Here is a 72,089-nt window from a genome sequence, read left to right on the forward strand (position 1 = left end):
AGAAGAATGAGTCGAGACCGGACTGAGTGGATGAGATGGACAGAACTAGGTACCCGACGCTTAACGGCATAAGGGAATGGAAGAGAAGAAGAAGAAGCATTTAATGAACATAGCATGTGAAAAGTAAAAGAAAGTGCAAAGGACACAAATCTATGAAAAACACATTTCGTAGAAGAGATACAAGGTAACCAAAAAAGTTCTTGCCATTTTTGACGTCCCATTATTCATGCGCCCACAGAGAGGAAACTAAATGACGCACGTGCCTGCCAAGCGATCGGGAGTTAGTCTGACCATGAATTGTCAGTAATACAGGCACGTTTCGCACACACAGCAGTCATAGCTCGTCCAGTGTCGGAAGAGAAGTGGAAGTATCGAAACAGCTTGTTCGCGTGTTTGTGTATGACTTTAAAGTGGGCCTGTCAGCTGCCCATCAAGTCACCGCATTTGCCAGGCATTTGGGGAGAATGCTGTGAACGAACGCACTATGAGGCATTGGTTCCAGCAATTCCGTTCGGGAGATGTGAGCCTTTCGGATGAACCTCGCAGTGGACGACCACATGTGTTGGATGACGAGGCCCTGAAAGCACACATCGAGGAGGACAGTGGTCTAACGTGTGATGAACTTGCAGAAAGGTTCCATGTTTCCGGTGAAACAGTCTCGACTGCACCTGCATGGGATAGGGAAATCATACAAGTTAAGCAAGTGGGTACCCCACACATTGTCGGCAGCCAACAAGGAACAACAAGTAACAGCCTGTTTGTCCTTGCTCACTCGGCACCTGAACACACCTATATTTGATTGCTTGCTCACTGGTGACGAAAAGTGGGTCCTCTATGACACTCCCAAGCATACGAGACATTGGTTGTTGCCACATGACCCTGTTCCTCACACCTCAAGACCACCTCTGCACCCACGAAAGGTTATGGTCTCTGTATGGTGGAATTGTGGGCAAGTGGTGCATTACGAGCTCATTCCACCTGGTCAGATCATCACTGCTGACCTCTACTCTCAGCAGTTGCAAACGGTGCACCGTGCATTGCGGCCGAAGGAGCCGGCATTGGTGAATCTCAAGGGTGTGCTGTTCCTGCACGACAATGTCAAGCCACATATGGCAAAGAGGACCCGGGAGACCCTTCAAAACTTGGCTGGGAGACAGTGCCATCCACCATATTCACCGGACCTTGCACAAACAGATTACCACCAGTTTCATTCCCTCGACAACCACCTCCGTGGGACATCCTTCGCAAATGAGGTAGACCTGCGGAACACACTCGCTGACTTCTTTGCATCCAAGCCCGCAGTGTTTTATCACCAGGGTATTGTGCAGCAGCAGGAACGTTGGCAAAAGGTGTTGATGCTGAGGGAGATTACTTTGACACCTAAAAGGTACGTACCGTCCACTGTATTGCTTTATCACTGCTCTAGAACGGCAACAACTTTTTTGGTTACCTTGTATTTGCCTTCCGCATGACTCCTAAATCCATCAATAAACAGTTGATTAACATGTTTTGACTTTTTTTTTTTTTTTTTTTTTTTTTTTAAATGAGCAAAGAGCTCCCCTTTATGCTGCTGGGCTAATCAGCACTGATTACGTATGCACTTTAAAGTGGGCTTTCGAACCATTCTATATGTCTCCACTGAAATGAATCCAGGACACTGACTGCAGTATATAAAAATGATTGCTGATGTAGCTGTCATTGCTCCTTACTGGAGACTTCTAATACTATACCATGGGACACAAAAATATGAGCTTTAAGATCAACCATCTCACCACGAACAGGTGCAGTTTCTTCATGTCAATGATTCGGTCAAGTTGGCTGTTGCTATTAGTGGAACCTCGATTTTACATTTTTCTGGGGACAAAGTTTAAAAAACTTTAAGATGCAGGAAGATGTGAAATCTAGGAAAATTTTATAACAATTTGCTGTTGAGACCATCAAGATTGAAGGTGTAATGCAGGCAGTGCTCGAAATATTTTCTTCAGAGCTAGGTGCCAGCTCTGAAAATCAGGCGCCAGGAAACTACCTACTAGCAATTGTGCATACTACGGTGGGTATCAAAAGTTGCACAAACGAAACTTTGAAAATGTATATCATGAAAACCGTAAGAGGTATTTACACCAGGTTTTCTGCACTAAACTAATCATATACGCTATCACTGGGTTAATAAATTTATGTTAGCATGTATCCAAATAAAAGCAATTACATTATTTTTAAAAAAATATTGTTAATTTATTGAAAACATCTGAGAATTGATTTTCAAAACATTATATACCAATTTAGAAATTTTCAGCAAAAAAATGCAGGTTCGACCAGGACTCGAACATGGGTCTCTGATATACTGTGCCATTGCTCTAACCACTGAGCTACTGAGCCACCCTTGCCTCGCCAGATTTTACGCTGTCGCTGTTTTACCTGCAACCAGTGCTACCGCAACGGGATCTGTTGCCTGGTTCCTCCCAGCGAAACAGGAAATACGTACAAATTTTTAGCGAAAAAACGCATTAACATCTCTACGCTGGGAGGAAACAGGCAATGTCGAAGTCTACTGTGTTTCAAAGGCAACAGATCAAGTTGCAGTAGCACTGGCAGAGACGATTCCACACAGGTAAAACAGCGACCACAAGAAATCAGGCAAGGCCAGGCCAACTTAGTAGCTCAGTGGTTAGAGAAATCGTACGGTTCGAGTCCTGGCCGAGCCTGATGCTGAAAAAGTACATTTCCTGTGTGTGCCTAATCTTCAATAATAATACCAACTCTATACAATTGGTGGGATCATTTGTTCAGGGTAGCTACGATTTTTTGATTACGAAATTCCCCGACTTTTCCAGGTTTTCCAGACCAGAAATGAAATTTTTCCAGACATGTTTGTAGTCATGATTTTTGCTTTTGAACCTCATGTTTTTCAATTAAATATGCAGGCACATTAATTACTGTGAATATGAATACACAGTTATTAGCTGAAAATTTACCAAGTGATTAATAGAATGCTATTCAATGAAAAAATAAATAACTATTGTACTTACCCATTGTCACCAAGTCATTACAATTAAGGTGGTGTAAAAAAATCAATAAAAAAATATGGCATATATCAAAGCTTTACAATGTAACTTGTATCCAACCTCAATTATATCAATACAAATGAGAAACCACAGAAGATTAGGTCATGTACCTTTAGAAAATATGCAATGAGTTTAATGATTATATTCTTTAATTTATTGAAAATAGTACATATTTCTGAAATTCAGAACGTGAATACGGCCGGTGACCAACCATACACCTAAAAAAATATATACACGGGCCATGCTTTGGAATCAATCTCCATTATTTGAGTTTTCCACATGCTGGAAACAATTTTATATTACGGAATCTGTTTATTAAAAAAATCAACATAATTCTCGAGGGGGTCAACTGTTCCTCCAAAATCCCGCATTCCAACCCATGCTTGGTAACCGTTCTGAATGTTTTATGATTTTTTTCAAAATTTCCTAGCAGGAAGACTAATAATCATAGAATTTTGGCAATCATTGTGACACGAAATTTGAACCTTCCTTAAAATAATGAGCATTGTTTGGATTCATAAAAGTTATTTATGTTGAAAAAAAAAACTTCAAAATGACCTTACGCAAGCATATACACATCCCATGGACAAGTTATTCACCAGTTGACAAGCAACAGTAAGTATCGTAAACTAGTGGGAATGAATGTAGAAATAAATGTGAACCTTAGTAGAGTGCATTCAGGGTGTTTATTTTAATTCTAAGACATTAAACCTGACCTTCCTAACCTAACCACAAAAGCATATATTGACAAAATCTTAAGTAATCGCTAAAACTCTGCAGTATGTGTTAAGAGACATAAATGGAAATCGAACCATGTAAAAGTTGCATTTGTAGCATGATGAAATCGTAATAAAGCAAAAGGAACTTGGGCCCATTTTCACCACTTTTCAGCATAATTTCATTCTACACTAAAAAAATACGTAAAATTACTATTGGCATCACACCAACATTCCTAACTTAACAACGATGTGTGACCAGCGTACCTTTAATTCCTCTTTTTCGCACCAATTTTTAAAAAATAAATTCGTTCTACATGCACAAAACACGTGCATATTCGAATAATGACGTCACTGATACTACATAAAATTTCTCAGGTGGAACACATCTCTGCAATGTAAAAACTACGACAACGAGCAAATGAACTAGTTGATCAGGTTGCTTCTGAACGGGTCACAAACGAAGGACTCAAATTCACAGAACTGGTTCACGGGGGAAACTAAGTAGTGAGTCCATTTGTGTTTACTCCGCATCCGCACCCATCCAGTGTGACGTAAACCACAGCCAGTTAGGTGAAATTCTGCTCTTTAAGGCAGAAAGTATTGCATTGTCTTTGGTTCAAGGTGTATACAGTTATTGCAGATCCAAAACTAATGAACTGTCAGAGAACCAACCTGCTCCGCTACACCTATCAAAAGAACAGGTTCCGAACGGGTGTGTTCTTGAAGAAAGGAAATTCTCTCACCACACACACAGCCAAAGCAACATTTTTTGCGCAAGAAATTCTGAGGATGGCTGGTGCGTAGGTTTCGTCTAGAGTAGCTTGTTCTCTAAGGAAAAATCTCACGGCTCCAAATAAATATAGAATCAAAATGCGAAGCAACCATAATTTTGTACATAACAGACTAGAAGTCATAATGACGAGAGGAACAAGTTTCTGAACTGAATCTTTTGGGGGGACTGGAATCACAAGAACCGAATTTGGAAGTGGAAATGAACCATTTGTTCATTTTGTAACTGGTTCTCCTGCAACTCCAAAACGCACGTAAATATGAAACTCCAGAAAATATGCAAAATTCCCTGACCAACCAAATTCAGTGACTTTTCCCGGTTTTCCAGTAACGTAGCAACCCTGTTTGTTGGTGTTTGACTAGTCGTAAAACAGTTGCTTTGTGAGGTACAGCAGAAGCAGGGAATTTTTCTTGGTAAACCTCTTGCACATGAGTGTAAGAATTAGTAGTAAAATAATCTTCAGCAATGCAGACGTGCTGCTCCAAAGAATACGCCATGCTGAATCAGTTAAAAGAACAGGCATAGTAGCGTCGAAAGTGAGCGAAGAGAATTCAGTGTAACCAGACGCAGATTAGGATTCTCTCAAGAGTCCAATTTCGGCACAAAATCTTGGTTTATGATTTTTCACGTAAATGTATAGCCAATACTTAGGCACATGTGGCATGCGTGTGTTGACAATATTTGGACCTGTAAGCATTGCCATGTATGTCCCAAAAATGGCACTTTTTCACTCAACCCATAAAATAGCCAATAAAAAATCCATCAGATGTTGCACATGACCAATATTGGTCGCAAATGACAGATTGACATGGCATCAGAAACTGAGCATCACAGTATTCAAAACATCCCTAAATCATTCGAGAAAACAGGAAATCTGGTGTTGGGGGACAAAGAGTAAGAAATTATTACTGACACACTGGAATGTTCACAACGTTCATTTTAAAAATAAATAATTTGCTGTACTGCAATTTGAACTTGAAATCATCAAAATTTCATACATATTACAGCATAAGATCACAGTCGCCAGGCTGAAATTTTTATTCGCCATGGCGACCTGGATTTTTCGAGCCCTCAATGCAGGAATATGTAAAATCGAGGTTTTACTGCACTATTAGTGTTGATGACCATGAAAATAACCCTGTACACCACAGCAACTAGAGGGAATTCTGTTCTAGTGGGGGGGGGGGGGGGGAAACCTGCACGGACCCGTGACTCCTGTGCACCATACTCCCACATGGAGGGGAGGGGCAGAGTGGAGCATGGTTTATGGCCCAACGTGAAAGATTGCACCATGCATTTGTGGATCTTTGCCCTTCACAAGCCACCATCTATCGATGGTTTGCAGAATTTAAGAGAGGAAGGGACTCCCTTGAAGATCCTTCAGGTTAGCCTGCAACAGCCACAACAGATGAAAATGTGGCCAAAGTTGAACAAATGTTAGAGAAGATCAACAATGTACATGTGTGCAGATTCAGACAAGCAGTTAGATCCTGGATGAAAAACAATGTCAGGAAGATTTGCAGTCCTTTGATTGTCCCCAACCATCTAACAAATTCAGTGGAGGAAGATCAAAAAAAAAAATTTTTAACAGGTGACGAACGCTGGATATACCAATATGATCCTGAAACGAAGCGGCAGTCATCAGTCTGGTCTTCCCTGGGGACGATCCTCCAACAAGTGAAGAGATCATGACATACCCTCTTTCACACACTGAAATTGGTTTATTTCGGCCCGCCTTTCTTTTTCAGTTTCTTCACACCTTTAAGAGAAAGTAATTTGATTTTCGAAAGGAGGAATGGGATTACTAAAAAAAAAAAATGACCTACTTTTTCTCTTATGAAGAAAAGTTAAGTTTTATTTTTCTTGGTTTGTGTAGAAAATGAGTAACTATCCTATCCTTGACCGCATCATCTCTCTTGCACTTTGTTTAGAAGACTACTTTCGCTTTCTCCTCCACAACATGCCCCCTGAAAGATGCAGCAATATTCTCTCTCCTGGAGATCTCTTTCCTTTCTCAACCATATCCTATTTTGACCAGAAAGGGCTCAAGTATTTACCTATATTTCTCTTACCTTGTTAATCCAGACCCCGCTACCGCCAGAAGTGAAAGTAGGGGTGGGGGAAAAAAGGGGGCTAACAACCAGACCATTTTTTTTGGCCTCAGTGTTCCCAACCTATATGGCCTGTCTCCCCACTCACTTGCTTCTTTTCTCTTTTTGGGTGACAAAGAAGTGTTGGCAAAACAGTCTTTTTTTCTGCTAGCGGGCACATTGTGACAGCTCCACTTGAACAAAAAACAGTCACTGCCAGATGGTACACTACAAAATGTCTGCCCAGTGTTCGATGCGTTGAGGAGGAACCGTCCAAAGTCAGGCCTGCGTGGAATCATGCTGCATCATGACAATGCCTCTGCTCACACTGCAAGGGAGACAACAGCTTTTCTGAAGGAGTCAAGTCGAAACATTACAGCACCCCCCCTTACAGGCCATGTGATTTTTCTTTTTCGTAAAGTGAAAGAAAACATTTGTGGTCATCAATTTGACTCTCCTGAAGCTGCGGTGGCTGCATATGAACAGTCTGTAGCATGCCGCATGGCATTCAGCATTCAAAAAGTGGTTTGAACGAATGACACGTTGTATAGTGTGTAGTGGAGAGTACTTTGAGAAGATGTAATGGAATTAATTTTTTAATTTTAAGGCTTGCATTCTCAGAACTTGCAGTGACCCTCAAATACACAAAATAGGCAGATTGTGTAGTTGTTTCTTTTACTTGCACTTCAGAGTTTCATCGCTTACACTTTCCTGCTTCTAAGTTTCCCTAATTTTGTTTTTTTATTTACAGGCCCCTGTCAAAACTGGTACCACTGTAAATGTATGCGTCCACTAACAGTTATACTTTATATTAGACACACTGTGTTCCAAAATATTTCTTTTTAAAACACTCCATGTGACATGTTGCACTGTATTTAAGGGTTAAAGAATCCACTTCTGGTAAAGTGTTGCAAGGTTCATGTATTTGGTCTAGGAATTAATTCGTGCGCCTGGACAAGAGATGGCGTAACGAGCATATCGTCCCACAGTTCAGTGTATCCACACATGCGTTGAACACTCCTGTCAGCGTGCATCGTTCATAGTATAGGGCAGTTGATTGACGCGTCAACAACAGCATTTTGTAGTCAACTGAACATGGCGCAGTTTGTGGCAGATAAAGTGTTTTTGCGGGGTGTTCTGCTTCATTACTTTAACATGCAAAAAAGTTCTACCGAAAGTCATCGTATCTTGGTGGAAGTGTATGGTGACCATGCGCTTGCTGAGCAAACGTGTCAGAAGTGGTTTGCACGGTTTAGAAGTGGTGATTTCGGCATGAAGACCAAGAGCGACCTGGATAGCCAAAAAAATTTGAAGACTAAGAATTGAGAGCATTGCTCGATCAGGATTCGTGTCAAACGCAGGAAGAACTTGCAGAAGCATTAGGCCTTGATCAAACAACAGTTTCCAAATGCCTCAAAGCCATGGGAATGATTCAAAATATGTCACATTGGGTTCCACATGAATTGAAAGAGACGTTGAAAGACTAAAAACCATTTGCGAATTGCTGCTTCAAAGACAGAAAAGAAAGGGGTTTTTGCATCACATTGTTACTGGTGATGAGAAGTGGATCAATTACGAGAACCCGAAACTAAAAAAGGCCTGGGTGAAGCCAGGTCCATCACAACCGAAACGAGATATTCACTGTGCAAAGGTTATGCTGTGCATATGGTGGGATATGAAAGGTGTGGTGTACTATGAGCTGCTGGAACCGGGTGAAACTATTAATGGGGAAACGTTATCGACGACAATGAGTTTGAAACAAGCTCTGGCCAGGAAACGACCAGAATGGGAGAACAGACGATAAACTTATTTTTCAACATGATAACGCTCGCCCACATGTCGCAAAACCGATTTAGAAAATGTCGGATGGGAAGTTTTACCCCACCCGCCGTATTCACCAGACGTTGCTCCTTCGGACTACTACTTGTTCGATTGCATGAATAACGATTTGATTGGACAGCGGTTCACTTCTTCAGAAGGTATCGAAAAATGGGTCTGACTGGATCGCTTCAAAGGATGAGGACTTCTTTCGCCACAGAATAAGTAACTTGCCTGACAGATGGGCGAATGTGGTGGCTCGCAATGGACAATATTTTTCTTAAGGTATTTATGTACTTTGTGTTTGAACTACAGCTTCAATGTGTGCATAACAACTGCACGAATTAATTCCTAGACCAAATAAATACTTTCCAGCAAGTTGAACTTAGATCATGGAATATAATTTGTAGAAACTGGCTTGGAAACAGGAAGCACAAAGTAAAATATCATCCCACGAACAATGTGTCAACAGAATAAATTATGATGGCAAGTCACCAACTTGCTATTCTCATATACATATTCTGTTCATGTCTCGAAACTTTTAAATAGTATATTCGATGCTAGATTTAATGAAGTTTGCTGCATCAAGGAGTTCTCTAACTTTTAAAAAGCTAGATATGATTTGTGGTACATTGTGTCTGTTTCTTTAAGGATTAACATGAATGTTGCAGATCAAATACCCTTCCTTAAACAATGAAAAATAATGCACATTTATTCCTATGATCTCAAAAATTATCCATGAATGGAAAAATATCTTCAATGATGCATACTTTTTACCTAAGCATTTGTCATTTGCTTTTAGATACAAACTCAATAACAAGTAGAATAGATCAATAATGGAAGAAAAAGTACCATAATATTAAACAAAATCAAATCTTGTCCTTACTTTATTTTGTATAATGCACGATGTCCACACATTGTGAAACATGACAAATTCAACAGACACATTAACACTGATGTTCAATGGAAATTATAATGTGTATTTTAATACATTTCACACTAATGTGAAATTACATAAAAATATTGTTATAATGGTAAGAAAAGTGTTTAATCGTCAAATTTAATAGAATTCACTTCACATGTTATTTGGCCACCTTTGTAACTCCCCCTCTTCTTTTTTGTCTTCTCATGACGGAAATTCCTTCCTCTCACAAACTTAAAATCCTTACTTGCTCTCTCTCCAAAACTTCCTCTGGCTCCCCTCTGAAACAAAACAAAGTGATCTTAAGTACATTACTCAGCTAAACTGCATAATAAAATAATACTACATACATGTAGACATCTTTGCTACAACTTTTCACATGACAAAATCCAAATATGTAGAAGGTATTCATAATTGGGAAATGAGGCACATGGTAGAATATTAATACAGAGAAACCAGTACGTACTAGTATGTGCAACAAGTTCCAACAAGGATGGTGGCATTCGCCACTGAAATTAATACAACTACAGATAAAACATTTTTTCGGGAAAAGTGAGTACTAGTTTCTCTGTATAAATTAATGTAGAAGGTTTTTGCAACAAAACAATTAATTTACAGCATATATAGATAAAATACATTGACAGTCACTGAATGGGTAACTTTGCACCTTACTTTGCCAACTGGGCAGATGTAGGGAAGAATAGCTAAGCCCAAGAGTGAATGTTTACAACGCCGAGCAGGTTTTCCAAAGTAACCCCTCTCTAGTCCCAGCTTTTGCATGAGATTTTTAAATGTTTACACCTATTTCAGAAAAACGTATCAGACTATTTGAGCAATCTACTTTGGGCAACTTTTGTTTGCAGCTAGAACATCAGGACAGATGCAGAAATCAAAATCCCAATAAGAGGGGTTGGGTAGGCTGCAGCCCCCGTAGCCGTCTAAGACAATACATGCTAGAGTGCTGCTCCGGTTGCATAGATATGCATTACTGAAGATGATTTACGATTTGGTAGTTATATAACCACCACATTTTATTACATATATATATATATTTTGAATTGAAAAGACTTATTTAGTATTTATTCTGGTGGCAGCATATGAACACTGTAGCCTTAACATTTACCTCTATTTCCTGAATCAACAAGTTTGATTTTGCGGATGTTGTCATAAGAACAAATACTCGTGAAAATAGCCAAGTAGGTACTCTAAATTTGAAATATCAGCTGCTATAATCAAAATCAGTGAAAAAAAAAACTGCGCGATGGTGGCACATATGGAGACCGTAAATACTTACCACACGGAGAGAAGTATTAGGTTAGTCAAAAAGTAAATGCAATGTTTTTCTTTTCTTCCGTAGGTTGGCTGTACACCTTTCTGCGCTCGCAAGCCGATAGATAGTATCGTTGTCTTCGCCTGTGGCAGGTTACAGCGTCATCACTTCAGTTTGCTCTGCAGTGTTGCCAAGTAAACATGGCTGCATCACTGTCCGTGTGCACCACAGAAGAACAGTGTTCTGTAATCCGTTTTGTGGTCTGAAGGTGTACTAGGAGCTGAAATCCATAGAAGACTTTCACCACAATACGGTGACAATGTTTTACCGCTGCGGTGTTTACCAGTGGATTGAAAAGTTCAAAAGCAGGTGAACAAGTGTGAAGGACGAGGAAAGAGCAGGTCGTCCAGCCACATCCGCTACTGATGACAACATTGAGCAAGTGCGTGAGCTGGTTCTGAATAACCGACGAGAGACTGTTGATGAAGTGGCAAACCATATGAACATTAGTCATGGTTCTGCATATGAAATTATCCATAACAGGCTCAACTTTCATAAAGTCTGTGCGACATGGGTCCCTAAAGAACTCACTGACGAGAACAAGCAAAATTGTGTGAGAATCTGTCAGCAATTATTGGACAGACATGCTAACGAAGGTGAAGCCTTTTTGAAACGAATCATCACTGGAGATGAAACATGGATCCATCACTTCGAACCTGAGAGCAAACGCCAGAGCATGGAATGGAAACACCCTGAATCTCAAGTGAAAAAAAAGTCAAGCGTCAACACTCTGCAGGAAAAGTGATGCTCACACTTTTTTGGAACTCTGAAGGAGTAATTATGGAACGTTATGTGGAAAAGGGGACAACAATCCCCAGGGTATCGGAAAGCTTGTGGAACGTTGGACCAAGTGTATTGAAGTGCAGGGGGACTATGTTGGAAAATGATATCATTGTAAGTTTTCTATTGTTGCTGTGAATAATAATAAAAAATGATTGCATTTACTTTTTGACTGACCTAATAGTTCTATATTTTGCGATGTCGCATTTTCAACGTAGTCACATAGTCTCTCTGCGGTCAGTATTGCCAGAAAAAGTTAAGAGAACAAAAAGTGAGTGCTTTAACCAGTGTTTACTGTAAGGTGGGTGGGTAGTTTCGGGGTGGAGAGGAAAGGGTTACTGGTTGGCATGCATGCCTGCTATACAGGCCCTTTCCCATCGCCTGCGGAAAGATGTCAAGAGGGAGGGGGGGGGGGGGTAAAAAGATTGACATCTTTCCGCAGGAAAGGGCCTATATAGCAGGCATCCACGTCACTATACCCCCTGGACTCAAACCTAGCCAACCAGTAACCCTTTCCTCTCCTCTCCGAAACAACCCACCCACCTTACAGTACACACTGGTTAAAGTACTTTTTGTTCTCTATCAACTGTTTCTGGCAACACTTTGTGCCTCTACTCTATGTTAAGTCGATCTATCTACGTTCGTTGAAAATGAGATCACGAAATATACTAATTCTCTTTGTGTGGTGTTTACTGTCTCCATCATTTGTATTTATCCACCCTTCTGGCACCTTATCTGATCCTATTCCTGTGTGTGTGTGTGTGTGTGTGTGTGTGTGTGTGTGTGTGTGGTTGAATGATGCAGTGTTCTAATAATTGCATTTTCCTTCCAGGAGTATTCTGGATGTGTACTGGTCTTTATTAGCTACCATTGTTAAGTTTATAGAACAAGGTTGCTATGCAAAAGGGCATAGGACGAAGGGGAAATTGAAATATTCTTGTGCTCACGTTAAGTTAGTACTTTCTTAAAATTTGATATATAAGAGGCTGGTCCGGAAAGTGTACCGCAGGAGTACAGGAAAATTTAAACAAGTTATTTGCATGTCGTCATTCACAAAGGAAAATTGAATTTCACATTTGGATTTATTTGAATTTTTTTTTTACATTGATATAATTGTTTGCAATTCTTTTGTTAGCAAACTCCTCTTCCGTAACCCTCCAATCAGCACTTTAGGCATTATAGATGAGATACACAAAAGGCCATTCCGAAAGTAAAATTTTTAAGTTTGTACTGTTGGGATGTTTGGAGCAAGTGCTGGGGCATTTGTGATGTCATTCTGTAAGTGACCATCCCTACCTCTGATGTACCATCTCACTAGTGACTAACCAAAAATTAAAATGTGTTATGATTAACATTTCATGTTCTTAATTTCAAAGCACTCTAGACTGGCACAGGAATATTTGTTAGTGTGTGGACTTTATATGTTCAAATCTCTCAAAAATAAAAGTTCGCACCAACATCATTGTTGTTTGGGTGGCAATTCATGAATTGTAAATGCATAGTTAAACACTATTCAAAGAGTGGCACACTTAATAGGATTGAAAAGTTGAAGAATTTGCCAATTTATCTGAACAGGAGTATATGAACCCTGATATTAAATTTCCCAGCTGACCAAGATAAAATTGATATCCAGGAAAATGTAAAATCTGGGAATGTCTTGCAATGTACTGCCCAAGACACGGCAATAATCACATTCTCATCAAAACCTCTCAAGCATGTCTTGTGCGACATTCCCGGTGGCGGAGTTTATGTACCTTTGCAATTTTGAGTTCTGTGGAAGTTGAGGAACAAAAATTATCTTCGATGAAACCCCACAGGAAGAAATCTCTCCCTGCGAGGTGCGGTGACAATAAAAAGAGATCACGCAAAAAAATGCTTGAGAAGGTTTGGTGAGAATGGGAGTACTGTCTGGGCATGTGCCCTGCAACACAATGGAAGCACATCGAATGCATATAAGGTCTGTGCAAAATTTCAAATATTCCTCTTTCAAATGATGCTCTTACTATGTACTTCTGTTCATTATTGGTGAAAATATAGTCTTACAAAATCAACAAGTAATTAGCTTTCGTGTATTTATTAAACTACTGCATCTTTCATTCCCAAAACATGGAATAACTCATGCGATATATCTAGGGATTTTGTGAAAAGGCACTGAAGTAATGCTGAATCAAATATCAGTATAATTTTATATTGCGCACGTGTAAAGATTCTAAACAGTGATCAACAATGTATATAATTTCTATAATGTTTGCTGTTAAAAAAATAACTAAAATTGCATTTTTTGAGGTGCTTTTTCCACGAACAGCATAGATTTGTATCTCCCATTTTTCCTCATATTGAACCTGACTTACAGCCTTAGAAGGAACACAAACAGATTGAATGTACAGTCACTGACAGTTCTGGTTTGTAACAATCCCATTGAGCATTAAGGGATTAATTATAACCCACAAGTGTCCGTGACTGTACAACGAAACAAGCTGAAATATATACATACAATAAAACTTAACACACAAACAATTATCAGTGAAAATTTCATTAATATGCAATTAACAAAACCAATGAGAATTGCTTGTTGATGTTAACAGTGCACAGAATACCTACGAGGAATCTCAAAACTTTGGAGAAGGGCTAACATCACAAAACTTTCCTTCTTTCATTTCACCACTTCCAAGTGTTGTTCTATATCTGAGAATGAATTAATATACTAACCAAGCTGCATATTATCTTCAGTCGTCGAAAGTAGTTTTCTTGTTGGCAGGGGAAGTCTGTGCATTGAAGTGTCCACTGTCACGGCTTTTAAAACCACCACGACCACCAAATCCACCACCACCTCCTCGGCCCCTAAAACCATCCCTATTTCCAAACCCTCCACGCCCACCTCTGTCACCAAAGCCTCCGCGTCCACCAAATCCACGCCCACCACGTCCTCCTCTGTCACCAAATCCTCCGCGTCCACCAAATCCACGTCCACCGCGTCCTCCTCTGTCACCAAAGCCACCACGTCCACCTCTCCCACCGAATCCGCCACGTCCACCTCTGTCACCTCCCCGACCTCTGCCTCCCCGAAAATTCCCCCTTCCTCCCCTATCTCCAAAGGAACCTCTTCTGTCTTCTTTCCAATTATTACCACCCATGTTCTCGGTGTCATCTTCATCCTACAAGAAAAGAGGAACTGTAAGACCAACAAAGCATGAAAATATATAAAATACAAAAGCAATGTATTAAGGATGTAAACTTTGATGTCGCATGTAGTGGCCAGCATTTTCTTGGGCACACAAATAGAATAAGTCAACATGGTGCAGGTTCCCATCACATTTCATGATTTGTCGGTCCTACAGGAACAAAGAATTCACATATTAACATTACCTTGGCTTCAAAAGAGTTGTCCTTTAATCTGGGATCTATCTGCACAGCATCCTCTTGTACTCTCTTAAATGGCTTCTTTAAGATAAATAAAAAAATGTTATAAGCAAGGTTTCCTTGCATTAGTGAAGTAATACAAGGTTTAATATGTCAGTGTAAACTGACCTCTTTTCAAGATTCATTTGTAAATTCTAGGAACTAAAATGACATTTTTTTTACACTAATCAAAATTGTGGCCATGCAAATCTCACATGCAGTTCCACAAATTACAAATTTGTCACTTAGAATTAAAATTTTTATTATGTCCAGCAGGATGGATCTTTTGCGACAGAACACACATTTCACATACTCAATTAAATCAAATGTTCAGTACTTCTGTGTACTTTGTTCTAACTTTATTCAACATATACAAATTCCAGGAGAACATTTTTTAAATTTCAACTTAATACATGCCAAAAATTAAATATAAAGCTACAATTTAGAAAGTTTAGTGCCATTATTTGAAGAACTCCCTGAAAACAATGCAACACCTAAAGAGAAACTAATATTTTGACAAATTGTAAATTTAGAGGAAAAAGCAGCCATCTAGAATAAATTTGAGATTTTTCATTTGTACATGGTACACTTAATGGTACATGGCTACATAATATCGATGACTGCTTTAACCTCAGAAAACTGGTCCACAAGTAGAACCAACACCATGTAGTGGCATTTAAGACAATTCCTCAAAAGCAACATAATATTTCAGTCTTTGGTATAAGACTTGACAATGTTCTATAGGTAGGGATGTGAAGTTTTAGTCTTAGTGATAACACTGAAAAGTTGAGAAAAGCAAAATAATGTGTTTAAAATGTACTTGGCCAAGTTAAGAAGACAATGACTAACACTCGCTTGAAAACATAGAATCATCTAATTCAATACCAATATAATTTCTCCTACTTACATTCTGTTCTACTCCATTTGTGAATGAATTCCTCTGATTAAATGACCCACTCTTCTTGGCAGATTTCTTCTACAGGAGACAAAAATAAAGTCAAAATTAAAAGTATGCCATTTGATTTATACTGTTGTACTAGACACAAATATATTACTTATGATTTAACTAATGCATCATGCAAAGAAATTTAAGATCCTAACATTCATTATTAGGCATTCATATGCCAAACTTAATGCAACGTGTAAACATGCACAGAATATTTGCAAACACAATGGGAATAATCTAAATAAATTACATTGCTATTTAATGTACATTAGGGAATCAAATTTCCCTTGAAGTGTTATTTGCCATTTCACACACCAAACTTTTACCATCAAGAACTTCTATGTTTACAACTTTCATTTTGATGAATAGCACTATGAGCTTTAACATTGTGAGCGGCATGCAATGATTTTTACGAGGAAAATTGGGAATGGTTCTTGCTTATATCATTCTAGGTTCAAGTTCTGGTATTATAAAAAAGAAGACCGATGCCTTTTAACGGAAAGGGATAGGAGGTCGCTTCAATGCATTGCTCGGATAAGATGTAAAGTCATTAAAAATATACATTAAAAGACATTTGTAGACCAAAATAAGAGACTTTTGCAAAGTTGACTTTCGGAAACCACGACAGGAGAGGTCATTATACTTCACAGGTGTTTTATGTTTCTCAGCATTTTACAAATACTATTGTGTGTGACAAACTTGTCAGCAAAATAAATATTTTTCACCCACCTGCGTATTTAACTGAAAAGAGAATGGAGACTTCCTTGCTTTATGTATGCACTAGAAAATTGTGATTCCTTTGTGAATTATGTGCAAAGGATCTGTATAAAATTGTCACATTTTAAACAATGCAACGGCGCGTTAAATCTGTTACAGGATTAACAGGTGAAAAATATCCATTACTTGGATAAGACCAACGTAACAAACAAGCAACAAAAAGAAAGGAGGAAGTTATGTGGAGAAAGCAGCACCCCCCAAAAAAAAAATTATCACGTACGAATTTCCATTTAGTCTAAGGTTAAAGTAAAAAGTCACGTTTTCTTCCCTTCCTGAAAATTGTATAGTTTCTGCAAAGAGAAACCCGAAATGAAATATACCAATTAGTATTGGTGGTGGATACATGCGATTAACATTTTTCCTTGAGTAACTAACACCTGATATTTAGGGGCATGCATATTTAGTTTTTGACGAAAAAACGAAATTTGAAAAAAACACATTGTAGTGTTAATTTTTCATGTTTTTGAAAAGTGTGAGATGCATTTTGTGACCATGATTTGTCACGAAATAATGCGAAATGAACTGCAAAAAACGAAATTAACTCAAACACGAAATTCAGGGTTTATTCACAGACGCTGACACCTTCTGAGGTCTGAAGTATCCTGCGAGTTATGCAATTCCCGGAAAATTGATTAATTCTGCTATTAATATTGGAGAAGCAAAAATGGACTTCTTTACACAAAAATAAATGTAATACTCTGATAACTATATAAATGTGCTATTAGATGTGAAATGTTAATTCTGTGGAATAAGCGTAGTTTTTAAATCAAATTTAGGATTATATTCACAATTTTAAAACCAAAATGTCTTTTTATATACCACTTTTCATCCAATTTTTCACCGCTATAACACCAATATTTTATTTTATTTACCGCTTTTGAATCTGAAATTGACTTAGTTTTTGTACCGAAATTTTGCTTTTTTATTTACCAAAAATATGTGCCTACTGATATTGCATAATATTCTATGCAAGTTAATTTTAATAGTTTATGTCATATATAAAGGATATCCCACACACTGAATTGCATCCACAGCAAATTGGAATATCCATAAAACTTACTGCTTGAGGTTCATCACTGTCGCTTTCACTGTCATCTGAACTCTCTTCATCACGTTTTCTCTTTGCAGCTGGAGGTGCAGCAGGGGATTTTTTGGGAGGGCTTTCCTCCTCTTCAGATGAGTCACTGTCTTCTGAGCTGTCCTGTTCCCTTGATTGCACTTTAGGGGTCGCTGTAGAAAAGGACAACTTTCAATTAATCTGGATTAAATAACGTTTACAAAACAAAAAGTTGCCTCACAATTGTACTATGCTTGTGGGCTGTATTGTATATACAAAAATACATACTCTATATATATTTCACTTTTGAGAAAAGAGGTTTCATGGACACAAAATCAATCTATAAAGCAAAAGAACTGAAATCTCAGTTATACATTTTATGGGGGACAGAAGGAAAAAAATTATAACCAAGAAAAACTTACTGTTGAGAGATAACTAAAATGGTAAATTTAAGTACACATTCACCAAAGTTTGCTACACACTCCTTTTCCACTGTTTTCCAAGCCCTGCCGATGACAAAATTTGCCAGAAGGCTGTGCCGTACACAAGGCGACCTCTCCCTCCCATACCTTCAACTCCTGCCTCATGATCAGGGAACAAGTGCACTACTGCCTAACCAATAGTTACTAAAGGCCGACCGGCAAAAGTATGAACTTCTGGAAAACAAGACTTTTTGCATACATTCCCAAATAAAAACAAAGCAACACACTATTCCATTCAAGTGCAAGGCTCAAGGCTACCATGACATGGGAAGCCATTTTGTGTAGTATCAATATTAGCGGTAATTAAGAGTAATGCCTAAAAACCCTCATAAACAGCTTAAAATTATGTTAAAGCCAAAATCCTGAACAAAATAAGTTGTTATTAACATACCCAAGCCATTTTGCATACAAAGCACCATGTGCTATAACTTGCGTATCATACAAAATTTTTATTTACGTATTTTCAAGCAAACATTTGTGTAGGTTCAGAATAACCCTCTTTTCTTGAAAATAGCATTCATTTACCCCAGTTATAATAACTGGGCTTAAGAAACACCAAAAAAATTTGTTTTTTGGAGTAAAACAACCAAACAGTTGAACTCCATCCTAGCCTGACACCTGGTGGCCAGACTTGGAACTGCTTGAACCAAGCTACCCATGACTTGAGTTAGCCAATGTGAGCCTTCCCAGCCATGAAGTCCTGACCTAGATGGAAAATTTCCTTCATTAAGTGTGTAGGAAGCCATCTTCAACTTCTATTCTGTACTAGCTTTCAAGGAGTAAAGATAGTGTCCGAAGTAGCATGTTATGTACAAGCATAGTGAGTGAGCACAATGGCCCAGAAATAACTGGGAACTGCCGATAGTGATTCCAAATCCCTCAAAAGCCTAGTATGGGCTCAAATGGCAGATAACAGCTGGAAAAGTTATCCTTGCCAATAGATGGGATTCAGGCACGCTAAAAAGGGAAAATGCTGATTTTCCTTGTCGCGAACATTTCACATGTGGCCACATGGCTGTATAAGATGAACAATCAGATACAGAGAGACAAGCATCCATCTCAATCAAAGAGTGGAATACCCATCCATCACCAGTACCCTCAATAGCTTGGAGAGGCTACAGGAAGCATGGGAATGTGTGTTTTTGTGCCAGCAAATTAGGTTTTCCCCCATGAAACTGAGCCATTATAGTTCAAAAGTGTGTGTAACAAAGTGCCCCAAGCCTGGTATATAGTGCTTATATCCATGCCAAAAATGAGTTCCAGAGATTTTAAGTAGAATGTTATCTTATCTAAGTGCTGTGAGTGTAAACATGTACATAAATGTGTACATTTTCAGTGATAATTCAAGATGCTTGTCCTAAGGCCAAATGACCAATTAATTTGTCATTCCAACGAGTTTGATCTAATTTCATCCCTGATTGTGAAATACTACGAGTGCTCCACTAGTAAGTTTAAATTTTAGGCTGAAAGTTCCTATAGATACCAACGAGTCTTCTTCGAACACTTGCTGCTAACTGGGAACACCACACATCGCACATGGGAGATGTGTGGCTGTGTAGAGTAGCTTAGGGAGATATACAGGGCAAGTCAAAACGATGGACCCGATTACAGAAATTTATTCTGTGAAATCTAATAAACATATGTTATTGTGAGACATGCGCTTCGAAACGTTAAGTTTCAAAGTTTAGTTTCCACGCAGTGTTTCCACTTTCTACCGCTAGGGGTCAGCAGCGAGCAGGAAAATGGCGTTGACTGAAAAACAGAGATCTTTCTGTGTGCTTGATTATCATGTGAACGAGTGTGATTAGTGTGCAACAGCATTTCTGTACCAAATATCGGAGAGAACCACATACGGGAAGGCCATTCGTAAGTGGTATGAACATTTCAGAGATTCGGTCTGCATCTGTAAACGAAAATCGACTGGGGAAAATCGACTGGGGAAGAGACAGTGGAACGAGTGCGCACATGTTTCGTGCGGAGTCCACAGAAGTCCACCTACCAGGCAGCACGAGAACTTCACAGAAAACTGTCTGGCAGGTTCTGCGGAAACGTTTACAAATGAAACCCTACCGCTTGCAACTAGTTCAAGCCTTAAAAGACATTGATTATGCTTTGCGCGCATCCTTCTGTGCTGATTTCCTCGCATAAATGGAAACGGATGGGTTCTCTGAGAGGTTAATTTACAGTGATGAAGCAACTTTTCACCTTTCAGGGAAAGTGAACAGACAACTTAAGGATACGGGGAACTGCTACCCCCCATGAATTTGTGGAACAAGAACGCGATTCTCCGAAAGTGAATGCCTTTTGTACCATTTCCCATGAAAAGATTTATGGGCCCTTTTTCTTCCATGAACGTACTGTGCCAGGACTTGTTTTCCTTGATATGCTGCAACTATGGCTCCTTCCACAGCTTGCAGAGGATAGCGCAGATTTTATTCTCCAATTGGATGGTGCCCCTGCACATTACCATGGCAGCATTCGGGACCATCTCAATGGGGCATTGGAACTACGTTGGGTAGGCCGTCCATCTCAGGAGGATCGACCTCTCCCTCATTGCCCACCTCGTTTCCCAGACTTGACCCATGTTATTTCTTCATGTGGGGTTTTGTCAAGGATCATGTTTACATACAACCACTTCCAACAACATTGGATGGTGTTCCCGCATCACAGCAGCCATTGCTGATATTGACCGCAACATGCTTCACAAGGTTTGGCAGGAGATAGACTATGGGATTGATGTGTGCCGTGTTACACGAGGTGCTCACATAGAACACTTGTGATTTGTTTGAAGAAAACTTTGACAATTTACCTTTCTTAGCACATGTCTCACAATAACATTTGTTTATTATATTTCACAGAATAAATGTCTGAAATCGGGTCCATCATTTTGACTTACCCTGTATTTCTAGGTTCATCTGTACCCTTCTGGCTATTGAAGATAAGTAGATAACCAAACCAATTTCAAAACCTAGAAGTATAGCTCCTGAACCCATTGTACCATGGAATCCGAGAGCGATTTGCTTACTACGAGATAGCAAGCATTAGGGTTCACCGTGCTGGGCCTTGCTCAGGATGCCATCTGTTTCAAATGCTACTCAAAACTAAAAAATTGTTAATAGAATACCGCAAGAATTTCCCCTCATCACTAAAATTGGACAAGACGATTGGTTCAGCAGTTCATGTGACCTTCCCTGGCTTTCAATGGAAAAGACAATAGAAGTTTCAAGTTCATTCATTCTCCGGACAGGCTTTAAATGTTGCATTCTCTAGGGTTTTAACACATTCTAAAAATATGGCTGAGGTGTCTTTGTTCTCCCTCCCTCCACAAAAACGTATGTGCACAATTGAGAACATGACTCAACACTATTCACACTTCTCTAGCCAAAAGAGAAATTAACCTTTTGATTGGTGGGACCGGGACAATTTTTAGCAAAATGCAGTGTTTCATTTAGATGACTGTAGCTCGGAGGCTAATTGCCCTAAACTGACGAATGAAGTACAGGTATAAATGGAATGAACCATAGATTCAAACTATATAAAATTTATGCACATTGAGTGTATAAGGATGCGGGGGGAGAACCAGAAATGAAAAATGCCCCTTTCCCTCTCCACCCCTGGACAACCAAGTACAGGACATTGTCAAAATACACATGGATATGATCGCTGGCATGTCTGGAACAAGAAAATAATTGCACTATTGTGATATGAACAACATGCCTTGTACCCCTAAAACTGTGCGTCTGTATGCCACTGAGCCATTCAGCGTAATGAGCAATTACCTTGAAACTACTGTAGATCCGAAGCTAATTGCCCTAGACGGACGAATCAAGTACAGTTATACACGGAATAAACCATCGGACTATATAAAATTCATGCACATTGAGTGTATAATATGGATGCGGGGGTGGGGGAGGAACCGGAAAAATTTCCAAATTTCTGAAGAAAAATGCCACTTCCTCTCTCCACCCCTGCACAACAAAGTACAGGACATTGTCAACATACACATGGAAATGATCGCAGCAAAATATTTCCAAATTGAGGTTCAACTGCACAATAGGCACTATTGCAGTGGAACAAAAATTCCGGTCTTTGTTGGGTACAATGCTTTTTTTCTTCAGAGGAAGCAGACACAAAGAAAGCAGCCATTTTCCCACCTTTTTATGGAAGAAGATAATTCACACTTCTTTAGGAGAGAGAGAGAGAGAGAGAGAGAGGAGAGACAGAGATTGAAAGGGTGGGGGGGACTTGCTTAGAAAAAATTCAGTTCTCATTTGCTGGGGAAAACGTAATAAGAATTTGCCAAGCCCAATTAACTGATATTGGTTTAGGAACCAGTGAAGAAAAAAGATTCGTCAATCTTTCCTCACACGAACTCATTAATCTGCAACTGCTGTGCACAGCTACAATAATTTCAAGAAGCAGCCTTCTTTTTTTATTTTTATGCAACTATCTGAATTGGAAATATTGCTAGTTTGTGTTACAATACAATAATCCTTCTCTTCTTTTAAAGTGTTTTTTTTTAGATGAGACAACTGATCAGATGTTTCAAATATGAGTAATATTAAGTGAAGCTAAGTGAGATAGTTGTGTCGTTCCTCAGTACCATTCACAAGCTAAATAATTTGTTTATCTGCAATTTAGTTTGCATAAAAAAAGTAATGCAAATTCTGTCTTCAACAACCATATATTTAAATTAGCAAACTTTTGAACAGTATACAGAAAGTCATAAGTAGTAGTTTGAACACTTAAGCTTGCCTAGACATTTGTGGGGATCTACTTAACTTGAGATTCTGACCAGAATATTCCACTGGCAGCCAAACCAAAAACTTTGACCTAGGACTTCTGGACTGGAGGGGGGAGCTTACCTTTAGCTTGTGGTGTGGTTTTTGGAGTTGCTTTTCTCGCAGGAGGCTCCTCTTCACTGTCACTTTCAGAGTCTGAGCTGGATTCTTTCTTGCCTGCCTTGGGTGAAGGTTTAGCTGGAGATTTCCCTTTGACTACATGTGGAACCTTTTTCACATTTGTTTCTTCCTCACCTAATTTCAGACAAAAAATAACATTGTGTTAACACCAGTACCAGCGTAATAGTTCTGCTCATTTACCTATTTCCAGTTATATTTCAGTCACCATTCACCTGAGAACTTCTTTCCCAATAAGACAGTTTACCAGTTTTACAATACAAGCTAAGTTAATTTAAGATCACAATAATACAACCTTGCACAAGTCCATATTGCCAGTGAATTAAATGTTTCGACATTTCCCATATCTCATAGAAGATCATGATTACTGTGACTGATCAAGATGCTGAAAATTAGTATCTGATGAGATCGCATACCCTCATTTAATAACCTAGAATAATACAGTGCAACCCATATATTTTTATTTTTTATTGCACTTAATAAACACTGCCATCACAGTTACAACAAAAGGTCCTGTTAATAGGACCTTTACCACAATCTTGCAATTACTATAATTTCCATTTCCAACTTTACAAGTATTCCCAACTGGGGCGATATAAAAATATGCCAGAAGACCAAATAACTTGTTACTCCTTTGTCTTGCAGCAGTTTCATCAACTAATTCTGCTTTCCCCAGCATTTGAACACAATACAATAATGTGAAAAAAAAACCTGCATGGAAAATTAATAAGCCTCTTGTCAACTTCTTGACCCACACTTTTACGGACTCCTTTTTCTGCCACATTGTAAAGATGAGGATGTGCAATATGATGAAACTGATACACACAAGCCCTGCTCGTGATTCAAACCCAGGAGATATTGGATAAGATCTATATTTTTACTTCTGACGGCAAGTCATTTAAATTCCTTGGGAAATAAGCCTCTGTCTCACTCAATTATTTTTAATATGAAGTATTTTCAGTAAAAATGTATCATTTGGCAATGTGAACATGCACAACATGTTACTAACAGAAAAAGTTGAACATATGAAGGTGCAGGTTAAAAAACAGAATTTGTCAAACTCCAGAAAATAAACTTAATTGCAAAACTATACTGAACACAAATGAAGAGGTAAATAAACTTATGTTTGCATGAATGGAAGAGACCAGTGTACGAACAGAAGAAAGCATGGAGTTCAGTACAGAATACACATGGCAGGAAATGACACCACCACTTGCCAAATAACAGCAAATTGACACCTGGTTTTTCCCCTAACCCTTCATATGTATTCATGATGGATGCAATAAACACAGAGAATCACAATTTTGTATTCCCGTGTTGCACAATTTAATGGTTAATTTAGATTAATTTCAAAGACTATTATGTACTTGTGAAAATTGACATGTCCTTCCCGGACGTATGAACAGTCTGCTGAAGTACATCATCCCGCCTGATAGATATGAATCTTGGAATAGAAGTTACGAGATTAATGGAAGTTCATGTGATAATTTTTGTGTTGCTGTTACTATGATTTTTAGTGCATTTCGTTATGATGTAAAATGTTGTTCTTAATTGCATAATCAAGATAAATATATTCTGAACCTAGATGTTAACACGTAAGTCCTGAGTTTGTTAATTTACTGCAAATCTTAATGTTTTCCCGTGCCCTGGGAGGTATCACGTGTATACCGATATACAGTCTCATGTTACTCATTCTCAATTTGTATTGAGATAAATCTATTCTTATGGATATTAATATGCTATAGTTGAATCTGGCACGACCGTGTCAATAATTTGGCGGACAGAACGTGGGGCCACGAACACATTGTGCATTAGCTACGTTAATCTTTGGTAACGTGTTTTAGATTTGCAGTTGACTCAGAACTTTTGATGCGCAACAATGGAAAAGAAAATATTAAGAAGTGGAACCAAAGCTTCATGTGTTGATGAAAGCACAGTTCATGTGTTTTGCTGTAAGACTACATCAAGGCTTGATGATACGTTTGTTTGCACTGAGTGTCACAATACTTTTCATTTAAATTGTGCAAAGCTAAAGTCACCAAAGGAAAGTAATTCTCCTTGTGAATTAACATGTCTCGCATGCAAAGAAAAACTTGCAGTTCCTGTTGTTCCTGTTACTACTGATTTGCTTGCGTCATTGCAGCGAATGCTGGAGGCAAATTCCCGCAATCTAGAACTTAGAATCCAGGAAAGGATTACTGAAAATTCTAGTAATCTAGAACTTAGAATCCAGGAAAGGATTACTGAAAATTCTAGTAATCTAGAACTTAGAATACAGGAAAGAATTACTGAAAATTCTAGTAATCTAGAACTTAGAATACAGGAAAGAATTACTGAAAATTCTAGTAATCTAGAACTTAGAATCCAGGAAAAGATTACGGAAAATGCTAATAATCTAGAATCTAGAATGCGGGAACATTCTGATAGCTTGGAGGCTAAGTTACATGAGAACTCTAGGAGGTTAGAGGATAAACTTCAGGAAAATATGAATATCTTGGAGCACAGTTTACAACTAAGACTAGAAGAAAGTAGTAGAACTTTTGAGTGCCGGCTAGAAGCAAGGATGGAGGAGAAACTGGCCCATAGTTGTTCACAACTCGCTGCGTCCAATTCAGAGATGGGACGGAGGATCGAACAACTGTCTCTGCAAATGTCTGAGGGACAGCAGAAATTGAAGGAAAGCCTTGAAATTGAGATGATGAGCTTACGTCAAGCATGTCAGTCAAATTCTCAGCAGCTGGAATCTAAACTCGATGAAACAGTTCTTCTGTTGAGGGAAGAAGCTGAGCAGACCAAGGAGGAGTTCCGAAAGGAAATCAGTGAAACGCAGAGCGGTTTCAGAGAAGAAATGTCCAGAGAGTTGGACAACCAGGTGACCAATATGGCATATCAGCTGAGAGAAAACCTGAATTTGCGAGTTGAAGAGACTGTGGCGGAAAAACTGAAAGGCACAGAGGGTCCTACAGAGAATGCTGAAGAGTGGAAAAATGATATGGAATCCAAACAAAGTAAGCTTTCTTCAGACATGCGTAATCTTTGTGACGAAGTGGCTCAAATTTCAACCACTTTAAGCAAGTTGCCACTCTCCGGTGAACCAGAGTTACCGCGGGTGGACCAGCTGGGCGCGCCTTTTCGAAGGTTACTGTCTCCTAGTCGTTCTGAGGTCTCTTCGGGGCAACGAAACCGTACACATTTAAAAAAAAGACGCCACAGAGAGATCTTTTCCAGTTCTTCAGGCAGCGAGTCGACTTTATTGGAAAAGAGAAAAGAAAGAAAATCTCGAAACCAATGCTACGCGTGGTGGGATGACTCCCCGGATGGCTGACCTGAATTCCATGCGGAAATTCGACGGAAATATTATAGCCACTTCGGCTGAGATTTATCTCAAAGAATTAGATACCAACCTTGAGATCCTTCAGATCCCGCATAGATACAGGCTGGAGATTATTCCTCGTTTGCTAACGGGCATGGCTTATCATTGGTTCTACTCTCATAAGAATGATTTCCACACATATTCAGATTTCCGTAGGGCGTTTAAGAGGCGTTTTGCGTCTTCAGAGGCAAAAGAAAGGGAGTTGGCATCTGTTAGGGCCAAACGGTACAATAAAAACAATGACAATAGTTTGGAAGAATATGTTTGGTCTGTGTACTCTGCTTACAGAAACCTGAGTAGCCACTACACAGAGCAGGAGGTGGTAAACCTCATAATCGGCCAATTGCCTTATAGAGTGAAGCAATTGTGTATGGCCCACGCTCCCGTAACTGTAGATTTGCTTGCAGATTTTGTTAAGAGATACGAGCAAGCGGAAGAGCAGGATGCTTGGCGAACTGCGTGGAGGAAGGAGAATCCTACTCACCAGAACAACAGAGATATTCCAGGCTACTCGGCAAACAGAAACCCGAGGGTTCGTATGGTCCAGAGGCAGAATAATTACCGTGAAAATCGCCCTGCAGGTCCATATAGAAACGGCAATCGTTATAGTCAACAAAGCCAAAATAGGCAGAGACGTGAGTATGCTGCTCCCAGATACGAACCTTGTGAGAGACCACGAAATGAGAACCGTGTATCTTCACCGGAGCACAGTGAACCTTTGAGGGAAGGTCGTAGCTCTCCACGATTCCAAGCGGCGAGCAGTGGCTTACAAACAGATGCTGCAGTGTCGTACCCTAGTAACGAGCAGCAACAGAGCGTTGAGCTGACCAGAAATTTTTGCTGGGAGAATGGAGCAAATCTCGACCAGGTGCGGGATTTTATCCCACGCCTGGCATAGAAACGTCCCCTTCTGATGTCGGGCGGTCTCGGATAGAACTGGGGCCTGCAGAAAATAATTCCCAGTCTGTAAGTAATGATCTGAAGCTGGTGTTTGTTATTAATCATGAAGAGAGTGAGTTTCTGTACAATTTGTGTCAGGCTAGTCAGTCTAAAAATTTTGGAAGAGCGCCTGAGTTCAAGGCACGTGTAGCAAATGTTGATATCACTTGTATAGTGGACACTGCAGCTGAAATATCTGTTCTGAGTCTCGAGATTTGGAAGAAAATAAAGCAAAATTTGCCAGGGGCCATGTTACAAGCTACTCCAGAGGTACGACTTATTGATTTCGCTGGAAAAAGTCGAACTCGAGTTGTGGGAAAACGCATAATCGTGCTGGAAATTGCTGAGAACACCATACCTTTAGAAATTTTTGTTGTGAAGGATTTGCCTTCAGACTTATTATTGGGTTATTCGTTCCTGCAGAAATATGAAGCAGAGATCAATCTCAAGCATAAGAAGTTGTATCTAATGGTGGATGGAGAGCCAATTGAGCAAAAGCTAGATGATGATGATTCCGTTGATAAGCAAATGAGCGTCCGGAGGATTGAAGCTAGCTACGATAAATGGGCTACACCGCTAGAGGATATAAGAGAGAAGATTGACTCCAGTGAATTATTGGCTAAGGAACAAAGAGCCGAATTGTTCGAGATATTTATTGCACATAGGAAGGTGTTTTCAGAGAGGCCTGGCACTGCCAAGAACTTAGTTTGTGACATTCATCTGTCCAGTGACGTTCCAGTGAGTCAAGGACTTTATCTAGTTGAGTTGCAGAAATTCTTACGTTTTCTTCACGTGTATTGCCAGTGTGTCTACCTGATATTGTTCAAAAGGCTCTTCAACATTGCCTCATTGGTTGATAACAATTACAAATTGTTTTGTACGTGCAGTTCTATCCAAGATTGTACTAAATTTACAGCCCGAATCCGAAGAAGGTGAGAGAGAATGGCAGAGTAAGGTTGTTCAAGTGCGGTTACGAGAACGATATGCTGTGCAGAGGCGGAAACTGAAGCAGAAGTGCCATGCTTTGCAGTTGAAGGAGGATGACCTGGTGCTGCTAAGAAGTCATCGTCCAAGTTCAGCTGTTAACCGAACCATTTCCAAGTTGTTTTATTTGTGGACAGGACCGTTCATAGCTACCCAAGTGAAATTCAACACGGCAGTGTTATTGGACACAAAAACTCGTAAGGAAGTGTGCAAGGTAAATTTCGACAATCTGAAGATTTTTAATTGTTCTCCAGACATGAGGAAAATACTTTTAGAAGGTTGAATCCAAAATCTCCTAGACTGTGAGTGCTTCCACGAGTCGTCGTCGATTTTGTTTCTCAATGGAGGGGGCGATTGACATGTCCTTCCCGGACGTATGAACAGTCTGCTGAAGTACATCATCCCGCCTGATAGATATGAATCTTGGAATAGAAGTTACGAGATTAATGGAAGTTCATGTGATAATTTTTGTGTTGCTGTTACTATGATTTTTAGTGCATTTCGTTATGATGTAAAATGTTGTTCTTAATTGCATAATCAAGATAAATATATTCTGAACCTAGATGTTAACACGTAAGTCCTGAGTTTGTTAATTTACTGCAAATCTTAATGTTTTCCCGTGCCCTGGGAGGTATCACGTGTATACCGATATACAGTCTCATGTTACTCATTCTCAATTTGTATTGAGATAAATCTATTCTTATGGATATTAATATGCTATAGTTGAATCTGGCACGACCGTGTCAAAATTGTGCATTTTCTTTGTGCACATGCAAAGCATTGTAAAGTAACAGCACGAGAAATTAATGCAGAGAAAGGAACGCAATAAAATAATCTTGGCAGGGTGTCAATCACATCTCAATACCCCACAAAAATTCACATTAGGGCTAAAACAGTACAGCTATACTTGATCACTGGAGTAGGAGTAAACACACAAACCAGGGGATTTTGTTCACACCTTCTCCTGTACCCTTGATCATCATCATTGGTATTCTATCCCTACTAAAAAATGCCTTCAGCACCAATTTTCTTGCTCACATGCGCTCATGGACAAATTGATCGTGAGGGTTCAACTGGAGCACCCTTGTGACGCATCAAACAATTAGCACAAAATATGTTTAAAAGAAAACATTCAGTGACCATGGCATGCAACAAGTAAAAAAAAAGTGTCCCCCCATAAGCATTACTGATTACATGACATAATTGCAAGATGGATTCCTGCTCATGCAGTCCAATTTCAGGACCTGTTCCCCTTCTGCTCCCCTCAATTCAGTGTTTGGAGGCCCCAAAACAGTCACCAAATACAGTTTCTAACAGCAATGTCTAATCTAATGTAGAGAAAAACTACACTCTTTCAGTCTTGCCAGGCTATTTTGATTTGAGAATTACTAAATATGAATGCTGGCCTGCTAGTTTCTAATAATGAAAACCATGACAACCTTGCAGCTAACATACAAGATCAAATACCACCTGCCATGATACCTGTCTCTTCCATTGACAGTATGGCTTTTCAGTGTCCTGTGATGAAGATTTTCTTTGTTACGTATAGTGTACTCATTGGAGGTAGTTCGTATAATACTAAAGTATCCTTTTAGCTTATTTCTAGACTAAGTTTCACTCTGGCGACTACCTCCCTCACCCTCAGAAGTCTTCTGGATAATGTGGCATGAGGGTGATCCAATGGCGGACACCTTTGTCCAGGACACTAATTATCATATAAAAACACTATTGTTATGGTAACTGAAAATGAATTTTAAAAATCACTAACTTTTCCAGATAAGCTACATATTGAGGTGAGTTCTTACGATAATGACAAGAAAAATATTTAAACTTACTAGTGTCATTAACAAGTACAGTGGAAGCCTGATTTTATATTTTCCCGCATTATACATCCAATCTTGATGGTCCCAATTAACAAACCATTACATATAAGTTTTCCTCAATTTGGCATTTTCCTGCATTTTAAGCTTTTTCAACTTTGTCCCCTGAAAATGTAAAATCAAGGTTCCACTCTGTATAAAGACTTCTCAAGAAACTAATGCGAGATCGTGTAGGAGCATGCAAAATTTGTGAGCACTTTTCGGAAGTACTTACTACTATCAGATTCCTCAGAGCTTGATTCCGGTTTCTTTGCAGGAGTTTTTTTCACCTGAGGCTGTGGTGTCTTCCCAGCTACTTTTGCTACGACTTTGGCTTTGGCATCATCTTCAGAATCTGATGAACTATCACTTGAAACTTCTTTCGGTTGAATTTTTTTTATTTTGGGGGTTTGAGGAATAGCCTTGGTTTGCACTACAAATAAATTTTAGAAATTGCTAAATGATTCAGAGCGACAGGAATCAAGAAACTGAAGTTCTATCTTATGCAATTCAAATGTGTACATTAACAAATACACTGACAGACATCTGTGGGTTTTCCGTATTCTGAATAAAGGAAAGCTAATAAGCTTACCATGGAGAAAATACTTCAAGCAATTATAAAAATTCTGGCAACAGCTTCTACACTGACCTCTTGCACCTTAATAGTGAACATACCTAAGGTTGGGCTAATACCACCTTCAACCAATACTATTGCACAACAAAATTGTAAGAATTTAAGTTAACAAATATTATTAGTACAAGAGTATTCTACTCAAATTATAAGTATCAAGTTACCAACGTTTTGCTTCAAAATACTGATGAATTACGTCAATTGTAAAGGACATGTGCTAAATCACATGTTACACAATATTTGGGCAAAATAAATTGAATCTACAAATTCTGCATAACTTCCAGCTTAATTAAACTCCACAGAAGTGCAGCACGGTATAAAAATTGGCACAATTCACTATTGACACCAGTGGTTTTTATGTGATTGCTTTTCATTACGATGTTCTGAATGCTTTCACCATTTCGTAAACATACGTAATGTAAATCCTATCAAGTTTTATGTTCAAGACTTTGTACTACTTGCTTAAATTTTACTCATAATTGTGGCATTAACATATGGTAATGCTTAGAGGCACATTTTTTGTAAATAAAATAAAATTTCGCTGTTATAGCAGTGAAAAGGCTGTATATAAAATGACATTTTAGTTTTAATAAATGTGAATATAATCCTAAATTTGATTTAAAAACTGCACTTACTAGACAAAAAAAATATCCCTTCTAAAAGCATATTTATGATCTTACCAGAATATTAAGTTTATTCCTGTGTAAAGAGGTCCATTTTTGCTTCTCGAATATTTACAGAGAATTTCGTAACTCGCAGGATAATTCTGACTTCAGAAAGTGTCTCGTTGGTAAATGAACTAAATTTAGTGTTTAAGAGTCTTTCGCTTTTTGCAGTTCATTTTGCATTATTTCGTGACAAAACAGGGTACGAAAATTCACATCACATCTTTCAGAAACATGAAAAATTAACATTACAATGTGTTATTTCAAGTTTTGTGTTTAGTCAAAAATGAAATATGCATACCTCTAGTAATGCTATGCAGACAGTAGCAACAGGTTTCTCATCAATCACATCAACTATTTCTTAATCTTATTATTTATTATCAATAAAATTAAAATTTAAAGGCTCAATTCAAAGAATTCAAGATAAAAATGATTCAGAATAGGTTACTAGTACATAACTTCTATTACACTAAAAATGAAAAATAATTTACTCTGATAAGCTTACTTTTCATTTTTTCTGCGCAAATTTTCGTCACGATTAATCTCTCCACCTGTCTGGTGGTGTTCACACATACCTGACGAAGCCACCTGGTGTCTTTATCAGGCATGTGTGAGAGTCACCAAATGGGTGGCGAAATCGATCGAAGAAAATTTGCAAAGTAATCTTATCAGAGTAAATTACCTATCTCAGTGTAACCACCAAACCGATATCTTTATATAGAAAGGAAAAAATGGACAAAATTCTTGCATTAAAGGGTTAAACAACTATTAATTAGTAAATTATAGTTTAGTAAAAATTCCCTAGTTGTAATAATAAATTTTAAACTTCTTTTAAGCCGGATTAAGTTCTTCCAGTACACTGTATGTATGTAAATATATAGCATATAGCGAGAGTCAAATATGTCTACACGTTTGAAATAAATGTAGCATGTTACGGTATAATGTAGAGGGGAAATGGTGTATGATATATTAAACTTGAAACTTGAGTGACCCAGCAGACAAAATTGTGGATGGTTCATGAAAATCTCATTTAGTGATGCTATCATTGTTACAATTAATACTTGATACAAAGAATTTTAAAAAAGTGTGGATGAATAGATGTACATTAACAAAGTAATGGCAAAGTATATCAGCTGGAATTAGTACATGAATTTCAATCAATACTTTGATATCAATACATTGGCATTTGCTCAGCCCTAGTAATAATTGATTCTAGCACCAGCCAAGTTCACATGACATGCACATAAAATAATTAAAATAACAATTTTTCATCTAATGAAATTATTATATTCTTGTAGTAAAAGATCAGGGCCCCCACGGAAAAAATTCTTCTATTGTGGCAGTTAACGTGTTAATATACTGTTTACAATTTCGATCTACTTATGTACACTAACACCACATTTACTTCAAAACTGTAGACATTTTGCCTTTTATCCTATAAATGAAAAACTTGAGATGCTGTTTATCATTGAAAAATATAATCATGAATGTCAAAATATGACAGCCTGTATTTTTTTTGTAAATGTATTGCTGTGTGTGTCTAAAGAGCTGAGATGAATTGGGACTGGGAATCATCAGAATCATGAGTTTTTATGTATATTAGGGATGGGACCGATTAATCGGTATCGCCCAATATAGGCATATCGGTAAAATTACCGACCTGATAATCGATAAATATCTGATAATTTAGTCCAAAATTCTGCCATTTTCTTGTAATTTTTGTGGATAATCTTCATGCCTAATTTCTAAAAAAGTAAATATCTAAATATGCAATTTCTTTTTCACTGCAGTCACCTTGAAACATTTATTAAGGAGGTCAATGAACCATTCAGGTTCTTCGAGGATCATTTCTTATTTTATATCGGATCGATAGAATATCTGTTATCGGTATCGGTAAATTTTATATCATTACTTTATTGGTATCGGCCAAAATTTCATACCGGCCCATCCCTAATGTATATATATATAAACTTCATATTGTGGGTAATATTTATGTTCATATGCTGGAGCCATCAACAAAAACCCATCAAAAGAAATACAAACAAACACCAACCTTTCTCTTCTTCCTCACTACTAGATTCTTCGCTGCTGCTGGAATCTTTCTTCTTTTGAGGCTTAACTGTCTGTTGAGTCTTCACTGGAGACTGTTTTAATTGCTTTGCATTCTGTTTCGGTGGCACTTCCTCGTCAGACTCACTCTCCTCTGAACTACTGGTGAAGAAAATTGCACTAATTATAATAAAGCCATAATAATTTACAAATTTCATTCCCAAGTTGAAAAAATACATAATTTCTTGGTGAATTCATAATTGGGAAAAGAGAGGCGCGGTAGTATATAAATACGGAGAAACTAGGTGCAAATTCCCAATTATCTTGGCAAAATGAATTCCCAGACCAAAATGTAGGCTGAGGGTAGAGTAGGAAGAGGCTGGCCAAGGAACACATTGGAGGAGAATACAAAAATTGGATTGAAGTGCCTGAAAACAAAGGAGCTGAAGAGTATGAATGGAGCTCGAGAGGAGCAGATGAGATAGTGTATCCCGATTCTTAGCCTCATAAGGGAATAATGAATACATATTCACTTGTCCACATGAATGTAACGAATTTCCAGACCAATCTATAGTGCTATAAACTGGTAAAAACAAGTTGAGTGTTAGAACTGCACTTTGCATTTCAAAGTTTATCAAACACTGTTGAAAATAAATTAACAAAAGAAAACTAAAAACATTGAGTATAGTGGCAACCACAAAAATGCAGTTAAGCTAAATTAATTTCAAATTCTCAAAAACATACTGCAGGGCACAGAAATCCAAGCATCAAGGTCAATGGTTTCCCTCCTGTTCAACCTCATTCTTTGTCTGTCTCAGGAGCATTGTAGCATCCTCTCTTACACCTAGCTGTTACCATACCATTACACTAAGTGCGGTTGACAAGAAAATGTCTCTCGTACGCCACAGCAACGAGCAAATGGTTTGACAGGCATGGCCTCAAAAACAAAGATTATTATTGCACATGTGTAGAGGTTTCTTAAAGTTAGCTGATAAACCAGACGTGGGAAAAACAATTTCAAAACCTGGTTGGATGGAGACTCCTGTGGCATGGGAAGAATTACTGTTTAAAGGAATAAATGGGTCATATAATGCATGAGAAAATAACGCTACTTTCATAAGCCACATAAGAAATGTAACTGGATTATATGAGCTAGATGAAGTAGTGAATAGACCGTTAGCTTTCATGATCATGGAGAATATTCAAATGCCGAAAAGGTAAGACTTTATTCAACATAATGTAAAAACTTATGAATATTGCAGAGTATGGGGTTTATATAGGCAGTGCAAGACAAGTTCTTCATGGAAAAAAGAAATTGCTTGTGCACAAGCTTCCTTCTTCGTGAAGTGAAAAACATTTAAAATACAGAGGAATATTAAACATACACATACTTGTCAGAACTGTTAAGATTCTATTGTTATTTTCAGTAATTTGATACGAGTTTTGAATGAACAGAGGCTCGCATTAATAGAATGTGTGTTACATTACTCTTAAGAAACTTTTATCTTCCCACATAATATCTAAGACACTAAATTTTAAAATATACAAAACAATAATTTTGCCTGTAGTATTATATGGATGTGAAACTTTATCCATTATATTAAAAGAGGAACAAAGAGTATTTGAAAGTAAAATTCTTAGAACATTTGGACCTAAAAAGGTATGGGGAGACAGGTGAGTGGAGAATGTTACATAATTTAGAACTGCGCAATATGTATTCATATCCCAATATTATTAGAATAATTAAATCCAGAAGAGAATTTCACACCAGTTGTGCATTTATTTCAATATCGTCCGAATGAGAAATTCTACAGAGGGAAAAAGCTGGTGTTTAAGAGTATGAATTTCTCCACATGTTGCAAGTGGAAGTGTATTTTAAAGTTTATTATTAAGCTAGATACGATGTTTGAAAAATATGAATAAGAATTTTCAGAAACCCAAGTATTCCTTATGGGGAATCAACTTCAACTTAAAATTACGGCTAATGAAATGGAAGTTTTGGCATTTCAGTGTCCTTTTCAGTTGATATATTTTTCAATGGCATTGGAAGTTTGATATTCCCAAGAGAACAAATAAAATAATACTTCCATAAGATCAATTTATTTCTCCTTGCCTCCTACGGCCATCCTGGCAGTGTTGCCAAACCTGATGCACATAAAAGAGCTAAATTTCACCGTAAACTGAGTAAAAACTTTCAAGGAGCTAATTTACGTAACTGGATAAAGTGCCTCCTGGGGTAATATAAGGTGACAAATGAGTGGGGGTGTGGGTGGGGCACCATTAATGCTGTTAGCTTTAAAGTGATGGCAATTTATTCTTAGTTTTCACAGTCTACATCCGGCGGCATCAGCCATCTTAATAATCCAACAATGGAGAAAATAAAGCATTCCCGGATAACAATATTACATCCTCTTCACGTCAGCCAAGCTGCTATAAAGAAAAAGTAGCTGGGGATTTAAGATGGGGTGGGGCAACACAGCCAATAAAATAATATCACATCACATGCAAAACGTATACTTATGACAGAAGTTGTCTATGTAAACCAGAGACTGTGATATCATCAGTCAGGCAGGGGGCAGGTGCCATAGTTCACAGCCAAACGTGGCTCCAAAAGAGCGAAGCTGGCAACAGTGATTGGCAGCTGCTGAAGAGAGAAGGACCTAGGGTAAATTATCCCTCTCCCCTTTAAGATAGGCAGGCCATGTGGCACGAAGGGGAGAGGAAAGAAGAGTTCACATGATTCTTGTTGGGAAACCTGATGGTAAGAGATTAGTAGGAAGGCCATGACGAAGATGGGAGGGATAACTTTGAGATGGAAAAGATTGGATTGATCTTGTTCAAAATAGGGACAGATGGAAGGCCTGTGTTGCAGCAGCCATAAACCTTCGAGTTTCAGAAGGCTAGAAGTTAGCTTTTAGCTTCAGGGTGGCCACACTAGAACCATGATAAAATTCAAGTATAATTACCAGTTTTCAAGACTAACTTTCCAAAAATTCAAGCAGATGTTCTCTATATTACTGCCTCAAAAACCAAACACACAATATTAACAATATAAAGGGTATGTGCGATTCCATTGTATCCATAATTCTTATTCAATTGAATGGTATATATACATATTTAAATTGATGTGTGGAGTTAACATATGCCATTTCGCATACTGATTATAAATGCATCTACAAGCACAAGTCAGAAATGTTACGGGATATAGTAATCTACAAAAAAATGGTAACTGTATAACAATTTCGAATTTACCTAATCAATTTCAAGACATCTTATCTGACTATCATCCATGTTGAGTTGAGTTGGCGCTTTAAGTCCACTTTATGCACAGTAAGGCTAATCGGGACTGGACCTACAGTTTAAAGTGGGATCCGAACCACTTGTACCTCCACCGGGTATCGAACCTGGGACCCCTTGATTACAAGGCAATGACGCTACTATCATCCATGTGTCAGATAGATTATTCTGACTCTGTATCTGAACGTATTGGTTGGAATTCATCTACTGATACCAGCCGATACTTGTCTGGCATATTGGTCTTTCACGGATGCCATGTGACATTTTCACAGAGTAATTATCCTGGAAATTATGAAAAATCAAACTACTTTTTTTCATTTTGCACGAAAACTAATTTTTGATTACATAATCTATTCTCATATTCTCTTGAATATACTTAAGCAAATTTCTTTGTAAATAGATGCATATAATTGAAGAATATTTACATACCAATATTGATAAATATTCTGAAAAATTATTGTAATTTGGTGGTATTGGTGGGAATCTGTAAGAGCATCGGTATCTGTTCAAAGTGGTATCGGATCAGCCCTACAAAGCAAATGAATTGGAAGTATTTAGTTTCATTTCCTTTCAATAAAAATAAAAGCCAAACTGAAAAACTGTCCTTGGGGCAGTAACACTTATAAATGGAATGGGATTTGGATTAATAGCAGTTGGAATTTTTCACGTCAACTGAGGTAAATTCAAGTAGAATTCAGAAAGCTTATAATTCACACAATTCCCGGTGATTAGCCACCCTGGGTCCATTACAACACTAGATGAAAGCAATGGGACAGCCATGTCCTCGAAAAAAACACCAGACGATTGATAGTCAAGTAACGAAGAGGCTTTCTGTGCAGAAATCATGCAAAGGGAAATGCACAAGCTTCATTTCTTTTAATTCAAGACCTCATCATGTATAGTGACATTGCTAGCAACAAAATATTTTCCATTTCTCTCTCCTGTGATAATTGCTTCATGTTTATAAAGCTCTAGAAAATAAACAAATGCACACACATACATTACAACTGAGAACTTACTCTGATTCCTGTGCTTTAGGCGTTTGTTTAGTTTGAGGTTTCCCTTTGTGAGGAGCTGGGCTTGCCTTAAAAGGAACTGGTGTAGATTTCTTCGTTTGAACAGGAGCTTCATCTTCAGATTCACTGCTGTCGTCCGAGTCACTCTTTGCAACTGGTTTCTTAGGTGCAGCTGCTTTTGAAGGACCATTCAGTGATTTGGCCTTATTCTGCTTAGCTGGTACCTCTGGTTCATCATCACTCGATTCTGAAAATAAAACAAGCATAATCACTTAACCATCCACAAACATCAATAAAGAAACTTCAATGTTCAGAAAAACATTCGAGGACAATGGTCTGCACAGCACTCAATTAGAAGACCTCGCAACTTATGTGGTTTTGTAGAATGGAGTGACACTGTATTTAGTAATTCTGATGTACCAAAAATCCGAAGCAAAAACATACGGTTCACGTGATGAATCTAAAATGGTCAATTAATTATTCCCATTCATTTTTCCACACATTTTCTTAGTGATAGATAGAGGCACATATTTTTGGTAAATAAAAAGGCAAAATTTCGGTACAAAAACTGAGTCAATTTCGGGTTCAAAAGCGGTAAATAAAATAAAATATCGGTGTTATAGCGGTGAAAAATGGATGAAAAGTGGTATATAAAAAGACATATTGGTTTTAAAATTGTGAAAATAATCCTAAATTTGATTTAAAAACTACACTTATTCCACAGAATTAACATTTCACTTCTAATAGCACATTTATGTAGTTATCAAAGTATTAAGTTTATTTCTGTGTAAAGGAGTCCATTTTTGCTTCTTCAATGTTAACAGCAGAATTAATCAATTTTCCGGGAATTGCATAACTCTCAGGATAATTCAGACCTCGGAAGGTGTCACTGCGGTGAATAAACCCTGAATTTCGTGTTTAAGAGTTAATTTCGCTTTTTGCAGTTCATTTCGCATTATTTCGTGACAAAATATGGTCTCAAAATGCACCTCACACCTTTCAAAAACATGAAAAATTAACACTACAATGTGTTTTTTTCAAATTTCGTTTTTTCGTCAAAAACGAAATATGCATGCCCCTAGTGATAGATTTCGCCCCTGTCTGATGGCTTCATCAGGCATGCAATGTCTCCAGACAGGTGGCAAAATCAATCACGAAGAAAATATGCATGGAAAAGTGAACATATCCAAGTGAATTACCTATCTCCGCATAACTACCAAACACATCTTTAGATGCACTGTATTCCGGTACCTTCAAACTGTCCAACAGAATAATTTCATACTCCCACTTGAGGTCGAACTGGGCTTGTTTGCACTAATTTGAAACAAACTTATCCGCAAAGCTGTTCTTTTTTTGTTTTTCGATTAACTTCTTGTGGCCAGTGCCACCATCGTCTGAACTTGCTGCACTGCTGCTTGACGTGCATCTTGTTTGTAGTTCTGGCTGCTGCTAACTGTGCTGTTAACTGTGCGGTCTGCTATTTCCGGGTGATAACTCTTGTAGTAGGGGTATCCAAGTGTGGAGCGCTTGCCTGCTATCGATGTTTAGCTCGTGAGAAGTGCATTATGGTGTGAGTTTCCTTGATTTTGGTGTCTACGAGCATGTGGGCAGTGTGTTTCACTTAAACCTTTGAATTTTATGGCTATTGTTTTTGATGTGTTTAGCAAGACCAGTAGTGGGTTGGACTTTTCACATCTGCTAGGTGATGTTGGATTCTTTCGTTGACAGATTGATGGATCTGCCGATGTAATATGCCTTGCATTCACACTCTGCATCATATACACCTGGGTTATCAAGGGGGCAGAGGAAGTACCGTTTGTGTTTGTTCAGTTTATCAGCTATTTTGGAATTTGGTTTGTGCATATGGGAGGACTTTGGATATGTGGTTGGAAGTGGTGGGATGGTAGGGAAAGGCAAACCATTTATATTGGCTGCTGGAGGTTGATTGTGGTTGGTTAGGGTGTCTGACCTGTATCTCCGCTTTACTGCACCAAGTTGGAAGTTGTACTTCAGTGTAGTCATGTTTCAGGGCTATTTCAGTGATTGTGGCTATCTCCTCTCGTAGATCCTCTTCTCTGCAACAGTAAAAGGCTCTTCAACAGTGCATGGCTGTTGGTGATGTCTAGGAAGTTGATTTTACCATGTTTTTCTTGTTCTACGGTGAAGTTCAGCCTGGGGTGGATGCTATTTAACTTGTTCACATGGTCTTGCTACACATATCAAATACAATAGCCATAAAATTCAAACGGCTTAAGTCAAACACACTGCCCACACGCTCGTAGACACCAAAATCAAGGATACGCACACCATAATGCACTTCTCACACGAGCTAAACATCGACAGCAGGCAAGCACACCACACTGATTACCCTACTACAACAGTTATCGCCCAGAAATACCAGACTACGCAGACCCAGACGCACAGTTAACAGCGCACCTAGAAGCAGCCACACAACTACAAACAAAAGACACACGCCAAGCAACAGTAAAGCAAGTTCCAACAAGGATGGTGGCAGTGGCAGTGGCCACAATATAATACAAAGTTGTTTACAAGACCCTTCCACAAAACTGGTTTCACTTAATTCGAAGTAGACACCTGCGTAAGTTGACAAGAGAAGATCGAATGTGGAGAGAGCTTGGACGTTATTTTAAGTGGACCTTGACAGGTTTCCTTCTCCTAAGAGCTTCTGACAAATCTAGGGAAGCAGCCCAAAATGACCGCTGGACATTGAAATTCTTCGTCATTGAGCATCGCAGGTCAAGCTCTTTCCTCACTGAATGCGCCACCTTAGAAATATTCACCAGTGCTAGATGAGAAATGCGAGATAAGATCGCAGGAATCTTCCAAAATACAAGACGCATGGCGCCTGGAAGTCTCACCAATCTGTCTAGCTCTTGAGCTCGAGATTCAGCAATTTCCCGTAAGGGAGCAACTTTTGGCCTGGTAGCCGATAACCACTTTCATTAAAAGCGTGTTCTTTGTGCCCTGCACAACTTCATAAAAAAACTGATACTGTTACAGATAATCAAAGCCGCATAGGCCAATTAAAGGTAGTCAACCTGCTTAATGCATTGTCATCTAGGTTTCCCGCAAAAGTTGACCTCGATCTTACATATGTTGCAATTCCAGTTTCCTGCTTCATATCCTTTCCTTTAGCCTCTAAAAATAAGCAACCAGTTCTGAATACCTTGTTCAAAATGAACAAAAAACTCAGGCTAAGTAAAAGAAAAGTGACCCCCTCCTTCTACAACAGATCACAATCCGCCACTGGTGTGCATGGTAATGTGATAATTGCAGAATTCAGGTCCCTCTTGTTTGAATGCAGCTGTCTGGATACAAAATATTGCCCATAACATTGTCTGTTGCATGGTAAAACGGACTGCAGGGATCATTTTTCTTTTTCACACTGTTGATAAAAAGTTCCGTCTTCGACAACTGCGTTATCTTTAAAATGCAGATGATTCCCCTCCTGCCACCTGCTGCTCCAACTTCCAGCTGGTCTCATTGTGTTTACGCTGCAGCTGGCGCCAGTGTTTAGTCTAGCGTCTGGAAAACTGTCCCATGCTGATAATGGCAATCAGTCATCCAGTTCCCAGCCCAAAGGAATAAGCGTCATTGTGCAAAGCAGTTTTGATTTGACGATAATGAAATTCGACCTCCAGAAAGAAAAACAAGTTAAAACAACTTCATGATGTACATAAAGTTCCTATAATCACAGCTTTTCTTCAGAACCATTAGCGTGATGCTTTTAAAAACTGTACGAGAGGAAAAGTTTTGTCAGAGCGAGTGACCTCCAGAATACTCCTGAATCCTACAATACTCGAAAGCTATGAAGCCTTTCTGGAATCACCTGGCTGATTGCCCGAGAAAACCTTTTCAATATTCACCACCAGGAAAGCTTCAAGAATTATTTCAAAGATATGGAGTTTCCATGGTGATAGATCAGGGCTATATGGTGGGTGTTTCAACACTGTCCACCCAAAACGTCAGCAACATGTTTATCGTAACACATGATGGAGGTGGCCACTTGTTGTCATGCAGCAAAACCTTGACCTTGATTGATGCTCGAATGATACTGCTGTTCGACAGCCTACACATCAGTGAGACTAAGTAGGGGTTTCCTTCCTTCCTTACCTCTCGCTCTACCTTTACACAGGGTTGTCGCCACACACACAAATACAACCCAATACTTCCCCTGTCCGGTTTTTATTTGATCCACCCTATCAAGGGATGCTGTTGTGACAAAGCATCTAAAACAATGCCAATGAGACTATTTCCACGATTAATGGTCAATAAGGGGGGCAAAAACATCCACATTAATAACAAAACACAAATTAAGTGTAGGACAAAACTGTTTCATCCAAATACTCTTCACTTATAAAAGCATTGTAAACACTTGGAAAAAAAACAAAGAAGTGTCTTAAACGGTTCCATAAGTACTTATTACGGTATTTTTCTTTAACTGAATATACATTTTTGGCAACTGAACAGATTTCTGTGAACAGAAAACTAAATGACAGATTGAATGAAAACCCGCAGTGGCTCGTCGATAACGCATCTGACTACCATGCTAAAGGTCCCGCGTTCGATCCCTGGCCGGTTCAAATCCGGAAACTTTTCTAACGATGGAAGCGGCCCCGGCGCCCACGCAGCGTCGAATAACATGGGTACCTGGGGGAACCCTGGGGGGTAAAGGCGGTCAGGGGCATGATGCTGATCACATCACCCCACTCACGACCAGATCAAGAAAGTGTGGTGCGTTACCCCCACACCCCCTATACACCTTCATGGCATGGTGCTATGCACAGGGGAGCACTTTACTTTTTTTTTTTTTGAATGAAAACCCAAAGTTACACCACACAATCAAAAAACTTAGAATGATTGCGAGAATTGAAGAACTTAAAAAAAAAACATTTTTAAAACACTGTCTGAAAGGTTTAACACAGGTTGCTTTAAAAAACACTCATGGTTCAAACATGCCAACAGTACTTTTTCTCCCCTTTATCGACTTACAATAATAGCTTGTCTCGTGTCACTTCAACTTTTTTGCTATTGCCCTGTGATAGTTACTACTTACCTGAACTAGAATCTGATGAATCCTTTTTTGATGCCTTTGTCGAAACAGGTGTAGCTATGGATAGCCTCTTTTTAGCTGGAGAAGTACTGCAAGAAAAATAGCAGCATAAAAAAACAATTTTTCAATAAAGCTTAAAATTAAAAAAAAACTTTGCAGAGAAACAAAATGTGAGCATATTGACAATAAATCTTGAAGCATTAACCATTCACTTTTATATTTCATTACAGTTTTACTTCACATTTATTTACCATACATAATGGAAAGACACTAAAAAAACAGTATGACAATGGCAGTTCACCTTGGTTAGTCAGCAATGTTATTTTACAGTACATGAACCGAATATTTTTGCGATTTTAGAACCTTTTACTTTTTCACTTCAAATGCTTATACATTTTGTGTATAAATATATACTATAGGCATCTATGAACCTCAAGAATATTTCACTATTTTTTCCAATGTTCTTTTGTCACTGCTTCCATAATTTTCTTACTTTTTTCTTGTGAATATCATGGAAACACAAGTTGATTTTTTTTGAATGGCCAAGAAAGTTATTTCAATTAAATAAACACATTGTAATGTTCTTTACGTTAAGTAGAATTTACGAAAGTTTTTTTCCCCCCTGGAATCATTGGAAGTCTGAATTGTCGCTTATTGGCAACACTGTAGGTGGGTGGCATGACCTTTACTATTATTTTCATGGCATAAAACTTGTAAAATGACAAACCTCAAATGCTTACCATATCATACACCAGTGTTTGCAATGAAAAATGTATAGTCTTTTCATTCATGCCAATCAAATCCCTTCAATATAAGATACTTCCAAAAAAATTTCAGATTCTCCTATTCAGAAAATCTGCACAGTACCCACATGCAACCGTGAAAGCAATGGCTGCTCCAGTATGAAAACTGTATATTCCAGGACCTGCTGAACCAAATTAGGATGAATCTATGAAAGTACACGGTCCGGGCAAATAAACCAGACACTTTAAATTTATATAAAAAAAACTCATGCAACGAAGACAATTTAACATATGTTGTACTACATCTCAAATCATTTTAGGAAAATAGCATAAGAGGCAGTTTAATTAAAAGACAGTTCATTTTTTGGATAACACTCATGAGGCATGGCAACTGACTGTTTCTAAAACACTGAACGGAAAGTGGTTGAAGTAACTACATTCATGGTTATCTGCAGGTTTCCAGACTAAAAACTAAATATGCTGACCAAGGCAGTAATTTATTTATTAAAAACCAACTAAACGTAACGTTTCAACCTTCTAGCAAGGTCTTCTTCAGACACTGTACCAAGTACAAATGTATTTAGTTTTTCATAATCATGGAAACAAGGCTTAATGGTATTATAATTCCAGTATGAATACTATTTTACTGACAGCAATGAAAAGAACACTGGACATCATAAGGTTCGTACTCCAAGAACATCAAACAAGTTCGGGTCTCAGTTTTGAGTGTCATTTAAAAAATGAACTGTGCTAGTCAAGAAACTGCCACTTATGTTATTTTCCAAAAATGCTTTGAGATTTAGAACATGTATTATATTGACTTTCTTGCATGAAAGACTTTTGGTTTTATTTGTAATTAAAAACAGTCAGGTTTAGTTGGCAGAACCTGTACAAAAGATTATACTAATTCGACACTTTGGATCAGCCACCAGATTCTTCTTCAGGGGTGTCCAGACATCTCAACCTCTAGTGCACAGGAGCCTCCCCAGAACAGGAGCACTTTCACCAATGTACCTTTTCAAACTTTCATACTAAAAACGATAGCAAAAATGTCAAGAGATGAAATTGTGACTTTTTTCAGAATGACAGGACTTTAACCATTAGGTGCCAATGTTCCCATTATGGGAACATTTTTATTTTATTTTTCTCACCTGCATTGAAATATGTATTTTTTTCATTTTATATCAACTGTATATGAAGTAAATAAAATATTAAAATTGTATTACCTTCTCAAGTCCCTGTGGTTAAAAAAATATTTTTTCAATTTTGGGGGAAAATTTGTTTTACACATTTTACATTTTTTAAAAAAATATTCCACTAAACCATAATATAGTCACATTTTGCTTATGTCAGTGAAACTGTAGCAAAATATCCATATTTTCATTATTTAATGAAAACATTTTATAAAATGTTCCATTGTAAGAGAAGGGGGACTATTTGTCTATTGTTCCCAAAATGGGAGCATTCGCGTAATGTGCTATAAGCAGCATTTTTCATTCCTGTTCCCAAAATGGGAGCGTTGGCTTGAATTGTGAATTTACTGGAACCACCAACCTGTGGCACTAGAAGTTGCTCTCATGTGAGACTGACTTGTTTTGTTCTGTTGTCCGCTCTTGACGAGTGCGCTTTTGTTTGTGAATTGATTGAATTCAACAATGCCTCGAAAGTTTCTTACTACGCAAGAGGCCTTGGACTACTTAGACTAATGTAGACATTGTGTGTTTGCCTCCCGAGCCTACAGTTGTTTCGGATGAAGAGAACATTGATAATAATGAACTTTTGGACACTGTTCCTGAAGACATTGCCGGTGAAGTTCTACGTACCAAGGCGAAAGAAACTAACTAAATTGGACAAAAGCAAGTGAAGTGTTACACATTCCTGGTGCAAGTCTCCCAAATTTGAATGATAATCATCCGGAACTAAGCTGCGAAACACCGTATCAATTATTCAAGAGATATTTTGATGATAAAATTTTGCGATATCTTCCAGATGAAACCTTACGATATGCACAACAAAAGAACAATGTCAACTTTCAGATCGATGCTCGTGATCTGAAGAAGTTTTTGGGGATCATTCTTATCAGTGGATACCACTCGCTACCACAAGCAGATTTATACAGGAGCAAAGCTGATGACTGCAGCATTCCATTAGTGCACAATAGTATGTCAAGAGGTAGATTTCGTGATGTAAAAAAATATCTTCATCTTTCAAACAATGATTGTATTGATAAAAGTGACAAATTATCAAAAGTGAGAATGTTTTTGGATTTATTTCGCAAGAAACTTCAACAGTTTGGCACATTCTCAGAATATATTTGTGTAGATGAAGAAATGATACCTTACACTGGACGACATTCAGCAAAAATGTTTATGCATGGGAAGCCTGTCCGTTTTGGATATAAACTGTGGGTTTTGGGTTCATCAGATGGTTCAATTTCAATCCATACGTTGGAAAGGAAGACAGAAGTGATGTTCCATTGGGCACAAGGGTTGTGTTGAAATTGATTGAGTGCATTGAGAAACCGGAGTGCCACCAACTTTTCTTCAATAACTTCTTCACATCCCCTCAACTATTATTGGAACTGAAGTCAAATTGTTTCAGAGCTTCGGGTAGTCAGAAAATAGTTTGGGAGAGCATCCTTTACTTGACACTAAAGAAATGAAGAAAAAGAAAAGAGGAACCTCTGATGCGTGTTGTACTGGAGACATTTGTGTGAAAGTGGCATGATAACCATGTAGTATGCCTTGCATCAAATTATGATTCGACAAATCCAGTAGGGTTTGCTAAACGATACTGCAAGTCTCAGCATAAGAAAACTGATGTTCAGCAGCCACATTTGGTAGATTCCTATAACAAACATATGGGAGGAGTGGATTCCTTGGATAGTTATCTGAGTCAATATCGACCACATATCAAGGGAAAGAAGTGGTGGTGGCCTTTCTTTAGCAACACTTTAAATTTTAAATATGGCTGTTGTTGCAGCTTGGAGACTTCACCGAGCCCTCAAAGGCACAATGCCTCAGCTCGTATTCCTTAGAAATGTGACGATAGCGTTTATGAGAAGTGTGGAAATAGGATGGATTCCATCAGTTCGTCCAGGTCAGTCTGCACCCACAAAAATGTTCGATTTGATGGTGTTAACCATTACATAGAACAAGCAAATAAACAATCCAGATGCAAACTGTGTAAAAAGAACAAGAACAAAATGTCTCAAGTGTAACGTGATGTTACATAAAATGTGCTCTGGGCATTTCCATTCTCATAAATAGATTACAATTGACTTATGTACAATTTTGTGAACTGTGTAGTACCATTTTACATATATCTTGTATGCACATTATGTATAGTATCATTCCTCTGTAGACATCTCAGTAACTCTGTAAACCTATTAGAAATGCAATAGTCTAGTGTTAGTCCTATATCACGCCAACGCTCCCATAATGGGAACAAGCAATAAAATAATTACTATAATATCAAATTCGATCTTTGTAATAAATATTTCCTTTCCAGTCAGAAATGAGTTACATAAAAGTTTCAACACAAAAATTAGCATTCCTCAGGTAGTGGCAGGCAATGGGTTAACAGTGAAACCAACATTTTTTTCTGAATGACATGACTTAACAGCGAAACCTACATTTAATCTCCAAATAATGAGTTACATGAAAAATTGAAACTTTACACAAAACTTTGTATTCAGTATACTCCTGTGTCAAGTACAAGAGAACAAAGTGAAATTTTTAAAAAATATGCATCATTGTTGTTATTCCTACAACCATGCAAAATGCGACGTTACACTGGAAATAGGTGGATACTACTTCGAAAAATATAAATTTGTTCAAAAAGTAATGTTGCCACCTTATGGGAAAATTTCCAAAAAAAAATAGTTTCTTGTACCAGCCTTACGGATGATGAACCAAATTTGCAGAGAAGCACAAAAAATAAAAGAAAATGTGCCTCCAATCCTGTAATTTTGAAGAAAGTATTTCAACTCTTTAGTAAATAAATTTCAGGTAATTTTAAATTGTTCAAAGTTGTGAACAAGTTTATTTTTGACATTATACCTAAAAGTAATACTCAGCAAACGCGGTGGTTGAAGTTGCCACGTGGTGGTAGGTTTATTAAAAACCAGCTGTCTCACAGTGCATAATTTCTGAAACCAGCTGCCCTCTAAAGGTTAAGGAAACTGAACCAAAAAAAAAATGGTTAAAAGTATAAACGTGAGATTAGTACGAGACACACTGAATGTCCACGTAAGGAGATTTATGCTTTGTCAATATTAATATTCCTAGATCATTAACTTTATTTCATCATCAAACTCTTGACCTGTAACCAGGGATAGAAGAAAAACTAATTCAGGCACCAGCTTCTTGTGTATTGCAAAAATGGTCTAAGAAAGCCATGAATCCAAGTAAGATATAGCTGCACATTTTGAAATATAGCCTGAAAACATTAAATTTATTAATATTAGATTGTATTAAAAGTAATTAATTCTTGCACCAGTGCCATTCCTATATAAAGAGTAACTGTAAGGACATACTTAGCAATACATAATAATATGCAGCTGGCACAAGTAAAAAAATTACAATGGCATATTTATTATTCTAACTTAATAATACAGACAACACAAACATTAAGAAAACCCATTCTACTCTCAATTTTTTTAAATATAATTGAAATTTCCATAAATTCAAAATTTTCTCAGGTGCTACGGTGAGGGGCATCCTGTATTTTTCTACCCCTGCCTATAACTAAAAAGTTTAGTACAACTTACCTAGTGAAGTGTTTCACCACTTCAACAATAGTTGGAGAGCCTTTTCCAAGTGGAGACTGAAAGAAAAAAAACAATGTTAAACACATGAAATCAAACCCAGAGGGACAGTCTGAATTAATCATTGTATACAGCCATCTTTTATATGGTTCGATTTCAATTTACCTCAGTTAACACACACTTCAGTCTTGTAGCGATTTCTTACTGCATGTTTTCTGGAACATTTTTTCACTTATGGGCCACACTTGAAATTACCCAATTCAAAAAAAGTTGCTAAATGGTCATGGATTTCACTCCCAACTTTTTATTCTGATAGATACATGGTCCAATATGACAAATGTGTAATATTACACTGGTCCAACAAATGTGAAAAGTTACAATTTTTTGAAAATTGAAGATTTTCAGATATTGGATGGTCTAACGAACGCACCATGTGACAAAATATACCATATCTCTGAAACGATGTGGAATATTGTGATTTAGAAATTGTTGGAAAGAACAGCCACAGGCTGAACCCCGCCCATTAATAAAGGAAAATTGAAATCTCAACAGAAAATAACTTACCATTCTTTCCTACCCAGAAAGTAGGTGATGGCCACTTGAGCCAATTGTTTGATAGGGTATCTCAGGTTTTACCACAATGAAAATTGTTACACAGCATAATCAATACATGTTCAACATATTAAAAAAACTGAAAGATGCCTGAAGTTGAATTTATTTTATTACATCACATTATTTTCTGTAAGATTCTTGTACTTTCTGAGCAGGTAAGAATGGTAACAGTTATTTTCTGTTAGGACTGTCCTCTTCCTCTCCAACACCTAAATCATCACAATATTCCAGTTTGTTTCAGATATATGACAAGTTAATACTACACATTTGTCACATTGAACCAAGTATCCAACAGTAAAAACAGTTGGAAGGAAATCCATGACCAAGATGCAACCTGCTCTGGGTGATTTTGCACGGAATGGCCCTATGTTCATATACGAGGCTTTGAGAGCAGCCATTTAATTACCATGCGATGCATCAGGAATTTATCACAATGAGCTATTCTCATTAACATTGACAGCAATTACATATTTGGATGAAGTAACAAACTTATCGCATGATTGCCAGGTGGATGTAACACTATTTTCATGAAAATTTCTAAGCTTCTTTTCTATGGTTTTCAGTAATTGCACCACAAACCATTCACGGTAAGGTTAAACAAACGGTTGTAATTTGGTGTCTTAATTTAGTTCTTTAGGTATTGGAACATTATTTCACACACCATTTACACAATCCCCATACCATTCACGGTAAAGTTAGGTACAGCAAAAAGTTAATTAGATGTCGTAATTTCAGTATTGGAAAAACGTAAAGGTAAAACTGATAGCATCCCAATGGATTCTTCATTTTTACACAAGAAATGACTTACCGAAATGAGTTTCTGTAGCATTTAGAAGTTCTTGTTGGTATTTTCTTCGAGAAAAACTGATGTCCTCATATGCTAAATTGAACAAAATGAGTGTTAATGGAACCTAGCAGGTCTAAATTAACCTCGTAGGCATACCTTGTGCCCGTGATGACTTTTGGGGCTACCCCTGGATGGCTTTTGGGGCTAACGTCGATGGTTATCCTGTGTGTCAAAAACAGACTTTTTTTGGGGGGAAAAAAGCAAAACAGCACCTTGAAGAATCTATCACAATGCAGAATACGTTAACATGAATGTTAAAAATGACGAAATAAAGGGTGTTGGGGTGCTATCGAAGTTTTACCCAGGTAAATAATGAGCAGTCTGGTAAAAATTTACTATCCTTCGGACACCTAATTTTTTCGTTTCGTCAATTTTTGACATTCGTACTTACGTATCTGCTTCGCGGAACATTCCTGAAGGTGTATCAACGTTGTTTTGATGAAATTAATTACAATTTTTCACATTACCAGTACGTCTTTCTGATAGGCCTTTTTGCTTGCCTGAGACGAACTAACCTGACCACGTGCCAATGGTTCGTGGGGCTAGCGCCAATGGTTCGCAATTATTTCCAATTTCTAGATCCTGATACAAACACGACACCAAATTTTAACTATGTTTCCTAACCTAACAGAACTAACCTATCCACATGCCAATGGTTCGTGGGGCTAGCTATTCTCCATCGGAGAATTAATTTTCAACGAACATGAATTTCAGCTATGAAACATTCCCACATAACACAAAACACCTTCCCGATGTTAGACAATGCTACAGGAACTTATTACGGTAAGTAGTTTCTTCTGTAAAAATAAGTAAGTGTGTCTGAAGGATAGTAAACAAGTACCCCATTTTTTTTTTAATGTCTACAAGTGACCCCCAAATTTTAACTTCAGATTAGTGATCAGGAGCCCAAAATCATTAAGTATGCGAAATATGAACAAAATCGGGGAATGGTCTGGTATTGTAAAATTGCTACAAATTTTGTTCCTACGAGAATGCGATACAGTTTTAAAAAAAATTCACCCACACTTCTTGCAAAACTGCGTGGTTGGAAACGCTGACGGGGTTACATCATAAAATGTACGGCATACGGTTCAAGTAGAAGAAGCAAACAAGCAACGGTCATTGTGCAACGGAGAGATATCTCCTCAAAAATACATGAATTCCAGGTCGAATACATTCAACGATGCAAGAAAATACCTTCACGAACTTTGGAAATAAACTAATTTCCGTAATTAGTTTCTCCAGTAAAATTGAAGAATTAAGTAACGGATTTCTTCAAATTTACAGGAGAAACTACTTACTAAAATCAGTTTCTGTAGCATTGACGAGGTTCTTAACAGGTATTTTCTTTCGCGGAAACTGAAAATTTCACTATTGAATGCTGCAGAACAAGAATCACTTTTTATGTAAGGAACTTGCATTTCCATTATGCACCTGCAGATGGCGTGAGTGTCGAAAGTCACGTGGTCTCACCAGTGTTGCCAAACTTTACTTTCTTTTTTTAACCATACTTATCTAACCTAACCTTGTCGGAAATGGTCCGTGGGGCTATCGTGGATGGTTTGTGATGACAATGAACACGAAAGTAGGTATTTTTCAGTTAAGAAGGTTGAAACACTGCATACCCACTCCCAATCAACAAAACACAAGCACTACGTGCAATGATCCATGATGAGTGCAGGCCATATTGTCTGTTACCCAAGCAGAACAAGGAAGACAATGACTTGTAATACGAAAAGTTGACACTATTTTATGGAAAAAGGCATAACTTCACCTTAAAGAATCTTCCGCAATGCAGAATAGATAAGTATCAATACTAAAATTAACGAAATAAACGAGAGAGGTGTTCGGGCTATATCACAATTACTGTGTTCATGTCATGCACAGGTTTGAACTCATCTTATGTGATATAACAGCAGTTTTTCTCAGTACATGAGCACAGGGCATTCTTTGTACACGTGTTACCTTATTATTTTGCACTATCATGTGAATAACTACAGAATTTGAATAATTTTATATATTTTACGTATTATATTATTTTACTAGGAATATTGACAACTTAAACTATGATTTTGAAAAATTGTTATGAGAAAAAATATTAGGAAATTCAACTGCTACGAACGCATCAGAAAATATTTTGTAGTTCAACTCCTCCCCGAAGATGCCTCAAGCTGCAAATGTACGTACATGGACTATCATTGTATCTAGCATTAGTATACATAACACGTGGGTGAACGTTCTCAAGAGGAACACGTGGGTGAACATTCTCAACACTAAGAAAATAAATTTGTTGAAAATTATCAAATAAACTATTACCAACCGAAACACGCTGTAAAACCACTTCAGTCTTATGACTATCGTTCCATTAACTCCACCTTGACTCATGCTTGAAAAGTTTCAAAAGCACATGGTGATTCGCATTGATTCGGTAATCAATAGAGTCCATACAAAAAAAAGGGGGGGGGTGAAAATCTCACGTAAAGTTTCTTCAGGCATGAAAACTAGAAAAACTTTATCGCAAATCCATACCAAAATGTGTTAATCACTCCCAACGATAATGCTTGAAAAACTTCACTCAACACTACCGGAATACCAAGAATTTCCTGCGAGGTCCATGCCGTCAAATACTAAAATTACTTCAAATAACAACAACTTATTTGCTCCTTAGGTAAATAAGATTGATACTGAAATACTTAATTATTTCTTGCAACAATACTACACAAAGTATTTTAGATTCACTGCTAGTTACCAAGAATGTTGCCCCACGTGGTGAACGTCCATCTTGCGAGTGCCGCACGCAAAGCAGGATATAAGAGAATAGAGAAAACCATTACGCATATATAATTTAAGATATTTAAAGGAAATGGCTTACCGCTCTTGTCTTCTGTTGAAATATTCGTGCAAGATTTGCGTCCTTTCCTTGCAGATACGAAAATACCAACGAATTCACTGTAGGATCGTTAGTACCCGCCATGTTGTCAGACCGATGAATAAAAATGCGCAGACAGAACGAAGGACAGGGCTTCTATGATAAACTCAATTCAGTGCTCAGCGCAGACAAAACTCGGCGGAAGTAATTGGCGAGCCTAGGAAATGTTGCCCACCACATGTATGGGGGTCTCCCTTATCGCACAACACTTCAGCATCCTTTCATTAGCTTAGTTTAGTTCTCTTAGTATAAATAATAAATTTTCAGTCCATTTATGCTAATAGAACCGAAAAACCTAACAACGTAGACGTAGTCATTACTTGTCTCATGTCAGAACGAGAGTTTGCTGCAGTGTTGTGCGATAAGGGAGACCATACGTATGGCTTCAAGCGCTTCAAGTCAAATATTTTAGCAGGCTCTAGCCAGTTCAAGCTCATTTAATATTGCTAATTTTGTATTTGCAACTAAATACACTTAATGTTTTACACTCAAACATGATTGAACACACTACACCAAATTGGAAAGTGTTATGATGACATGAAACCTACTTCTTTACGACGTGACCAAGGATGAAAATAGGGTGCGAGTGGGGCCGGGGCCTCCGAGATGAGTATACTTCGTGTATAGGTTTAAATGTAGGGTAAGCTTCTATACCCTAACTATTCAATGGTATAGATGTATACTCTGTGATATTAAAAGGACTGACGACGTCAAAGGTTTAGTCGTGTGTTTTGGGGAAATACATGAATTTGAATGAGAAAAAGAATGGACATTTCCACTACTTTTTTTTAAAAATATCATTTTAAAAATCTACACCATCGACAAATAACCCCTGCAAATTACCACGTTCATGTGCGTTCATTTTTAGGTAAAAAATCGAGCATTCTGCGAAAAACACACCTGTGCCATGTTGTGACGTCCTGTCGTCTGCTCTTAGCGTTGGCTGCATTTGGTGTTAGGACGTGTCTGTGTTTGATATGAGATAATGGATTGGAAAAAAAGATACAAAGGCTCGTAGACAGGAATTCTTTGTAGGGGGGGGGCGGCGAAGTCAATCCTAGAGGGAGCAAATTTTTAATATATTGTGTCGCATTGACAGATATAGCAGGGTACACAGAGGCACTTGCCCCCTCCCCCAAAAGAGATACGTAACAGAAATGGATGATATCTTGAACAGTGTTTCTTTCAGAAAATTTGATCCGGGGGTGTGGGGGGTCGGCATTCCAGAGAACCGGGAGGGCGTTGTGAATCTCATCTGCGAAATACAACATATGTGCTTTTAACATTGAGAATTACCAGTGGTGGTTCGTCAATGAACTTGACGCTGAGCTTTACAGGTGGGAAATGACGTACAGTAACAAAAATAAAGTAGGATGCGGTGACCTAAGTATACTTAGTAATTCAATGTGGAAAGACATATTAGATCTTTCTTTTTTTTTGTCTGTTTCCTTTTATTAGTATATTGTCCAACATTTACAAACATTATCTTGTGCAATTAGTATTACAATATTAAATAGTTAATTACAAAACATCACTTACTTTTACATTTTATCATCCAGAACAAATTCCACAATGGTGAACAGGGAAAAAATATCACAATGGACATGAAAAACGTTTTAAATATATTCATTTTACTGATAATGACACCAAACTGAAATGTGCGAAATATCTCGGCGATATTTGTTTTGGTTCTCGAGATACGCGCCTTCAAACAATGCTGAAATTCACCTCCTACGTCACAGATTTGAAAACGTCCTCTGCACAGACTAGACAGGCCCGACGTCATCCTTTATAAATGCGTGCAGGCAGGGCTTCTACTTGTTCAGTAAACTAGTATGGGCCGTGCCATCACCTCGGTGATGGCCGTGCAAGTAACAGTCATTTCTTACTGCGTGAAACAAGTATCTTGTTATAACTTCCAGTGCAAAAATAATGTGTGCTCCATTTGTTGGACATGAATTATACCCTAAGAGTATGGCAGTATTTACTATAATTCAGCCACTCGGTAGAGGGTTTTCATTAGGCTAACAAAGCAATACTGGTAAGGTAACAGTCAATGGCTGAACACGTGAACAGCCTTGTTCATTGCCAATACATAGGTTCAGACTGGCAAGAAATTATTGTTACAAAAATGTCTTTTCTGGAATTACAATTATTTTCGTCATATTTTCTTCGCAATTTTTAAAATAACAATACCGTTAGACAGGGTGCGAAATCACTGCAGACAGTCACACACACACACACACACACACACACACACACACACACACACACACACACACACACACACACACACACAGAATACGCACGTGTTAGGTTCCACATCGCCACCGGACGTCTTCAAGGTCAACAGGCAAGTCAACTTTCTGCTGACTCAGCGCTCTAACCGCTCATACACGGCTGTCACCGGATGTAACCTAACACCGGACGTGTCAAATTCTGCTGTGTCATGGTTTTATCCTCCTGCCATTCTACTCAAACCTATAAAAAACCTGTCAGAAACACTTAGGTAAAAATACGGCTATTATGTTTCGTCATTATTGGAAGATGGTGGAAAGTAGAGGGGAAAGATGGATAGAAGCAGGATAGAGAGTAAGGTGGAATGGGGACAAAATTCAACGACGCCTGCATATTTTTTTTCTTGAGCCTTCTCTGAGTGTCATTACTACTGACGCAAATGTCAAATGCAGTAACGAAGTAAGTGACGTCACGTATGAGATATTCATTAATTACTATCGAACGTGTGAACTTTAAATGCTCATCATTGTAAGTTTGTCGTTGTAACATTCAAACCAACAGTTGAATTCGTTCCTAACTAATTGGTCGATTGTTGTGACGTTTCGTTTCCGTGACTTCAGTTGGTGTTTTGGTGGTGAAATATTAGCTAGTTGCGTAATATATAGATAACGAAAAAAAAAAAAAAAAAATGGCGTTGAGCTTGTGTTCGGCTATGAGGTTTTTCGGATCGTGATTGTGTTATCCGGTTTTTATTTCGTAGTTATTACGTGTTTGACTATAAAATACCTCTTGTGAGGTATTCGAAGTGAAAATTAATTTGGATTTATTAACTTAGTGTGTGTATTTGTGTAAATAAGAGTATAGTAGTGGTAACGATAAACTGACTCACCTGAACGCTATTAATCAGTGTAATGGGGGAAGAAGCAACCCTATGTGCTGCTGATACCCTATTAGCATTAAGCGGTGGTGAAACTCCCGTCTTTCTACAGACTAATATATCAAGAGTGAATGACGAGGATGCTATCATGAAAGGGGTGGAAGAAAAACAAGAACATCGTGCAAAAAAGAGATCGGCGGATTCAGAATCAACTGCCCAACCAGATAAAATCATCCGATCGAACGAGAATGAAAATTCTCCATCACGACAGTACACATATGACAATGCACAATCAGGTCCATATATAGTACTGTTAGAGGGAACAGGAAAAAATATAGGAAAACTGTCCGGTGGCAGTTTAGGGAATAAATTTCGAAAGGCAGGACTAGACATAGAATTGATCGAACAGTGTGGTAAAAATAGAGTCCGTGTGACTTTTCCAAATGCAAAAGCTGCAAATGCTTTCACACAAAACGAAATGTATCATAAGGATTTACAGGTTCGAGCTAGAATTCCTCAAGCTCTTGTACAGCGAGACGGTCTTATTTTCGGAGTTGGCATAGATATCAGTGTACAAGACATTATGGATGGAGTGCAATCGGCGATCCCAGTCATCAGTGCGAGGCGTATGCAGAAGAAAGTATGGAATAATACGGGTTCTTTCGATCTGAGAGACACAAAATTAATATGCCTAACCTTTCAGGGTAATGTCTTACCAGAAAGAATACTAGTAAACAGTGAAATTTTCGAGGTCCGACATAGAACGAGGTCTGTCTTACAATGTCAAAACTGTTTCCGTTATGCGCATCAAACTAAGAACTGCCGTTCAAAAGCAATCTGCACCAACTGTGGAAAAGAAAAACATGGAGATTCCTGCACAGAAGTTCCTATTTGTGTCATATGTCGAGGTAATCATAGAGCTACATCCCCAGATTGCCCTCAACGACAAATAGAACAGCAAATACAGACGCGGATGGCGGAGGAAAACTTATCTTATTTTGAAGCTAAGGCAAAAATATTGGGGACATATAAACCACCTCTAACCAGAAGAGACATTTTGGCACCTCCATTAACTGCTAAACAATTTCCACCGCTCCCCTCTCGCGCTGAGGTCATCCAATGTACAATGGCAAGTCCATTAATATCTGTGACAACTAGAGAGTCAATAACTCCTAAAATAGTTACATCCTCGCAACCCTCAATGCGAAAACAGAAAAATCACACGAGTGTGAGCAAAGATGGGCTGCACTCACGTAGAAGTAATATATGGACACGAGAAACTCCAAAACCACCTAAAGAGCTATTTTATGATTCTTCATCACTTGACAGTTTATCCGAAGACGAGGATAATACGCCATCACCCCCAATTGGACGAAATGCACAACCCCAGTCTGGATCCAATCACATTGAGCAACATCCACATGAGCATAGATCATCAAATAGACAGATCATTTCAAATCCTCCGGCGGACAATCTTCATTCACTGTATAAATCGTTAATGCAAACTTAGCCAGAGCTGTGGTCGGCACTAATAAATATATCAGAACTTAGAAGACAACAACCACTACTTAAACATATTCATGAGCTAACAGGGAATCTCTTGACTGTTTTACAAAACTTAATTTCATAAATCCAGGAATCAAAGGGGAAAAAATTAATAGTATATTGTAGGGAATGGAATTTTTAATTCAGTGGAATATAAATAGTTTTTCCGCACGTAAAATCGAATTAAATAAACTAATTGAGGAATCCCATCCTTTAATTCTCTGTTTACAAGAGACTAAAGGAAAGCAATACGAGAATTACAATCTAAAATATTATAATACTATAGGTCCGCCATTTCAACACAATGAAAGAGGTGTGAGCATACACATTCATGAGAGTGTGGCCCACCAAACTCTTTTTTTATACCCAAAAATTAATATAGCAAACAGATATCATGTAGAAATCATAGCAGTGCGCATAAAAATACAAAACTTTTATTTCAGTATTATTAATTTTTACATACCTTCGAATTCGTTATCTCAAAAAATACAACTCCAAGATTTTCAAGGTATTCTGGACAATATTCCAGGCCCTTATATTTGTGTAGGAGATTTTAACGGGCATCATCCAATGTGGGGCGGTTCACGATCAGATCATTTAGGCCAGATTTTAGTGGACTGGATAGAACATAATAATTTTATCATACTTAATGATGGTTCCATAACACATATTCCTCGATCCGGAAATAATCCTTCTGTGATAGATCTAACCATAGTGTCTGATGAAATTTTCCCCCAAACTTACCTGGTTTGTGGATGAGGATATGCGTGGAAGTGATCACTTACCCACATGTTCAAGGAAGATTTATGTATAATGTACAGATCCCGCGAAATACACCTCTCCTTAGACGCTGGAAAACTAACCTTATTGATTGGTCATTGTATTCCACAACAATTGACTCTTTGATATTATCAGAAAATTTACTATCTAATACTGATATCTCGTATTCTCAATTTATACAACTAATTACAAAAACTCTGGATATCGTAGGTGTACGTTCAAAAGGGCAAGATACACATAGATTCCCACAATTATATTGGTGGACACCAGAATGCGAGACTGCTAAACAGAACCGTAAACGTGATGAGAAAACATTTGCTAGCAGACCCACAATTACCCACAAAATTGCCTGGAAGAGAAGTCAGGCTCTTGCTAAAAAAGCTTTCAAAAAAGCCAAAAAAATAGCCTGGATAAATTATTGTAACTCTCTAGGAAATGCTGAACCTATAAAACTCGTCTGGAAAAAATTTAATTACTTAAGACACCCGAAACTAAGCAGGAAGCAGACAATTGATGTAACCTGGCAAAATGAATTTCTCTCCATGATTGCGCCTCCTTCAGTAAATATAGAATATCAACCTCCTCTGGTTCCACAACAAATTTTTACAAGAGAGTTTCCAGCTGTGACTGTCATAGAATTACATAATATACTACATAGAGTTAAAAATTCAGCACCAGGAACGGATGGAATTCCATACCAAGCTATAAAGAGCTTACCTAAAAGGGGATTTGATATTTTAGTCGCTATATACAATAAAACATATACCGGGGGTAGTATACCTTCAGAATGGAAAACACATGTAGTAATTCCTATATTAAAGTCGAATAAACCACCATCAAATGCCCGTTCCTACAGACCAATAGTTCTAATTTCAGTATTGGAAAAATTATTCGAACGCACGCTACAAAAACGTCTTATGTGGACTTTAGAAAAACAACGATTCTTTCCCCCTACGCAAATTGGTTTCAGATTACAACATAGTAGTCAAGATGCCATTGCAATTCTCAACGCTGTAATTCAAAATAACATTGTTATGAATTCCTATTGTTATAGTTTATTTATCGATGTGGAAAAAGCCTATGATGCTGTACCACTGATGCAACTTTGTCAATTACTAGAAAGAATAGATATATCTCCTATGATTCCCAGATTAATTTGGAATTTATATACTGATCGAAATTTTTTTGCCTGGTTTCAAAATTCTATCCAGGGGCCTAGATTCACAACTACAGGAATTCCACAAAAAGCTCCACTCAGTCCTATACTATTTAATATATATACACAGTCTCTACACAATGAACAATTGGAAGATTTTGAACTTATTCAGTATGCAGATGATTTCTGTTTTTACAGAATTACTCCACAAGCAACACAGGGATTAATAGACATGACACGTTTAATACATAAACTTCAAGCATGGTTTTATGAAGTAGGTTTATCTTTCAACCTTAATAAATCTCAAGTTATGATTTTTAATTCTCGTAGCCAAAATGTATTTCCTAATAATATTAATCATATTTCTGACATCCCAGTGGTATCTACATGTAAATATTTAGGAATTCATTTCGATCGTAAAAATAATTGGAAACTGCATATAGATTATTTAATAAATAGAGGATAGAGGGAAATCTGTCCTAAACATTCTTCGTGGATTGGCAACTACTAAGTGGGGTAGTCAACCCACAATTATGTTACTATTTTACAGAAACTGCTTTCGTTCCTTATTTGAGTATGCGGCTTTCAGTTACGGTGGTGCGTCCTCAAAACAGTTAAAAAAAATTGATGTACTACAACGCAAAGCATTACGAATTTGCTCTGGATTGATGAATTCTAGTCCAAACGTAAGTGTTTATATGGAAAATAGAGAGATGGCTCTATCTCATCTGCGCAAACAATTAAAAAATAAATTTCTTTTTTAAACCTGGGAGAATCATAATCACCATTTAATTTGCTATTTGAAACACAAAAACAGTGGGCAATTATGAATGTTATAGATCCGATCAACCCGAAATTTTATTTTCTTCATTGTTATTGTATGGATCCTGACGCGTACCAAAATTCTTTCACATATAATTCACCTCCAATATATAAATTAGATTTGCCTCTTTACCCAGCGTCGAATAACATGGGTACCTGGGGGAAACCCTGGGGGGTAAAGGCGGTCAGGGGCGTGATGCTGATCACATCACCCCCACTCACGACCGGATCAAGAAAGTGTGGGGCGTTACCCCCACACCCCCTATACGCCTTCATGGCGTGGTGCTATGCACAGGGGAACACTTTACCTTTCCTTTTTTTTTCTTTATGCTCAGGCTAACGTCCAATTTTTAGATCATGGTCAGCACGCTCGGTATAGAGAAATATGGCCAGATTTAATTTTCATATATACTGATGGCTCCAAAAAATTTCAGGATGTAGGTTGTGCGTTTTATATTCCTGAAATGAATCAACACCAAATATTTAGGTTACCAGCAGACACTACAATTTTTACAGCAGAATGCTATGCTATTTACCGTGCATTAACTTATTCCATACAAAATAACTATAAAAAAATACTCATTCTAACAGATGCGTTAAGTGTCTTACAGGCACTAACATCATCATATCCTCAACTATGTCGTCAATCTATTTTCATTATATTGATTATACAATTAACTCAACAAGCACAATCCAAAAATATTGCTGTTCAGTTTACATATGTCAAGGCACATTACATTAACCAGAGTAATAATATGGCAGATATGTACGCTAAGAGAGCAAGGGATTTACCTCAAATATCTTTCATCAGACTCCCTTATACAGATCTATTACCTAGAGTTAAAATTAAAATAAAAAATCACTGGAAAATTTGGTGCAAGGAACAATTGACGATGGTAGGTCATACATATAGATGGCTGGCGGAATTTGATGCAAGTCAACCATGGTTCCACAGATGTCCTCTTCCAAGACAGGTTATAGTTTTTATTAATAGATTGCGAACTGGTCATGTACGTACACCAGCACATTTAGCGAAAATAGGTATTATACATCAACAAAATTGTACATGTGGTAAAGATAATCCAGATGCCCAACATTTATTTTTGGAATGTGATCAATTCTCTCACCAACGAAATATATTATATAAAAATCTGATAAGATTAAAAATTCCATTTCCTATATCTTTACTTTCTCTTTTATCTGATTTATCAATACCAATTATTTGGATTTTATATGGATACGCTCGAAAATGTCAAATTGAATTATAAACAGAACATAGAATGTAAAAGTGTAAAAATTGAAGATTGTTTAGTGTCATCTGTTGCGTATTGTAAGGAAAAGTTGTGTGACAGAAATCCCATACCACAGACTAATGATGTCCCATAGTATAAATACAGAAACATTGGCCAAAGTCGACAGTGTTTTGTCTGACAGGGTCAGAAGAAGAAGAAGAAGAAGAAGAAGAAGGATGCGTAATATACAGGGTGTATACAAACATGTGTCAGAAACTTTAGGGATTTATTCTTGACATCAAAACATAACAAAAAGTTCATATGAACATGGGTCCAAAAATCCTTCGTTAGGGAGGTATGAAAGGAAATAATATTCATGGCAAAAAAATGAGACATTGACCAAACAAATTTACATGTATGAAAGGATTTAATATTCATGGCACAAAAATGAGACATTTACCAAAATCATTGCCATTTACAAAAATTTCTCGAAGTGACCACCTCCTGCTTCCATGCATCCCCTGAGCCTGCGTTCCATACTTTGCCGTACATTGTGGAAAACTCCTGGTGTGTTCCGTATTTGGTCAAATCCATGTTGGATACGCTCCCTCAGAACATCAACATTGGGTACGGGAGTTGAATACACCAAGGATTTTAAATGTCCCCAAAGGGAAAAATCCATTGGGTTTAAATCTGGCGATCGGGCAGGCCATGCAATGGATCCCCGCGACCAATCCATCTGTTCGGAAACCGGTTATCGAGACACTGGCGAACTATTCGTGTAAAATGCGGTGGAGCACCATCGTGCATAAACCATATTCGTTGGATGACGTCTAGAGGTACATCATCAAGTAAATGCAGAAACTCATGTCTGAGAAATTGTAAATACGTTTGTCCAGTCAGACGTTGAGGAAAGAAGTAAGGGCCAATGAGATGATCATGAATGATTCCACCCCACACGTTGAGGCTGAACCTCTGTTGATGTTTGTCTTGTCGCACTGCATGAGGGTTTTCATAAGCCCAGATGTGATTGTTATGAAAATTGAAGATCCCATCACGTGAAAAGCCAGCCTCATCAGTGAATAAGGTACATGCTAAAAACTGCAGAAACACAGCACACTGCCCTAACATGCGTTGACAGAAATTTATTCGTGGCTGAAAGTCTGCCTCATTTAATCCTAGCACCCGTTGAAGGTGATACGGGTACAGAAGATTTTGATGCACAATGTTCCAGATCGTCATGTGATTAACGCCTACCCTTCTCGCAATTCTCCTTATACTGGTTGATGGAGTTTCATCCACAGTTCGAAGAACCCGTTCTTCAAGCTCAGGCGTTCGTACATCGCGTGGTCTCCCACCATCTGCAACTCTCTTCTCAAATGTGCTTGTCTCTCGCAAGCGTTGGTGTAGTCGTACAAACGTTCGTGCACAAGGTAACTGTCTCCCAGGGTAACGTTCAGCATAACGTTGACGTGCTGCGTCCGCATTCCCATCTGCTAGGCCGTACATGTAGTGCATATCCGTCATTTCAGACACTGAATACATCGTTGTGATGTGTTGTGATGGAAGTTACTGTAAAACAAAACAAACAAAAATGAGAAAATAAACAAAAAACAAATGCCATGCCCAACTGTACACAAGAAAGTGAGTACAAATGCACATTTGAGGTACATTACACAACCAGGAGTCACTACAGGGAATTCTTTTCATACCTCCCTAACGAAGGATTTTCGGACCCATGTTCATATGAACTTTTTGTTATGTTTTGATGTCACGAATAAATCCCTAAAGTTTCTGACACATGTTTATATACACCCTGTATAGTTACAGACAAATTCAAGCTTAAATTGTGGATTTAATCATTGTTTTTATTGTACAAGTGTTCTGTGTCATTACAAGACAGTACATTTATTGAAACGTAAGTTAATATTAAATAATCTTGTGATTTAGAAGATAAATCAGTGTTAAATCTAGATAGCATGGAAGGCTCTGGGCCATCCAGATAAAGTTTCCTGCTTGTAAGAAATTCAACAAATTTCATTCAAGTGAGGGAAAATGTCTAGCGAGGAAATTATTAATCAAAACCGAGATGACGTCCAAATGGAGATGAATGAAGTAGTGAAAGTAAAAAAGGACACGTCTTCAAATAAAGACGGAGAAAATATGGATGTTGAATTGGTTGCTAAGCAACCAAAAAGTCAGAACACAAAACGAAATCGAGCAAAAGTTAGTGAAAAGGAGGAATCTATAAATGCTCCAAAAATTTTCAAAGCAAACGTATTAGAGCGTACAATGCAATCAAAGGACAATGTGAATAAAAATGACTTATTCTATCCTGGGCACGATGGCCCATATATTGTGCTTGTTGAAGGAGCGGAACACAACGTTGGTAGCTTTAGTGCTATTATGTTAGGTAGTCACTTAAGAGAAGCTAGAATTAAGGTGAATTATGTTAAGGCATCGGGTCCTAATCGTGCAAAGGTTTACTTTTTAACATCCAATGATGCAAATGACTTTTACTTGAACAAAGAGTTTCAGAAGAAGTATAAAGTAAATGTCAAGATCCCGAAGAGTCTTTTACACAGAATGGGACTAATATATGGGTTACCGTTACATATAAATTTAGAAGAAGTACAAGATGAAGCAGAGGCTGAGAGAAATATTCCAATAATCAAAATGGAAAGAATGAAGAAGAAGATTTATCAAGAAAGTGGGGAATTTGTGTTCAAACCGACCAAATTGATCAGCGTAACGTTTCAATCACAAAGGTTGCCCTCGCATGTAAAGCTACTCAGTAACATATTTCAGGTACAACCTAAAATAAAATCTGTTATGCAGTGCAGGAATTGTTTCCGTTTCTCTCACACAAAGGATGTTTGTAAGTCCAAAGCGATATGTCCAAGGTGCGGTGATTATGAACATGATGATATATGTACTGCAGTACCTAAATGCATAAATTGCTCAGGAAATCATCTTGCAACTGAGAGATCGTGCAGTAAGTGGGAAGAGGAAAGAGAAATTCAGAAGGTGATAGCATATGAGGGCTGTTCATATCAAGAAGCAAAGAGAAAAGTTAGTTCTAGTAGTTCATTTATGACCGAAAGAGACGATTATTCTTATGCAAACATACTACAAGATTTCCCAGAGTTAAAAACAACTAAAGCAGAGTCTACCTTTGTACAAGCTCCAAGTTCAGCAATTACAACAGGTAACAGATATGAGGTGCTGGCCACTCTAAGAGATGAGGAATCAGGGACATCAAGAAACTTATATTCGTGGAAATCTTCTCAACCTCATCTTCACAACATGAACAATAGTTATGCTGATCGAAGACTTGGGAAGATATTTAAAAGTAAAGAAGTTATGAAAAATAAAGGTATGCAAAATCTAAAGTCGTGTGACAATCCTCAAACCCAAAACGAACAAGAAAGACCAGATTATGTATTACTAAATTCCCAAAGCAGTCCAACGTCAGTGACAACAACGGAAAAACGAAAATTAAGAACTAGCATCCCACAATATGACTCTCAAAAGCAAATAATGATTAGTTTGTTACAAGTTATGGCAAAACTAACGTCGAACATAACTGTGGATGATAATCTTCAGAGAATTAAAAATATTCTAGTCGATTGTGGAAATATTACTTCACAGTTATTGAAACTTATTGAAGAGCTCGAATCATATGAAGATGCTCAACATTAAATATAATAATCAGTCAGTTATTACATGCAAAATATGTTTTTGTTTGTGCAATGGAATTTATGCTCGTTTCCTTCAAGAAAACTTGAACTCATGAAACTGATAGAAGAGCATCATCCTCTCATTATATGTGTATGTGAAGTATGGGGGGATGGAAGAGTTTCAATTGAAATTAAAAATTATCACGCAGTACTTATTCAAAAAGGCGGAAAAGGAGTGAGTATATTTGTACATGAAAGTCTGGCATTCCAACCCATATCATTTAATCCCAATTTAGTGATTCTTCGAGAATATCGGGTGGAAGTAGTGGGAATACAAGTGCAAATTTTGAATAAAATATTTACTGTTATCTCGATCTATATACCATCTTCCTATACATCGCAAAAAATTGCAGTGAAACATTTAAGGTCTATGATTAGTTCATTCAAGACTCCATTAATCATAACTGGAGATTTCAATTGCCACCACCCATTGTGGGGTCGACAGGCAGCAGATAAGTTGGGTCGAACTCTTGTTGAATGGATGGAGGCGGAACAGTTAACTATAATAAATGATGGTTCACCTACTCATATGCCTAGAAATGGAAGTAATCCGTCATCTATAGACATAACATTAATTTCAGAAAAGTATTGTGCAGACTTTACATGGGAAGCCGATGTGGACTTGAGAACAAGCGATCATTATCCATGTTATTTTTATCTGGCTTATTGCCATGCAACAAATGAAAGAATATTGACTATTCGCAAATGGAAAGTATTCAAAGCTAATTGGTCTAATTATACTAAACTTTTAAATATTTATTTCTCAGAGGATGATGGATTAAAACCTGATAATATTACATACGAGGAGTTTGTAAAAATCATTTCGGCTGCGATGGACTTGAGCTGTCCCAGGGTGATAAAAAGTAGTCAGCAACACTTCCCAAAGATATACTGGTAGACAGAAGAGTGTGCTGAAGCAAAACTACATAGAGTCGAATTAGCAAGAATATACTCACGTCAACCAAATCCGGAGAACTGGATAGCATTCAGACGCTCTGTGGCCAATTCAAAGAGATTATGCATAAAAGCAAAAAGAAAATCATGGAAATTATTTTGTGAAAATTTACACCCAAGCATGAAATTAGGATATGTGTGGAATAAGTTTAGGTCGCTCAAAAATCCTCGTACAGCAAATGTGGTCCCTTTGAAATCAAATTGGAAGACTGAATTTATTCAGAAACTCATACCTACAGTGTCAGACGGAGTAATTGAAACACCAAATGAATTATGTAGTTACACATCAAAACTACGATCGGCGAAAGGTTTTGCAACTCCAATTTCAAAAGAGGAAATCTATGAAATCATCGGCAACAGTAAAGAATCTGCTCCAGGGATGGATGGAATTACTTATTCTATGATTAATCGCCTTCCAGATGTAGCGTTAACGGCGATGTGCACAATTTTTAATAAATTCTTAAATAATGGAAAAGTACCAGAAGATTGGTCCAAACAGTTGATTATTCCAATTTTAAAAACAGGCAAGGACCCTCAAGTAGGTAAATCATATAGACCTATAGCTTTGACGTCAGTTATAGGAAAGATATTTGAGAAACTGATACAAAAGAGAATAGAATGGTTTTTAGAAAGCCAAAATATATTTCAGTTCGAACAAATAGGATTTCGAAAGGGATTAGGATGCCAAGACGGATTAATCACTCTTTCCTCGTATATTTTCGACTCACTGAAAAGAAACAGAATTGTATTAGCTGCATTCTTAGATGTAAGCGCAGCTTATGATAATGTAGACATTAATATCCTAATCCAAACAATACAACAGCTAAAAATACCTCACAACTATGTTTTGATATTATGGAAGTTACTCAGTAAAAGATCTGTATATTTCCACTTTTTCAGTGAAAGTAGAGGACCGTATTCAGCCTGCAAAGGGTTACCTCAAGGAAGTCCTTTAAGTCATTTGTTATTCAACATATATATGATCGGGATGAAAAGGAAATTAATTCCAACAGTCAATTATCTTCAATATGCAGATGATATCTGTATCTATATGTCCACGACACAAATTCATACTGATTTTCCTGTTTTAGAGGAACAAATATTGGAAGTGCAAAAGTGGCTTGAAAGTAAAAAACTCTCCATTTCAATGGATAAATCTAATATGACAATTTTTAGTAAAAAGGGAACACCTCCAATAGTTCACTCAATGTCCTGAAAAACAAGAATTCCCATTACATCCAGAGTAAAATATTTAGGTGTCATCTTGGATGAAAAACTAACTTGGAAGGACCAAATTAAAGCAATACATGTCAAATCAGAAAAAGTGTTTAATTTGTTCAAAGCAATAGCAAATACTCAGTGGGGATGTCATCCTCGAGTTATGCTTTTATTTTACAAAAATTATTTTCGGCCTATGATAGATTATTCTCTATTGGCAATGTGTAACTTGACAGAAGGAAAATTGAATTCCATTGATGTCATACAGAGGAAATTCTTGAGAAGATGTTTAGGAGTTATGAACAGCACTCCAAACGCAGTAGTATACATGGAAGCGGGTGAATGTTGCATTTCATGTAGACAGAAGATGTTAGCAGCAAATATGCTCTTCAAAGTGAAATCATATCATGAGCATCCTTTCAACAATGTGCTAACAAATATGATACACTTACATGTAACAGGAAAAATAACAAACAGAAAATCTGCTATGTGGATAGAATTGTATAATTCGTTTTGTCAAGAATATCAGGATGTTCTACAGATGCGTTCACGGCCTGTTTTTTCATTAGATTATCCTCAACAGTCTCTGGATAATATTCATTTCCCTCGTTATTCGCACATATCGGAATATTTTACTCAATGGCCAAGTTTTTATTTCATATACACAGATGGATCTAAAAGTGAGTCAGGAGTTGGATGTGCAGTGTACGATCCACAACATAAAACAGACCTATTATTTCGGCTTCCACAAGACTGTTCAATATTTACAGCAGAATCTTACGCAATTTACCAAGCATTAATATATGTCCAAAAATTAAATTTACGAAAGTTCTTAATACTTACTGACTCGCAAAGTGTATTACAGGCTCTTAAATCTTCTTACAAGAGTCTTTACAAATTATCCCCTTATATTATAAATTGCATACAATTAGTTCAAACAATACAAAAATCTGGAAAAACCATTGAGTTTTCTTGGGTTAAAGCTCATAGCAATATTACAGGTAATTCTCATGTAGATGAATGTGCAAAGAAAGCAGTGCGCCTCCCAAATATTACGAACCTATCATTATACTATACGGATCTTCTCCCTAGAGTAAAGAAGAAAATTCTGAATGAATGGTTTGATTGGTGTCGAAATGAACTTACAACCGTTGGAGAATCATACAGACCATTTGCTGAATTCAAAACACAAAAACCATGGTTTCATCATGCAAGTGCTACAAGAAATGTAATTGTATTAATTAATAGACTGAGAACGGGCCATTTGTGTACTAGGCAACATTTATCCAAAATTGGAATAACGAACAATAAGAAATGTGAATGTGGATGGGAAAGTGCAGATGCACAACATATAATACTGGAATGCTCAAAATATAATAGAGAGAGAAATATCTTGTATAAAACTTTAAATAATCTAAAGGTTCAGTTTCCAACAAATTTGTTAAGTTTAATTGTTAATCCAGATGTGAGAATTGGTTATAGTTTGTTATCATTTTTAAGGAAGTGTAACATACAATTGTAAAAGGCAAAATGTTCTTAAAAAAAAATATGTAATATCTGTAAAATAGGGGGGTTGGACTGATAATTTAATTGTAAAACAATTGTGTGTGTATTGTTATGGACAAAATACGGCATAAAAGCTGTTAGGTTCCAAATAAAGGAATGAATGAATGAATGAATCAGTTGGTGTTTGCTGGTCAACCGGTGCTCTTCTTGCAGTAAGAATCCTTCGACCTCCATTCGCCAGTCAATTGGAGTCCAGTTCTTCACTTACGGTAAACTTTTGAAACGTACAACTTGATTTTCCTAACATATTCAGACAAATTTCCACATGTATTTAAATTCTGGCTTAAACTAATTAAAAAGAAAACAATAATTTCAACGAGAATTCAAGATCTCAAATTACTCATTGGTTCATTTACCCTTGAAAAAGGAGTATAGAACAATTTCGCCATCGACATTTACAATGTGCAGGGGCAAATCCACGAATTTGTGTCTGTGGGGGTAAGTAACAGGATAAACGTACCAATAATAATAATAATAATAATAATAATAATAAAGATAATAATAATAACAACCACAATAATGATATTATTATTATTATTATAACTAGTAGCAAGATGTGATTATCCTCATAAATTACGCAAAAAGAAGTCGGTCATAAAGAATTTGTTTGGAATAAACGATTTGAAATATTTTTCCAAGACGTTCAGTTTCACATTAGCTAATAATGGAAAACAAACATACAAACTGTATTTTTGAATGGCAGAAAATGAATGATAAATGCATTCCGAAGATAATGATTTTTGTACATACATATGCAACATGCTAACAGTAAATTGTGTACGTATTCAAAGTTTATTCAATACATATAGCAGCCTACTATACAACACATATTAGTTAAATACATTACAGCAAACATATATAGTGCGAGCGATACGAGCAAGAAAATTTTTAGATCCTATTTTTGCAACTGAAAACAATAATGATTCACAGGGCGCCATGGCATTCTATTTTTTACATTTTTCTTCAATTTAGATCACTCGGCGTGCATGGCCAACTCCCGCCGCCCCCTTGTTACGGCTCTGAACTTAACGAGACTGAGAAATGCATTGATTGCGAGCCAAGCGAGCAAGAACATTTTATAAAATGTACGATAGGTCACACTAAAAGTTTTTAGACACGCGCAAGTAAAACACTGGAGACCAAAAGTATGAATGCTACAATTTTTCAAAGTATTCTCCATGACAGTTGATACACTTGTTCATCCGCTCAAACCAAGTGTGAAAGCACTGGGACCACACATCTGCAGGGACCTCTTGAATGCACTGAACGAAGGCGGTTACTGCCTCCTCGGGAGTAGGAAATGAAGAACCTCGTAATGTATCCTTGATTTTAGGGAACAGGAAGAAATCACAAGGGGCGAGGTCGGGACTGTAAGGAGGATGAGTCATTTCTTCGATGTTGGAGGCTTTGAAGAATTCAATTGTTCGTACTGCTGTATGGCTGCGCGCATTGTCTTGATGCACAATAATGCGACTTCGTGGGCGTTTTTCACGAACTTTCCGTACGATCTCCGGTAAACAAACCGTAGTGTACCATTCAGCATTAACGGTCCGACGTCCCTATAGCGGCACTGTTGCAATATGGCCCGTCCGACTGAAGAAAGTGGCAACCACTTGTTAGCCAACACTTCGTCCCTTCCTGACTTTTGTTGGTGGGTCTTCATCCGGGAAGATCCACTGCGTCGACTGTCGTTTGCTCTCGGGTTCATAACAGTACACCCAAGTTTCGTCACCTGTTACGATGTCATACACTGCATTTGATTGTCCTTGGTTAAATTTGTCCAGCATTTTCATGCACCAGGTGACCCGTGCCTGCTTTTGCTCCTGAGTAAGATGGTGTGGGATCTATCTGGCACAGAGCTTCCTGACACCAAGGCGGTCATGCAGGATCGTTTGAACCTGACTCATACCAATACCCAGTGTTGCACTAATAACTGCATATGTCACCCGGTTATCCTCCTCTATCATGCGACGCACTCTGTCGACGTTTTCTTGAGAAGTTGCTGTCACAGGACGACCATCACGTAATTCATCACTGAGTTTCTGACGTCCACGTCGAAATTCTAAAAACCAATTCAACACAGTCTCACGGCATGGGGCTTCCTACTGAAATGCATTTCGGAGCCTTTCATAACATTGCTTCTGCGTTAAACCTGCTCGAAAATCGTAAAAAATCATTGCTCTGAAGTGTTCCCGTGTTAAATCCATTTTACTGTACACACACGACAATAATTGACTAATTTCTGGCACACAACAATTAACAACTATAAATTCTGCAGCATTATCACACTTCACAGACTACTAACTTCAACATATCCTAGAGACAATGTATTGCTGCAATCAGTGTTGCCGCATCTAAAAACTTTTAGTATGTCAGGGATCGAGCCCCGTTCCGATTTGTATCCAAAAACTTTCGGTGGTTGGGTAGGTGAATTTTCAAAGGACACTCACCTTATGTAAACTACTTGTTTAATGACACACACATATGTTTACATACATTACACATTCCCTGTCACACAGATGACAAGAGATAAAACTGTAGACACAAAACGACGTCCTGCAGCCACACTTGTGGGCAAATACTCCCGCTGTGCCCCCTTGCAGGTGCCCTTGGCCGTTGAGGGTGAGGGGGGGGGGGCTGCAACACCCAAGACTATTAGAAGGAGAAGGCTGGGGCCATACCTGATCACGTGGTCCTTGACGAAAGCGTGACACCACCGGGCGAACAGATCACTCCGCGCTACGGGTTCGGAACGGTTTGGTTTGAGTTTCTGTTTTAAGTCCACTTTATGCACAGTAAGGCTAATCGGGACTGGACCTACAGTTTAAAGTGGAATCCGAACCACTTGTGCCTCCACCGGGTATCGAACCCGGGACCTCTTGATTGCAAGGCAATGACGCTACCACTGCGCCATGGGGGAGGCCTAGGGGTTCGGAACGGAATCAATGCAGAAATTATGAACAAATAAGAGCCAGAACCTACCTGGGATTGAATATACAGATTCACTTAGGATCCGAGAAAATGTATGTCTTCAGAATTGGATTCGGTAACAGTTCGTTATATCGGAGACACATTACAATCGGA

The 72,089-nt window shown here is 37.8% G+C and overlaps 1 protein-coding gene and 1 non-coding gene across 4 annotated transcripts; both read right to left on the bottom strand.

The window, feature by feature from the left end:
* Positions 1 to 9,353: 9,353 nt before the first annotated feature.
* On the bottom strand, positions 9,354 to 52,995 carry LOC146002601 (uncharacterized). 3 transcript variants are annotated; one of them, XM_083140558.1, is made up of 11 exons: positions 52,821 to 52,994; positions 48,493 to 48,548; positions 42,982 to 43,067; positions 37,908 to 38,151; positions 33,596 to 33,753; positions 30,482 to 30,679; positions 23,038 to 23,208; positions 17,694 to 17,863; positions 15,818 to 15,886; positions 14,878 to 14,952; positions 9,354 to 9,682 (listed from the first exon to the last, which is right to left on the bottom strand). In XM_083140558.1, exons 1-11 carry the CDS (start codon positions 52,920 to 52,922, stop codon positions 9,527 to 9,529), a joined length of 1,485 nt encoding a protein of 494 aa, XP_082996684.1. In that variant the 5' UTR covers positions 52,923 to 52,994; the 3' UTR covers positions 9,354 to 9,526. The 3 variants fall into 3 exon arrangements, with proteins under 3 accessions (XP_082996684.1, XP_082996683.1, XP_082996682.1); XM_083140557.1 differs by lacking the exon at positions 14,878 to 14,952 and adding an exon at positions 14,221 to 14,666 and having other exon boundaries at positions 9,548 to 9,682; positions 33,596 to 33,750; positions 52,821 to 52,995; XM_083140556.1 differs by lacking the exon at positions 14,878 to 14,952 and adding an exon at positions 14,221 to 14,666 and having other exon boundaries at positions 9,548 to 9,682; positions 52,821 to 52,995.
* An 18,858-nt stretch (positions 52,996 to 71,853) lies between these two features.
* Positions 71,854 to 71,928, bottom strand: TRNAA-UGC (transfer RNA alanine (anticodon UGC)). Its single transcript has one exon. It is a non-coding gene; the product is annotated as a tRNA-Ala (tRNA).
* Between the last annotated feature and the right edge of the window lie 161 nt (positions 71,929 to 72,089).

This window comes from Lepisma saccharinum, chromosome 18, assembly GCF_977018435.1.
Source record: "Lepisma saccharinum chromosome 18, izLepSacc3.1, whole genome shotgun sequence".
In the NCBI taxonomy this organism is placed as follows: Eukaryota; Metazoa; Arthropoda; class Insecta; order Zygentoma; family Lepismatidae; genus Lepisma; species Lepisma saccharinum.

Coding starts and splice junctions, on each gene's coding strand:
- LOC146002601 (XM_083140556.1), bottom strand. CDS start 52,922: ATGGCGGGTACTAACGATCCTACAGTGAATTCGTTGGTATTTTCGTAT. Junction 30,680..33,595: donor TAGTGAGGAAGAAGAGAAAG/GTTGGTGTTTGT, acceptor ATTTATTTGTAG/TGCAAACCAAGGCTATTCCT. Junction 14,667..15,817: donor CAAATGGAGTAGAACAGAAT/GTAAGTAGGAGA, acceptor CTTTTCTTGTAG/GATGAAGATGACACCGAGAA.